We start from the raw sequence: 72,089 nt of genomic DNA, 5'->3' as shown, positions 1-72,089 counted from the left end.
CTTTTTGTGTGACAGGTAAAAATAAAGCTATTTTGTCCTGTGATCACACAGTTCCTGTATCGAAGAGTAAATTTTCCCAAGTCTCATTTATCCCTAAAGGGACAGTGGACATTATCAGTCCTCCATATGCTGTTGGTATAGCTGTATAAACCCAGCAATTTGAAATGGTCATAGTCTCTTCATATACTCGTTTCATGGCTAGGCATGTGTTAAAATTTGGATGCCAGTCTAAAGACGTTTCATCACACCTTCCCACTTTCACTTGTGTGGTTGTGTGTAAGATAAACCACAAGAAGAGGAAAATTGTCACAATTACAGTCAATAAATGTACACTCAACAAAATGATTATGCAACATCTCTGGGGTTGATCTAAATTTCTATTCGCTTTGTTTTTGGCCATCTCGGTCTGGTTGTGTATCAGTCACAAAGTTTTTATCAAGTTGAAAGTTCTTTACCGGTTTACAATGTGTCAAATGAACCCAGGATGTCCTCTCGGCCACTCTAACTGCAGTAGGCATTGCCAACAGAACCTGGTATGGTCCCTCCCACTTTGGACTTGCCCAATTCTTCCTTTTCATCACTTTCAGCCACACAAATGTCCCAGGGGCCAAGACTGCTTCCACCAGTCTGGTCTGTTCCTTATCTGAAAAAGAGTTAAACTGCAAAACAGATTTATTTGTTAACAGTTTCCTCATATAACTAGCTAATGAACTGTCAGCCTCTTGCTCTGCAGGCATGAGAGCTTTCCACTGAGGCACATAATATGCTCTCCCAAAAACTATTTCAAAGGGAGTCAAACCCTTTATATTTGGAACCATTCTCATACTCAGCAGTGCCAAAGGCAGACAGTATATCCAATTCTTTTGGGTCTCCTCTACTAGCTTCCTAAGCTTATTTTTGAGGGTACCATTGTACCTTTCCACCAGTCCTGCTGACTGTGGGTGGTAGGCACAATGGTTCTTTAAGGAGATACCAAAAAATCTCCCAAGTTGATGGATTGTTTGATTCATGAAATGAGTGCCGTTGTCACTATAAATCCTTTCTGGAATGCCAAATCTAGGGATTATCGCTTTTATCAGGGCTTTTGCCACTGTTGTTGCATCCGGGTTTTTGGTTGGAAAAGCTTCTACCCATTTGGAAAACATATCTACAATAACTAAACAAAACTTTTTCCCTTCACACTTATTCAATTTTATGAAATCCATACAAATAGTATGGAACTGGTATGGTGGTATAGGAAAACTTCCTTGCTTGGTTTTAAATGCCCCTTGTGCATAGTGCTTGTTACAAGTATGACAAGCTGCACAAAGTTTTTGTGTGTAATTTGTGAATCCGTATGTTTGGAATATTCGGTTTACTAACTGTACCATCCCCCCTTTTGAGACATGGCACTGCCCATGGCTCAACAAAACTGCATATCTAAATAAATTAGATGGCAATATCGGTTTTCTCTCTTTGGAAATGTACAGTCCATTCTCAAGAATTGCACCTCGTTTTATCCATTTTTGTTTTTCTGCTTTTGTAGTAAGGGTCTGCATTGTTTTTAACATGTCTAAATCTAGAATCTCAGAGGGTTGTAATTCCTCATTCAAAAGTAAAATTTCTGAGTCTGAGGCTGCTTGCTTTGCAGCTGCATCAGCTCATGCATTGCCTTTTGAAATCTTATCCTGCTGTTTCGTATGAGCTACACATTTACAAATAGCTACTTTGGTAGGTAACTGAATAGATTCTAATAACTCCAAAATAAATTGCGCATGATTAATAGGTTTTCCACTAGGTGTTATCATTCCTCTATTTTTCCATTATTGTGCAAATACATGTACTGTAGAAAAAGCATACTGACTATCAGTATATATGTTTACACACTTGTTTTTTGCTAAAGTACATGCCCTTGTCAAAGCTATCAATTCTGCTGCTTGTGCAGATAAGTTGTGCGGTAAGAATTGAGCTTCTAAAATTTCAGTGTCTGTAACTACTGCATACCCTACCAGATTCTTCCCTGTAGGACCCCTTCTGCATGAGCCGTCCATGTAATATGTCACCTCGGCATTATCCAAGGGCATATCTGTGAGATCTTGTCTAGGTAAAGCTAACTGTTCAATTTCCTGCAGGCAGCTGTGTGGTGTGCCCTCTGCAGGAGTTGGAAGTAATGTTGATGGATTTAATGTCGTGCATCATTCAATTGTCATATGAGGTTGGCTCAGCAGTATAGTCATACATGAAAGATGTCTAGCAGGAGAAAGGTATGCCACTTTTTCTTGCAGTAAAATTATTGCAACTGCATGAGGCACTCTCAATGTGAGAGGGTGGAATAACACCACTGAGGCCGAAGCCTGTACTGCCATTGCAGCTGCAACTACTGCTTGTACACAGTGAGGAAAGATCACGCCACTGGATCTAACTGTGATGAATAATAGGCTATGGGGTGTTGCTTATCCCCATGTTGTTGCGTCAATACTGATGTCATATATCCTTGCTTACAATCTATGGTCTGAAAGAACCGTTTGTGATAATTCGGAAGTCTTAAAACTAATGAAGAAGCTATCAACTGCTTCAACCTGCAGAAAGCCATTTCTGCTTCAGGTGTCCATTGTAAGATATCCTGTGCTGCCATTGGTGTCTTATATATCAAGTCAGTCAGTGGAGCAGATTCCAAAGCATAATTTGGTATCCAGCTCCGACAAAAATTAATTGTACCCAAGAAAGACATCATTTCCTTCTTGGTTGTTGGTTTGGGTGCTTGCAAAATTGCTGTTTTTCTTTCCTCATCCAATATTCTACCTTCATTGGATATTACATATCCTAGGTATCTAACTTGTTTTCTCCAAAGTTGTAACTTACTTTTGTTTACTTTATGTCCTTGTGTTGCTAAAAATTTCAATAATGCTACAGTATCCTCCCTGCATTGTTGCTGGGTGGGGGCTGCTAGCAAGATGTCATCTACATAAAGTAGAATTTGACTACCTCCCGGTGAGGTAAACCCTGCCAGATTGCTAACCATTTCTTGTGCAAATATTGTTGGGCTCTCACAATATCCCTGTGGTAGTCGAGTATACGTATACCTTTTACCCTGAAATGTAAATGCAAACCAATATTGACTATCAGGATGTATAGGTATTGAAAAGAAAGCATTGCTAATATCTACCACAGAGAAATACTTCTGTTGCGGTTCTAAATCGTTTAACAAAGTATGTGGGTCTGGCACTGTAGGTGCTCTAGGTATTACTGCATTATTTACAGCTTGTAAATCTTGTACCATCCGCCATTCCCTGTTTGCTTTTTTAACAGGAACTAGGGGTGTATTACATGGTAAATCAGGAGATTCTACCAGTACTCCTTCTTTGAGTAATGCTGCTATTATAGGCTTAATTCCTATTTTTGCATCCTTTCTCAAAGGGTATTATCTTTTCTGTGGTCTAAAAGCTGACTTTGGGGTTATTGTAACTGGTCCTGCTGTTTGAATAAGTCCTACATCTGACTTGCCTATTGACCAAAGAGTTGTTGGAATTTCACATAAGGCCTTTTCTTCTTCTCCTAATAAGAACGCTAATCAGCTGTCCTCACTAGACTGCAAGTGTACAGCTGGATGTGTCTGTGTTAACCAATTCAGTTTTTGTTTTTGTATCCCTTGTTCTGATAGTTCTAAATCAGTCTGTTTCTCCCATCTTGTTACTTTTTCTCCTAAGTCTGCCCATTTGACACTTTTGTTCTTTGTCAAGCTGACGTGGTAATCGATTTGATCTATATAATGCAAGGAATTCTTGAGGTAATGAACAGCTAACTACACTGTTCCCCTCAGTATCCCAGTACAAAGTATGCAAAACCAATCTAGTTGCACGATTTCTAAACAATTCTTGCTCATACTCTCTATCAGGTCCTGGTGTAGCACAGTAGTATAGAGTACAGTGTAACAAATGCTGTCGATCAGTGTCAAGGGAGGGGGCTTTACTGATGGCTACGTTCCTCAGTTCCTCGGTTACTGCCCCTGGACCAGTCGTGACTAGGTCCTGGCTGTACCAGTAAAAGGTTTCACCCTCCGATCACACTACAAAGGTATCCATTTGTCTCTGTGCCTCCATACCTTGTACAGTTGGAACTACTGCTATGCCAAATATCTGCATAAGGTCCCTACCCAATAGGTTCACTGGACACTTTGCAGAAACAACAATTTTACTTCTCTGGGTCATACCTGAAACAGGGTCAGTTATTGCTATATCATGGGAAAGTGGTTCCCTATATAGCTGTCTGTTTGCTGCTTTCACTAGTATATAATCAGGTGATTCAGAATGTTCTGGTAACTTGGAGGGGTGTATCAAAGTCCGTGACACTCCTGAGTCACACAGGAATTTGACTTCCCTTCCCTTCACCAGAAGTGTAACTTCCGGTTTCGTATCTGCTAAGTAGAGCTCTAAACTTAATAATGCTAAGTCCAAAATTTCACTTTCTTCATCCTCCATATCTACTTGCACTTCCTCTACTCCTTCTATCACATTTACATTTGTTTTCTGTTTATTAACTTTTCCTGATGATTTCTGACTTTCACATAATGTATCTTCACTATCATATAGTCAGTCCTCATCTCCCTTATCTTCTGTAATTACCTTTTTGTTTTGCTTACAATCCCTTGCTAGATGTCCCTTTTTTCCGCACTTGAAGCATTCACCTCTTTTTCTCTCTTCAAAATCTTCTGATCGTTTGTCAGACTGTTTGTTTCCCTGGGCATTCTTCTTGCCCTTTTTACCTGACTGTAATACAAATACTTCAGCTCCATCTTCAGCAGTGAAGACTTGCACCTTCTTTTCTTTTCTTTTACTATTAAAATGTCTTTCAGCATGTCTAGCATATTCGAGTAAGGCTTGTAGCCTCTCTGTTCGATGGTCTATCATATGCTTCGTAATGAAGCTACTAATAGGTGCAATGCAACCTTTCAAAAATGCATTTTTCAATTGTTGTTCATACGGGGAATCATTCGTTTGGTTCTCAGGAACCGACATACCGCTATGATTATTAAAACACTCTAATAATCTAGCATAGTACCCATCTATTGTTTCATTTTTCTGTTGTATGCATTGTTTAATGCAAGTCCAGTCTGCTCTAGGCTTCCATTTCTCAGAGATTCGGTCTGTTAGACCTTTCACTCTGTTGTCTAACTCTGCGTCACTATGTGGGAGTGGTCTAAGCTCTGCATTACGAGGATTCCAGGTGCCACAAATCATGTGCCAATCTGGACCTGTAATTTGTCATACTACTTTTTCTACTTCTTCCCCATTCAAGTGGTAACTCAACCTCATGCCTTGTAAATCTTCTAAAAATTTCGTAAAATTAACTTTCGGATGGGGGATTCCCTCAGTAGCCTTCCGGATATCTTCCGGTGTCCATGGTCTGTATAGTAAGAGTGTTGGGTTTTGCCCTTCCTGTCCTGCCTGAGGATTTGGAACTTCTATAAGTGGGCATATTTCTTCCTCACTCTCATCCTGTAGGTTTCTCTCTATTTGATATGATTCTGTGTCCCTATGTGTTTTACGTGTTCGGGACCTAGTTTCAATAGGATCTCTAACAAGTGGTTGTGGTCTTGCTGCAACTTCAGGATAACGCAGGGCGGACCAGCCTGTCCACTCGCTTCATATCCTGAAAAGGGTAAGGGAGGGGGCAAGGGAGGAGGAGGAGGAGCTGTCGCTATTACCAAGTTATTATCTTCTTTGTCTAAAAACAATGTTTTTGAATTTTTAAGCTTCTGTTCTCTACAATTTGCTTCCTCAATCCACCTGTGTGCCTGAGGAATGCCTAATTGGCGTTGCTTTTTTGCCTGACCTCCCGCATCAGATTTAAGCTGTTTAAGGAGTTTAACTAGTGAAGTTTTATCTAGTTTACCATCAAATTCATATTTGCTAACCCATTTCGTATAATACCTAACGTTATCGGAACGTTGTGATTGCATGTATTTTGCGTCTTCAGTTAGTGGCGGATCTCACGATGTTTTAGTGCACTGATTACCCTTTTTTATCACGTGATATCAAATTCTCAGTTCCTGTTCACAGTGTATCTAGAATAACTGCCTACCTTATTCTGTTACCCTGATCTATGACCAAATATACAGTACTTCCTTTTGTCCCTGATCTGCAAAACAAATCTTGACAACAATATACTGTAACCTAGTCCCTGATCTACAACAGAAAGAAGGTAAATTCTTCCTACCTTAGCCTCCGGTATTGAACTGTCCAATGTCCGCTCTTCGGCCACAGATCAGAAAGTGGCCAGCCTCTTTAAACGACAATTCAGTCAGAGGTCTTTTCACCCAAGAACAACCGTTTCGGTAACTTCTCCTGCGCAGTATTCGACCACTGGTAGACTCTGATCTGCAGCTGTCTGAGGGAATTTCCGGCTAAGAAGGACCGAACTGTTAAATAAAATCAAGAATTCAATACACAGGAGGTTCAGATTCAAAAGTTTACTAGTGTACACCAGGAGGCAAAAAACGTACAAGTACAGAATTTTGTCTGACATGAAACAGGAAGCACACAATCTTATATAGGTTTAACATTCAAGCTGAGCCCACCTTACTGATGTGGTATGTCACAGGGCATCTACATCACTTTAGCTTACAGTCCTCTATTCATTAAAACTGCTGATGCTGTATATTTTAAAAAAGTTTTCCTCTGGATACAATACAGCCTTGCTATCCACCTGGTCAGACATAATGTCTCTCTGTATGCACCACTGTGCCGCCCAAGGTTTCTTCAAGGTTTCATATCAGTTCGAATACAATAGCAGATTCAGTCTTTTAATACATATCTTTGTTCTCTGTTACACTTTCTCACACAGCTGCGTGCTATCTCAGTAATACATATACAAGGCCAAATCATCCCAGCAGGAAAGAGCAGAGGATTTCATTATTTCACACATTTAATTTCCTGACCCATCAGATAATCACTTGTGAAAAGCATAAACATTAAAACTTGCTAAGCTAGCATCTGCCAGGGTCGAAGGTCAGCCTTGCTTCAAGCCACACTGCAGTTTCAAAACTACTTTACATTTAAACATGAATTAATCCTCTCTACTATATGATTAATATAATAAAATGCATTATATACTACTTTGCTTTTAAACTAGCATTTCTCATATATTCAAATACACATTTTTCTAACACCCCACACATTACAACAAGACATCATCATCTTCTTTCAGCTGTTCACGTTAGGGGTCGCCACAGCAGATCACCTGTTTCCATTTCTTCCTGTCCTCTGCATCTTGCTCTGTCACACCAACCACCTGCATGTCCTCTCTCACCACATCCATAAACCTTATCTTAGGCCTTCCTCTTTTCCTGTTACCTGGTAGCTTCATCCTTAGCATCTTTTTCCCAATATACTCAGCATCCCTCCTCAGCAAATGTCCAAACCAATGTAATCGTGCCTCTCTGGCTTTGTCTCCAAACCTTCCAACCTGGGCTGACCCTCTAATATACTTATTCCTAATCCTGTCCACCCTCGTCACACCCAGTGCAAATCTTAACATCTTTAATTGTGCCACATCCAGCTCAAACTCCTGCCTTTTTGTCAATGCCGCTGTCTCCAACCCATATAACATAGCTGGTCTCACTATCCTCTTGTAGACCTTCCCTTTCACTCTTACAGGTACTCGTCTGTCACAAATCACTCCTGACACTCTTCTCCACCCACTCCATCCTGCCTGTACTCTCTTCTTCACCTCTCTTCCACACTCACTGTTACTCTGAACTATTGACCCCAAGTATTTAAACTCATCCACCTTTGCCACCTCTACTCCTTGCATCCTCACCATGCCTCTATCCTCCCTCTCATTCACACACATATATTCTGTCTTAGTCCTGCTGACCTTCATTCCTCTTCTCTCTAGAGCATATCTCCATCTCTCCAGGGTCTCCTCCACCTGTTCCCTACTCTCACTACAGATCACAATGTCATCTGCAAACATCATAGTCCATGGGGACTCCTGTCTGATCTCGTCTGTCAACCTGTCCATCACCATTGGAAATAAGAAAGGGCTCAGATCTGATCCTTGATGTCACCCCACCTCCACCTTAAACGCGTCCGTCACTCCCACCGCAGACCTCACTGCTGTCACACTACCCTTGTACATATCCTGTACCACTCTTACATACTTTTCTGACACTCCTGACCTCCTCATACAATACCACAACTCCTCTCTAGGCACCCTGTCATATGCTTTCTCTAAGTCTGCAAAAACACAATGCAACTCCTTCCGACATTCTCTGTACTTCTCCATCAACACTCTCAGAGCAAAGATCGCATCTGTAGTGCTCTTTCCTGGCATGAAACCATACTGCTGATCACTAATAATCACATCCCTTCTTAACCTTGCTTCCACTACTCTTTCCCATAACTTCATGCTGTGACTGATCAATTTTATCCCTCTGTAGTTACTACAGCTCTGCACATCACCCATATTCTTAAAAATCGGTACCAAAACACTTTTTCTCCTTTCCTCAGGCATCCTCTCACTTTCCAAGATTTCATTAAACAGTCTGGTTAAAAACTCCACTGCCATTTCACCTAAACACTTCCATGCTTCCACAGGTATGTCATCTGGGCCAACAGCCTTTCCATTCTTCATTCTCTTCATAGCTATCCTTACTTCCTCCTTGCTAATCCATTGTACTTCATGATTCACTATCCCTACATCATCCAGCCTTCTCTCCCTCTCATTCTCTTCATTCATCAACTCCTCAAAGTACTCTTTCCATCTCCTCAACACACTCTCCTCACTTGTGAGTATGTTTCCCTCATTATCCTTTATCACCTTTACCTGCTGCACATCTTTCCTAGCTCGGTCCCTCTGTCTAGCCAATCAGTACAGGTCCTTTTCTCTCTCCTTAGTGTCCAACCTTTCATACAACTCTTCATATGCCTTATCCTTAGCCTTCACCACCTCTCTCTTTGCCATGCACCTCATCTCCTTATACTCCTGTCTACTTTCTTCATCTCTCTGACAATCCCACTTCTTCTTTGCCAACCTCTTTCTCTGTATACTCTCCTGTACTTCCTCATTCCACCACCATGTCTCCTTGTCGTCCTTCCTCTGTCCAGATGTGATACCAAGCACCTTTCTAGCCATCTCCCTTACTAGCTCTGCTGTAGCTACCCAGCTATTTGGTAACTCTTCACTGCCACCCAGTGCCTGCCTTAACTCATCCCTGAACTCCACCTCACAATTACCCTTTTTCAATTGCCACCACTTGATCCTTGGTGCTGCCCTCACACTCCTCCTCCTCTTCTTGATAACCAACATCATCCTACAAATCACTGTCCTATGCTGCCTAACAACACTTTCTCCGGTCACCACTTTACAATCTCCAGTCTCCTTCAAACTGGCCCTCCTACATAAGACATAATCCACCTGTGTGTATCTTCCTCCACTCTTGTATGTCACCCTATGCTCCTCCCTCTTGTTAAAATATGTATTCATCACAGCCATGTCCATTCTTTTCACAAAATCCACTACCATCTGACCTTCTTCATTCCTTTGTTTAACACCATACCTACCCATCACTTCCTCATCCCCTCTGTTCCCTTCACCAACATGCCCATTGAAATCTGCTCCAATCACCACTCTCTCACCCTCAGGTACAGTCATCACCACTTCAACCAATTCACTTGTGGAGCATATGCACTAACAACATTCATCATTACACCATCAATTTCCAGCTTCATAAACATCACTCTATCCGACACTCTTTTCACCTCCAAAACACTCTCAGGATACTGTTCCTTCAAAATAACTCCTGCGTCATTTCTCCTCCCATCCACACCATGATAAAACAATTTGAACCCACCTCCGATACACCTAGCCTTACTCCCCTTCCATCTGGTCTCTTGCACACACAATATACCAACCTTCATTCTGTCCATCATATCAGTTAGCTCTCTTCCTATACCAGTCATACTGCCAGCATTCAAAGTTCCGACCCTCATACCACAGTCCTAGCCTTTCTCCTCTCCTCCTCCCTTCGGCCATGTCTTCCGCCTCCTCTCCTCCTTCGGCCAAAAGTAGCCCAATTTCTGCCAGCACCCTGTAGGCTAACAGTACTGGTGGTGGTCGTTGTTAACCCGGGCCTCGACTGATCCGGTATAAAAAATTTTCTTGGTGACTGCATGAAATGTTTTGGTGAAGTTTTACGCCGGATGCCCTTCCTGATGCAATCCTCCCCATTTATCCGGGCTTGGGACCGGCACAAAGAAATGCACTGGCTTGTGCATCCCCCAGTTACACAAGACATCAAATTTCCTATTAGACTGGATTCTAGCATCAGATCCTAGCAAATACTCCACCACAGGTACAATATCAGAGAGTCCAAAGACAGAGATGATAAGTCAGCAAGTAAAGGAGAGTATTATTGTGAAACTAAATTGATCCTCAAGCCTTGGTGAGTATCTTCATGAGGTGGACTGTGTTTTTCACAAAATCTCGCCAAGACAACACTGATATATAGACTATATTTATAAAGCATATATCATGGACAGAAGTAGGTTAAAAATTAAAAAAGATAGCTGGGTGCACAAGACCCAGGATAAAAAAGTGCCCAATACTGGTAGGCACATTGGTGCCAGGACTACAAAAGATGACAGTGTGGAATCCGCAAAATATGGAAACATTCCTACAATGGGGTCAAGCCAGGCCTAGGGGGTGGATGGCCCTCCCCTGTTGTAGAAGAAAGTAGTAGTCCACAAAAATCACAAAAACTGATAGGACAACAAAGAGCCATAACAAGGATAAAGTGGACTATTGAGGATAAAGAAGAAATAACATATTGTTACTATTATGCAAAACACCCAGAATTTCCAGACACAAGATATACAAAATGATTAAGAGAGAAATTAGAGGAAAGAAAAATACTTCTACAAGAAAAACTGTCAGAAGCTTTAAATAAAAATTTGCATTAATTAATACAACAGATTTGTGAAAAACAGAATATAGATCAAGAAACATTGATCTGTTTGGAAAAAGAAGCATCTGAAGAAGTGCAAAAATATAAACAACAAAACCTAGAGATTTTTGAAAAGAATAAAAAAGAAATGTGGACATGGGACAGAAAGAAGGTTTAATATGGTGCAATATTTATGCAAAGGAGAAAGCCAAATTAATCAATATAAAGATGGCAGCCCCAAAGATATTTGAAGAGAAATACAGGCAAAGACATCCAGATATGGACAATTCCACAATAAAAAAAATAATATCACAAAGAGGGAATGTAGTAAAGAAGAATAGTAAAGTAGAAGTTAAAAAATAGAAGAAGTTATAGAGTGCCTGCAAAGTGAAGGGTTTAAAAAGTCTAACGCAGGTTACATCACAGCATGATGGAGTGAGTCCCCAAAGTAAGGAGAAGCAGGAAGATCAGGAGACATGTGAGGTAAAAATATGGACATGGGAAAGAAAAAGAGATTTAATATGGTGTAATATTATGCAAAGGAGAAAGCAAAACTAACCAATACAAAAAGAGCAGCACCAAAATATTTGAAAAGAAATACAGGCAAAGGAATCCAGACATGGAAAACTTTACAATACAAAAATAAGAAGACAAAAAGGATAAGTAGAAAAGGAGATTAGTAATGGAGAAGTTAAAGAAATAGAAACTGAGGTCATGGAGCACCTGCAAAGTGAAGGATTCAGTGTAGAAAATCTAATTCAGTAAGCACCACAACAGGATGAAGCAATGGATATCCAAAGTAAGGGGAAACCAGTGGAACAGGAAGCAATTGGTCAGGTGCCATATGAAGATATTTTGGACCCTTCCACAGGAAATTAGTATAAACATTCATTTCAAGCTGGACAGCAAGAGAAGCAACAGAAAACTGTGGAAACTCTGATGCAGTCAATGTTGAGGAGTGATAGCCAGTGAGTTCCCATATGACAGAGCAATGGATGGTACAGGATAAAATTGAAGAAAATATGCCACAGGAAGATGCTATAGAACTCTCTATAGAATGCCCACAGGGAATGGAAAACAAAGGATGTGCCCTCAGTTTAGAAGAAAATGAGCTAAGAGAAGAGTTGCTTGATTTAATAGACATAGACAGACATATTAAGATCAATGAAAGAAATAGACAGCAGAAGATCAATAAAACCAAAAAGTCAGAAATTTGATAAAACAAATGAACACGGTAATTAGGAGTGTCCATAAGGATCCATGTGATACAACAAAAGTAAACAGGATATATTACTGCGCAGCTAAATTAATAACTGATAAAGGTCTACCACAAGAACACAGGGTAGAGAGGCAAAGGAAGGGGAGAAATCGAATACCATCATGGACGTATCGAATAGAGAAAACTATAAAGAAATTAAGACAAGAAGTTTCATTGTTAGAAGAATATAGAAGAAGGAACAGATCCACAAAAATTCTAAGAAAGATAGATGTGATAAAAGCAATGTGCGGTATTAGAACAGGCCAGGATCTCTCATGCACTATCGCAAATAACAAACTAAAACTCTCAGTAGAGGTGGAAGAACTTAGAAGCTACAAAGATAAATATAAAGGAAAATAGAAAATAAGCAATTTATTGATGACCCAAAAAAGCTTTATAGAGAATTGGGAAAAAAGGTAAAAGAAATTGGAAGACTGCCAAAAAAGAAGAAATAGATACTTTTTGGAGGTGTCCATGAAGATCCTGTGGCACATAACAAAGATGCTAAATGGATTGAAGAAGTAAAAGAGAGAATAAGACGTTTAAAGGTGCAGGATATGAAACAGGATGAAGGAGCAGCCAGAGAGACTGAAACAAAGTTAAGAAAAGCCTCTAATTGGAAAACCCCAGGCCCAGATGCAGTACCTAACCTTTGGTTAAAAGTATTAACATCTTTGCACGAAGATTTAGCAATGAGTAAGAACTATTTATATGTGCACCCCAAACAGACAGACACCAACCTGGCTATCAACAGGAAAAACAATGCTCCCTAAAAATTATAGACCAATAACTTGTCTTCCAACAATGTATAAGCTATACATGGGAATTGATGCTTAAAGAGTTTATATTCATTTGGAAAAAAGCTCAATTATGGCAGTAGAACAAAAGGGCAATAAAAGAAAGTCATATGGAACAAAGGATCATTTGTTGATAAATAAAGTCATAGCGGAGAACTGTAAAAAGGGAAAGAATCTAAGTATGGCATGGATTGACTACAACAAAGCATTTGATAGTATCCCACATTCATGGATAAAATAGTGCTTAAACATGTATAAGTGACACCCTGCACTGATTGACTACATTACAGTGACCATGAATCAGTGGCAGACCACTTAGTAATTAAGCCATGATAAAGGATAAATTATTATCCCTGGGATAAAAATTCAAAGGGGGGTTTCCAGGGTGACTCTCTGTCACTGCTTCTATTCTGCCTTCCCTTACCCCATTAAGCTGAATACTTAACAACTTAGGCCATGGCTATACTTTGGCTCCTAGAAAACAACAAAGTGTAAAGACTTCTCATATTCTCTCTGTTGATGATTTAAAATTGTATAGCTCATCAGATTAGGAACTGAAAGCACAACTGCAAGTTGTCAAGACTTTTTCAAATGATATAAGAATGTCATTTGGACTTGATAAATGTGCAAAAGCAACCTTTAAAGCAGGAAAGCTGCAGCACCAGGAAAACATCAGTTTGGGCAAGAATGTGATATAAAATGTGATATAAAATGTGATATAAAAGAACTTCAGCAATAGGGAGTGTATAAATATTTGGGAATTGATAAAGGATCAACAATAAAACAAGAACAAATATGAATAAAACTTAGTAAGGAATACTTTAGAAGACTTAAATTAATCCTGAAACCAGCATTGACATCTAGGAATAAAATCCAAGGTATAAACCAATTTACTCTTCCTGTCCTAACTTACAGTTAGGGAGGGAGGGTGGCCTAATGGTAAAGGTGTTTGCCTTACAAACACGAAGTGCAAGGTTTGAGTCTCACAAGGGATGATTGTCTAGGCTTAAAATGTCTCGCAAGAGCAACTATCTTAGTACTAATCGATGAACCTATGAACCTATGGAGTGATTGACTGGCCCCAAAATGTATTCCATAGGTTAGATAAGAAAACAAGAAGGATGTTTCATGCTCACCAAATGAATTATAAAACTCAGTGCATACTAAGATTATATATTCCCTGTTCCGAAGGAAGGATGGGCCTCCTTGAAATTGATTACAAATATAGATCTGCAATCGTGGGACTCCACACATATCTGCTGACCTCACAAGTCCCAAATGTAGTGAAAGTTTTGAAACATGAGGAGAAGAAATCTAAGATTACTTCTCTGTTTAATCTAGCAGAAGCATATCGGTGTCAACCTGGAATGGAAATCAAACCAGAAGTAGATAAAAATCAGGCAGGAACTGAATCTGCCAAAAAACAAAAGAAAGAATATAAGGTAAATGACCAGATGAGAAGGCAAGTAATGTGGAAAATGCATAAACATAGCTGCAAGTGTAGAAAACTTCTGGAAAAACTTCATGTTGTTCAGGAACAAATGCAGGAATGGTTAAGGAGGGGCGAATTCAAACCAAGAGATGAAAGGTTAGTATTGGCAGCCCAAGAAACAGACAAATGTAGGTTTTGTAAAACCAAATTGGAAACAGTTGCATACCTCATTGTTGGTTAAGACATACTAATGGCAGAAGGACTGTATACTGATAGGTATAATAATGTGGCAAGACTATTGCACTGGGGATTGTGCAAACATTATGGTATTGAAGTAACAGAGAAGCATTGGAAACAAGCCACAAAGCATTATAGAGAATGATAAAGTTTATATCACTTGGTATCACTAATTACCAACAGTTCAAAAAAATAGATCCAAGAAAACCAGATATAGTAGTCCATGAAAAGAAGACAAAAGTAGTATTGATTATTGAAATTGCTACACCCAGTGACTACAGTGTCTTACATACAGAGAGACACAAAGTCATAAAATACAAGGAATTGCAGGCAGAAATGAGGGCAATGTGGAAGAAGGATAGCCAGACAATTCCTGTAGTAATAGGAGCAATGGGTCTCATAAAAAAGAATTAGAAAACATATTTTGATATGCTACCAATGCACATAACCCCATATGAATTACGTAAGGAGTTAGTTTTGGGCACATTGCAGGTGCTGTGAAGAACAATTCTGGCTTACATCAAAGATTGATACAGTGCCGATTTCATGAACTTTAATCATACTTTGACTTAGAAATGGGGCCCGTTTTGGTCATGGTATTAGAAACCCCCAAAAAACTTGGGGAAATTAAACCAAGAAAATCATTTTCTTGTTGTCTTGCTTCTCAGACAGCAATATGTCAGATTTGAACCTTGACTCCTTGAGTGCCCTTTTCAGTTCATTATATGCCTTTCTTATCCTATTCTTACTTGTTGAGATGGTTAAAATTAATCACTCTTTCACATACTTCATTTTTATTTTGACGGAACCTTTAAACATCTATCCCACCAAGGCTTACACACATATGCATTATGATTACCCCTTTTAATTCTAGTGTACTTGTTTAAGGGGTCTTTACATGTAGCTTTTATGATATCCCAGTTTATGCTAATAGGAAGTTGCAGTACTTAAAACATCCATCTTAAGTTCTGAAAAAAATGCATTATTAAGTCTGTAAATACTTGTACACAAATCCAGGTCCATAACATGTGAAACTGTGAAAGCTATGACCACATGACTGGCATTAACTAAGGGTTCAGAGGCCTTAACATCCTTTACCAATATTTCAGCTTGCACAGAATTAGGACCACTGCATTAATTTTTCTTGGTGGGAAATACATTAACTGCTCAAATGTATTAAGAAGTAGCATGCCAATAAACTCAGAGACACAGTAGACATTACTAAACAGTATTTCCTAGTTTATCATGCAGTCTATATTTGGGTAATTAAAATCATCCAGTAAACTGCAGAAGTCATAGTTTACATCGATGCTGACTATATGTTAAACTCCTCATTTGTAGGCATATTCATTTGGGAGATCTATAACAAGCTACAATATCAAGGGCTTACAAAAACAAAAAGTAGTAGATGAGATGCTGGAGGGAGTAAAGTACAAACAGGCTAACCAAAAAGAAACCAAAATGGTGAGAGCAGCAAAAGCTAAAGATGAAAGGGAGATAACAAAAAACAACAAGAGAGGAAGCAAGAAGTCTTCAACTTACAGTACACAATAAGAAAAAAGGGAGTGACAGACCTGGTCAAGATCAGCAAAGATAATGTAAGATTGAGGAAAACTGGGAAAAAGTAAAAGCACCAAATAAGTAATCTGGCTCCCTATTGAAACATCAACACATGAAATGCTGAGTGCTGACAAGTCAAAAAATGATCAAAAATACAGGAGAAGAGTGAATCTCCAACATCCCTCTTCTCCTTTAAACTTCTTTTGTTGCAGGGGGGAACCGCTTCACCTCCAATGACAAGGGCAGGCCCTACATCCACTGAACTTTATATATAAATATATATATATATATATATATATATATATATATATATATATATATATATATATATATATATATTTTGTTTGTTTGTTTGTGTCTATATATATATATATATATATATATATATATATATATATATATCTATATATATATATATATATATATATATATATATATATATATATATATATATATCTCTATATATTTATATATATATATATATATATATATATATATATATATATAGTTTACTATGAAAATTGCGAATGACATAATGAATTCCTGTCATTCGCGCAAATCAGACACCGAAAACTGCAGAGGAAGAATGTCAGTATGTCGAATGTAATCTGAATATTCAGATTTGGCAATATTCGACATACTCCTTCCCCTGCACCTTTGAGAACAGCAATGGAAGTTATACTTTCAGCAGTACGTACATACTGCATAACAATAAAATGCAATTTTTTGCAGGGGGCAAGCCCCCCTGCACCCCCCCCTATGGGGGGCTGCTCTCTCCACACCTCCTGAAAATTATATATTCCAACTCTGAGATCACACTACAGTGGGGAAAAGGGTACATTTCCCGATCCACACTGTACCTCGATCTCTATATGGATCATATTCAGGAGATCATTTTAATGAAAAGTTGAACTTCATATGGTCAACACCCTATGATTGAATGTCCAAAAAGTTGAACAACAGAAAACAACAAAAATCTACATTTGCCCTGCATCCCCCATGAGGGGGCTGCCCCCACACCCCCTGAATATTATATATATCAACTCCAAGATTGCACTACATTGGGGGAAAGAGTAAATTTCCAGATTCCCACTGTGCTGTAATCTCTATTCAAAAGCTTCACCATTTCAGAAAGTCTATCATATAGTCTCGACCATATGAAGTCTGATTTTCTGTTGAGTCAATCTTCTGAACTGTACCCATACATGTATTTATATGCCAACTCCAAAATCACAATGCCTCAGAGAAAAGGTAATGTTCTGAGAAATGGCCATCTAGGACTTAGTATATATAAGTCTATTATTTTCAGCCATTCAGTCTCTGTGTTTCAGGACTTGCTTATTTACGTCCCAACATTTCAGATTATTACCGACTAATTTCCTTCATTCTTCACAAAGGAAAGGAAGGAGGAAGCTGCTGCACTGAGAGGGTAGCAAGACCGTATGGGGAAAATAGTAGACATAAAGATGGTTTGGAAGGTGGTTCAGAGGGAAATGGCTACCCCTGTCGAGGATAAATCACAAGGACCAGATGACCTACTCAAAACAGGCATCAGAAATCTGGCCAATATGTTGGCCGACCAGCTGATTTTTATATTCAGCAGATCACTGGGTAGTGGGCAAGTGCCTAAAGGCTGGAAGACAACAAATGTGATACTCTTTATAAAATATTGGACAGAAAAAAAAATCAGGGCACATCAGCTTTGTTAGCATAACAACAAATGCAAGGAAAGTCATAGCGAGATTCCTGAAGTGAAGGCTGTTAACATTTCTAGAGGATGGTAACCTCCAAACAGCAATCAATATTAGTTCAAGACCAGAAGGAGCTGTCACTCACACCTAATACAGTTTTATGACTAGGTTACAAGTGAACTTGACAGGGAAGCACCAGCAGCCATAGACTACCTGGATTTCAGCAATGTCTTTGTTTCATCCCTACATAGAAGGCTGATAGGAAAACTGGAGGGAGTTGGCAGTAGGACCAAGATGAAGAACTGGACAGCTGCATGTTTGAATAGCAGGACACAAAAGGTTGTAGTGAGGCAGACAATATCAGGAATGAAAAAAGTGATTTGTAGGATACCTCAGGGGGTCTGTGTATGGTACAGTACTCTTCAGTGGGATTGTCTTAGAGCCATCTAAGGGAACAGAAAAGAAAAACAGCCCCTTTTCTGATGATACAGTAATAGGTGCAATATTGGAGAGGACAGGAAGGGTCTACTGGAAAAATTGTAAAGACTGAACAAGTACGTGGAAAGGTGACAGCTAAGGTTCAGGGCAAATTAAAGTTCTGTACTTAAGTCAGAGTGACTCTGGTGTGATGTAGAAGTATCAGCATAAGGGAGCTGATCCAATGTGAACAAAATGAGAAAGAGATCATAGGATTAGATCACCATTAGCAAAGTGAGAGGGCAGTAGCAGCAGCAAACAGAATGATAGGGTGTAGCTCAAAGAATGGATTCCAGAAGCAAACAGATAATGCTTCCACTCTGCAGGGTCTTGGTCAGACCACACCTTGAGTACTACAAAAACTTTTGTAAGACATTTAGAGAGTTGGATATGAGGCTGTTGAAAGGAATCCAGAAGAAAGGTCCCAGAAAGACCCACTGGATGGAGGGGAAGGAATATGACTTTAGGCTAGGGAATCTAAAGCTCTTCTCACCTGACAGCAGGGAACATGATGCTGTCTTGAAAGTGTAAAAGGATGAGCCTCAACAAAATGGAGTGAGTGTGAAGAAGGGGGTTCAGGCAGCAGATTGTAGGACTAGCTACTCCCGGGATCTCTGAAAGTACTTTTTCACAGAGAAGATTGTAGACCTATGGAATGAGCTACTGGAACAAGTGGTAAAGTGGAACTCCACAGAGGCATACAAGAGAGCATGGGCTAGGGGCAAAAGGATTAAGGGAGACAGTAGGAAAGGAGGGCTGGCAGAGTACTGAACACTTAAAAGGCAGACTAGAAAGATTTGTTTCCTATTTCCATCAAATAGATGTAATATAATGTCATGCTGTCATTATTGTTTATTTCAAAATTATTGTTTTATCTGCATGTTGAAAATTTACCGGCTATGCTGGAATTATGAACAAAAACGGAGATGTTAATTCCATCATTTGAAACCCTAGGACAGGAAATCCACAGTAATTCTGTGAAATGAATTACTCTTCAGAAACCACCAAAAAATACTTGACAATGGAAAACCACAGGGAAAAAAAACTTGATGATGGAAAATGATGGGCCAGATTCACGAAGGCTTGCATGGAGTGTAAGAGTAGTGTAAGATGGCAGACAGGCAATATGTCTGCCGAGCGATTCAGCAATAGCCGGCAGGGGCGTGCATGAGAGCTTCTAAAGTTACTCTTGCACGGAAAGTGTTATGGTATGCAAATTACCTCATTTGCTGCTGAAAGCTATGCAAATGAGGTAAATTTACGATCAAGGAAATACTAACCTGTCCGTGTAAGAGTAGTGTTATTTGCAGAAATGTATTCCGTTGGTAACGGAGTACCATTCTGCAAACAGCTAAACAGAGCTATGACAGCCCCAAATAAAGGATGCATCTAGTTGAGGAAGCATGCCAATGGCCAAATATAAGGCCATTGGCATTTGCAAATGTTGTAAATCTTTAAAATCCAATTTTTTTTTCCCTCGATTGCCGATGTTTAAGTGTAGCGCAGCGGCGCACAAACGTGCTGAACTTTAAATAAAAAGAAAAAAGTGAAAAATAGCCACAAATGGGCAATTCCACTGAAAAACTTGTTCTGCCATGCAGGTGAATGGCAGACTGAAAACAACATGGTCACTGATTAGTGGTTGCTAAGGGGGGGAAGCTCAGTGCGAGAGATGTAACCAAGCATTAGTAGGCAATCCTATGCAAATGAGGATAAGGATAGTGAATCCCAATTTTCCCCCGCATGTGAGCCATGTCCCTAGAGTGTAAGTGTAGGAGTAGGAGAGTAGTAGAGTAGAAGATAGGTGACATCATGAGGGGGTATGTCTGAAAGACTGTAAACTGATTGGAGCACAGTGGCTTGTGTTTGCCCTGAGTTGCTCATGATTACAAGAGGCGTGTCTACAGTTGTCCTAGCTGAAAACGAGAAACCAAAGGTGTACGCCGTGGATATATCTGAAATTTCTTGCAAATGTGCACACAGCGTGTGTGCACGTGTGCACCCGTGTGTGTGTGTTTGCGCTTGTTTGCGTGGCGCTGCCCCTTATGGAAACAGAAAGAGAAAAAGGAAGGAAAAGAAGTAGTAGGAAGTTAACCAAGGAGAACTAGCAGAGCTGCCAGGTGAAATATATCAGAATCAGCCAATTACACAGGCAGTAGACTAGCCCAGCCCAGCCCAGCCCTTTAAACTCTGCAAACAGCAGTCTACCCTGTTTTTTTCCCAAGAACTCTGCAACACTGCAGTATACAAAGAGGGAAAACTTAAAAAGCTTAAGTCAGACAAAATGTTAGGGGCTGCTATTGCTATCATAAACCAACATGTGCAAGGTGCTGAGGGTGGTGATGTTGTGAATGCTGCAGAGCAACCCACAGTGAGGAGACAGAGAAGAGTGTATAGACCCAGGGTAACCTACCAGGGGCTACATGAGCTGGAGATAGTCGAGCGCTATAGAGTGGACAGAGACCTCCTGCAGCAAATTGTTGAACTGTGCCGGCCACACCTCACACACAGAACCAACAGAGAGGAACCCATCACAGCGGATACAAAGGTATGTGTTGGCTTATGAATACTAGCTACAGGTACCTTCCAGAGACCAACTGGTGATATGATGGGGTTTTCACAGGCATCAGCATCCAGGGTACTGCACCAGTTTCTGGATGCCATGTCAGCACATGTCGGTGAGCACTTATATTTCCCCAATTCCAGTGAGGCATTGGCCAGCAATATGCGTCTATTCCACCAAATAGCAGAATACCCTGAGGTAGTGGGTGCAATAGACTGCATACACATCAAAGCACCACCCAGTGAGTGGGGTAGGGTCTACATCAACCGCAAGGGCTTCCCCTCCATCAACTGCCAGGTTGTGTGCGATGCCCAGGGGATAATAATGAATGTGTGTGCTGGCTGCCCTCGAAGCTATCACGATTCCCACATCTGGCATCTGACGCAGCTGTACCAGAGATTTGCCAATGGGGACATCCCTGACGGTCACCTAGTGGGGGATGCTGGATATGCACTGGAGCCGTGGCTGATGACACCCATCAGAAATGCACACACACCTGAACAAGAACACCATAATGAGGCACATGCACAAACAAGAAACATTATTGAGCATGTGTTTGGGATGCTCAAGTCACGGTTCCGGTGCCTGGACACATCTGGTGGAGCCTTGCAGTATTCACCAACTACATGTATCCAAATTGTCATGGTATGTGCCATGCTACACAATATGATCCTGCAAAAACAGCTGCAGCAGGAACAGCATGGGGCAGGGCCAAACAGCCCCCCACCATTGTCAAGGCCTGCACAGGCACAGGGTGACTCGGAGGAGGAACAACCTGAGCCTGCCCAGTAGGCAGAAGGAGGCGTGCCCAGTATGCCCTGGCCTTGGCAAAGAGGCAACGCATAGCACATACACTGAATCAGTAGGAACCCTGGAAATGACACCTCTCTCTGACTCACACATACAATAAAAGGGATGCCTAACTTGACACTACCTGTTTTCAAACATGTATAGGGAGTGTCGTATGTGGATCCGACATAGGCAGCCCTGCAGCACCACCTGAAGCATGACAGACAGATAATAGGCTATGAAGTCACAAACTAATATCGAAATTGGAAGCTAAGATCTGTAGTACAGTAGTATGCCTCATGCCAGTATACAGACTGAAATGGAGTACCTGACATAACAGTCAGGTGAACACCCATAGTAACAATCAGGTGAGCCCCACCCGGGGAGAAATGTACAAATAATAGCTGTCCCCCCTGTATGTAGAAATGTTGATAAGTCTATGCAAAGTGACTCACGGAAGCCCTGCAGGCACAGGGTGCTTCGTGTCAATGTACAACACAAAGGTGAGCCCTGAAGTAGAAACCAACATGATTTTTCACACACATATAGTATATATGTCCATACTGGGCATGCTCACACACCTAAACAAATTTAGCAAATCTCAGTCAGCAACATACTGAAAGGTCATACTGGGCGTGCTCACAAACCTCAACAAATTTAGCAAATGTCAGTCAGCAACATACTGAGAGGTCATACTGGGCATGCTCACACACTTAAATAAATGAAGCAAATGTCAGGCAACAACATACTGAAAGGTCATACTGGGCATGCTCACACACTTAAGCCATGTCTGAGTACAGCAGTGTTCCATACATATTTGGCAGTTGCATATGTTATACCCCAGGAACCTGTCACTATTCACCAATCCTGCCTTGTGCACACAGTTATATGAAAACAGACACATATAATATATTGGAACCCTGTCATAATCAAACTATGTACCACAAGTACTTAAGTTGTTCACAGAAAGCGAAAAAGCAAAGATCGATAAACCTACAATCAGTATCATGAATAAACAATGTGCACTCCAAATATTATCCAATCCATGTTCTGGCAAAATAATCTGTGAAGAGGCCATAGAGAACCATGACGCTTCCTTCCGCTATGTCATAAATAGCAATGTACAGTCATATATGTCCTGAGTCAGTGCAAACTGTAAATGACTGATATTGCCAACATCCTGTCAGACAGGCTCATACATACATACCCCCCTCTCACTGACAAAAGGCCCTATCATCCTACCTGGAGATTGTGAAAGCATAGATATCACATATAGAATGGGTAAACAGCTCCTTCCAAACCTGAAAACACGGCATCTATGGGAATGCATTGTTTCCATAGCTGTGTCATAAGTGAACTCCAGAACAAACAGACCCTGCACCTGAACAGTCTGTTGAGCCTCACCCTCTGTACAGGTTATGAAACTGTTGAATGTGTTACACCAACGTTTGGCATACTCCACAAGTGTTGGTGCACAACAGACCATGGGAACTATTGTCTTATAAGCCTATTAAGCCTGATCTGCAAGGCCATGGAGTCCAACATGATGGAACTCATAAACAGAGCTCTTGGGGGCCTACAAATACCCAACCCTACCAATTTTGGTTTGGCCTGCTAGACTGTTTTCAAGGCAGTCACCCAGGACATACATCAATGAAATGAGCTACACACATCCCACATAGACCTTGTAAAGCCCTTTTCCAACATCCCAGACACATGTCGTATCCACAAAATCAACAACCTGTGCATAAATATGTATGCTATCTGATGGATTGAAAACTGGGGCACAGATAGATCACACAAGGTAAGAATTGTGGTCACCTGTTCAAGCTGGTAACAACTGCTGTCCCCCATGGCTCAGTCCTGGGACCCCTCCTGTCTGGTGTATAGTTTCAGAAATACAGTCAAACACATGAGGGCTATGTTTAGCAAAGTTTGTGGATGACTGCAAAAAAGACATCATAATCGATGTTTGGGACAACAGAGACATCCCTAAAAAGGGACTCAGTCAGACAGATGTGGTGTCAAAATTATGGCCTCGAGCTACAGTCATACAAATACCACATAGGCGCCAACACTCTAAATATGCAGCTGATAATAAGGGATCTATGGACACATGTGGATAGTCATCTCTACTTCCAGAAACACATTCACAAAGTGGTCAGACAATCATGCCATGTGTTCCCACAAACTGCCAAGGTCTTTGAATGTAGGTCAAAGGAGGTTCCGTCTACTCATCAGTCATCAGACCCGTCAGAGAGTACCACAACACACATGCGATTAATCTGACTAGGCACCTGCAGCAGCTGGAAAGACCACTCATGTACCTCAACAAGGGGATTACTGGCCTCAAACAGTTGCCCCATGCAACAAGACTGAATTTAACTCAATCTGTACTCTGTTGCATACTGTCTACTCAGGATATCTCTGCCCAACAGACAGATCCATGTCATGGCAATGCTCAGATCTGCTCTGAGCTACAGCTCAATGGCACTAAATATACAGACCCAACTGATATTGCCAACATCCTGGCAGATAGGATCAGTGCTAACTTTACCCCCCTCTCACCCATGAAAGAGCACATCTCTATAATGGAAGACTGCAAAGTTGCTGTCATCACGGCTGCACAGGTAAAAAACACTCTCCAAAGCCAGTATCACAGCATCCATGGGACCAGATAACTTCCCAGGCTGTGTTCTACACAAACTACAGAACAAACAGGCACCACACTGACGTACCATGTTCAGTCATAGCCTCACCTCAGGCTTTGTGCCTGCTGAATGGTGCACAAAAATGGTTATCCCACTGCACAAGGGTGGAGACACCACGGACCCCAGGAACTAGCGCCCCATTAGCCTGATGAGCCTGCTCTACAAGGCCATGGAATGTATCATCATACAACTTATAAAAAAGACATTGGTAAACTCCAAACTCTGGACCACAACAATGTTGGGTTTGTAAAATGCAGATCATGTCTCCTAAACCTGATAGATGACATTGAAGCAGTCACCAGAACCGCAGACAAGGGTAAGGTGATTTGCACAGCCTATGTAGATCTTGCCATGGCTTTCAACACCATCCCCCACTCTGGAATTATAGATAAACCCACTAAACTAGGTATAAATTGCTATGTCACAAGATGGGTTGCCAACTGGCTCACTGACAGAACACACACTGTGAAAGTAGCAGACTCCAAGTATGACTTTGGACCAGTGATGAGTGCAGTACCACAGTGTTCAGTCCTGGGTCCTGTCCTGTTTTGTATCTACATCCCTGAAGTAAACTTTAACATGGAAGGTCTGTGGCTAATGAAGATTCCAGATGACTGCAAACTAGGAGCCATAATTGTAAATACTAAAGATGTGGACATCCTACAAAAGGGCCTCACTGCAACAGATGCCTGGTATCAAAGCCATGGCCTCAAGCTCAATACCAATAAGTGCATTGTCATCCCCTTTGGTAAAAACTCCATAGCCATGAACTACAACATAGGCGGTAGTATACTTAACACTGAAAGTGTGATAAGAGACCTTGGGTCACAGGTGGACAGTGAACACACCTGTGATAATCACATCCCCACAGTAGTCAGGAAATCCTTCTACATGGCACACCGCATCACAAAAGGTGTCTCATGCAGAATAGAAGAGTACATTGTTCACTTCTACTCATCACTCACTAGATCCATAATAGAGTACAATGCCCCTTTTGCTATGTACCTCACAAGACATCTACAACAACTGGAAAGCCCACAGAAATACCTCACAAAGAGCATTAGTGGCCTGAAATACATGCCATACACAGACCATCTCAAAATGCTCCAGCTGTACTCTCTCGCATATCACCTACTCATAGGTGATCTCTGCCTAACATACAAAGCTATGTCAAACACAGAGCTGTTGGACATGCTCCATGTAAAACACTCACAATCCCTCTGATCTTCGGCCCCAAAACCCAGATTGAAATACAAAAGGAAAGGGTGTATCCATTTACCTTATGGATACCCACACCTTCAGGTTAATGGCACAGCATGATGCCTTGTAGACCATGCAAGTGCAACTAACATTGGGCAAAGCTGCTCATCAGATTGTAGCCTGCTACAGATCACCTACCTTGTTTCAGGAATCTCACTCAGTATTCCTGAGAACAGTTGAAAATATAAAGGTCCTACCAAATACCATTATATGAGGAGATTACAACTACCCAAACACTGAGTGGGAGAATTACTCGTGTACAACGTCCTTTACCCAAGGTTTCCTAGAGTTTAAAAACTGAAACGCCCTGAAACAGCTGGTCACCACACCCACTAGAGCACTAGAGGTGACAACATACTGGACCTGATCATCATCAACATGGGGTACCAGTGTTCCGCAACAGAGATAAACCCCTCGCTGGTAATATCAGATCATAAAGTAATCACGCTCGACATAAACATTCCCCCCCCCCAGTCAAGGAAACCACTGTGAAGACATCTTAAAAAGCAAACTGCACACTTCCCAAGACCAAAGTGGAAAGTTCCAAAGCCCCCTTGCTATAGGATAATGCTATACAATCTGCCAAATTATTTACAAGTGCATTCTACGAGCATCTACAGGGATGCATGGATTGAGACATCCCAAATAAAACCAAGATGCACTCCTCCAAAAATAGGAAACCAATCTGGTGGCCATCGCACATAAATAAGCTATACAACAGAAGGAGGAAAATGAACACATGACAGAGCAAACTTCACAAAAGGAAAGGCATCACTGATCATTATGAGGAAGAAACAATGGCCGCTCATAAAATAATCCAAGGCCAGTTTCTAAAGACAAATTGCCAAGGAATGTAAGAATAACAACCACAAAGCCTTCGTTAGCTATACCAAACATTTAGGTGGCAACTCTCAGATATGCTGTCAGCTACTGCAAAATGGCAAAAAGATACACTGAACCAACTTACATTGCTCACATCCTGGGGGAAAAGTTCAGTGCAAACCCCCCCCATCACCCCCAAAAGGGGCTGTATCCATCCCAGAAGAATGCAGAGCACCAGACTTCATGGACATGCAGGTAAAAACACCCTCTCCAAAGCTAAGAACACAGCATCAATAGGACTGGATGGTGTCCCAGGCTGCGACTTACACCAGCCCCAAAAGGAAGTACACCCTCACCTACATTCACTGTCCAGACTCAACCTTACCACAGGCTATGTACCCAAAGAATGGCATACAGCAACAGTCATCCAGCTCCACAAAGGAGGTGCCACAACAGAACGAGGAAACCATTGCCCTATAGGCCTACTCAGCCTGGTCTGCAAAGCTATGGAGAAAATTATCATGGAACCCATACACAGAGACATTGGGGACCTCCAGACACTGGACTCTACCCAACTTGGCTTTGTTAAAGGTAGATCCTGCCTCCTAAACCTAGTTGACTTATTTGAAACAGTTACCAAGGACATAGATGGAGGTGAAAGTAGTCCACACAACCCACCTGGACCTCATTAAGGCCTTTTGACACCATTCCCCACTCTGGCATCATGGGCAAGCTTATCAGCTTGAACATTAACATCTATGTCACAGGATGTGTGGCCAACCGGCTCACAGATCAAACACATATGTTCAGAGTTGCGGGTGCCATGTCCGACTCTAAACCATTCACAAATGGCATCCCACAGGTATTGGTCCTGGGACCCCACCTGTTCAGTAGATACTGTTCAGGGGTACAGGCAAGCATGGGAGGAGTATGGCTGAACAAGTTTGCAGACGACTGCTAACTGTGGTCAATAATCTACTCTACGGCTGACACAGACATCCTCCAGAAGGGTCTTACAGAGACAGATACCTGGTGTCAAAACAATGCCCTCAAGCAGAATGCCAAAGAATGCAAAGTCATCCTGTTTGGATAAAACAAAGTGCACACAAATTACCACGTAGGTGGTAATCCAGTATGTACGGAGAATGTAATTATGGCCCTGGGGACCCAGGTAGATAGTAAACTCTCCTTTGATGATCACATTGCCAAAGTGTCTAGAAATTCCTTCTATGTAGCCCACCTAATTTCACCTAATGTAACCCACTTTGTCTAGTCTGATGATGTCACCATCCTACAAATATACCTGTGGAAAGAAGAGCTCACAGTAATGTGTATAGCGTGTCGTGTAAATGCGTACTGCTCTAGTATCATAAAGTATTTAGGTAGGGGTTTAACTCCTGCACTTGACAACTGTATGAGTGTGTGTGTGTGTGTATCTCCTTGTAGAACAGCAACCTTTTTGGAGACAACTACAACACCTTAAAAGTGGTATATTTATCTTTGTCAAGTCTGATGATGTCACCATCCTATAAATACACCTGTGGAAAGGAGAACTCCCAGTAATGTGTATAACATGTTGTGAAAAGGTGTACTGCTCTAGTATCCTAAAGTAGTTAGATAGAGATTTGAATCTTGCACTTGACAACTGTGTGAGAGAGTGAGTGTATATCTCCTTGTAGAAGAGCAACCTTTTTGGGAACAACTACAGCACCTTAAAAGTAGTATACTTATCTTTGTCAAATCTGATGATGCCACCATCCTACAAATATACCTGTGGAAATGGGAACTCCCTGTAATGTGTATACCGTGTTGTGTAAATGCATACTGCTCTAGGATTATAAAGTAGTTAGGTAGGGGTTTGAATTCTGCACTTGACAACTGTATGAGAGTGTATGTATCTCCTTGTAGAGGAGCAACCTTTTTGGAGACAACGACAACACCTTAAAAGTGGAATACTTATCTTTGTCAAGTCTGATGATGTCACCATCCTACAAATATATCTGTGGAAAGGAGAGTTCCTAGTAATGTGTATAGTGCATCGTGTAAATGTGTACTGCTCTAGTATTATTAAGTAATTAGGTAGGGGTTTGAATCCCTGCACCCAAAAAAACCGTTGGTGTTTAAAAAATTTTTAAAAAACAACCCTTTGGGGAAAAAACAAAAAAACCTTAAAAGGGTATCCCCAAACCTTTTAAGTCATATTCCCCCCATCCTAAAAAAAATAATTTCCGGGAAAAAACTCCCCAAAAATTAAACAAAAAATTGTTAATGTATATTGTAAAAAATAAAAATAATTAAAGGGATTTGAAATCCTGCACCCTTTTAAAAATTGTTTGCATTTAAAAAAACAAAAAATTTTGGGCAAAAAAATTTTGGGGGTTTTGCTTTTAAATATGTATGGGAATTTTAAATTAACAAAAATGTAAAAAATTAAATGCAATTTCGTTTGGCAAATCTTTTAAAAACTGTGAAATCAATTATTTAGGGGGAACCCTTTTCTTTTCCCAAAAATTTTTCTTTTCCAGAAATTTCCCGACTTTTAACCAAAGGTTTCCCCCTGATCCTTTTGGGGCCCGCCCCCCAAAAAATGCCGTTTTCCCCCGGCCAGGCATCCGTGTTTAAAACTCCATTACAGTTTCCATTAAAAGGTTAAAATGAAATTTAAACCCCGGGGATACAATTTAAAAAAGGGAACAAATTTTTTGTCCCCCAAAAGGTACCCTTAAAAGGGTTAAACAACCCTTTTATACAACCCTTTTCCCCAAAGGATTTCCCGGATTTCAAAAAACCTTTGGGAAAATGTGTTACCCCAAAAAATATTTAAACCAAAATTGAAAAAACACATCTTTTCCTTTCCAAACCAATGTTGGGGCCCCACAAAACCCTTTTTTACTGTGGGGAAACCCATTTTTTTAAAATATTTTTTTTAAAAGCTTTAAAAAAATTGGTTTATAACCCCTTTAAAATTTTACCAAAAGGGATCCCCCTTTTTGGGTTTTTTACCCCCTTGTGGAGGGAATGTTGTGTCCCTTTGGGGAATTTTTTTTTATACCAAACCCGTAAAATTTCATTAAAAAACATTCCCAATGTTTTGGTAAATAAAAACATTGCCAAACAAATTCCCAAAATGGGTTTTCAATTAAAAACCCCTGGGTTAAAATTCCCTAGGGAAAAAATTTAAGGAACAAAAAGACCGGGGTAAAATTGTGGGAAAATTTCAAAAACCCCTCCCTTAAAAAATTTTTTGGAAAAAAAAAATTTGAAAATTAAAACCAAAATTTTCCAAACCAAAAAGCCGATAATAACATTTAAAAAACCCAAAAGTGGTTCAAACCAGTACCAAGGGAAACCCCCCAATTCCAAAAAGTTTAAAAAACCCCAAACAAACTGGCCACCCAAAAAACAAAAAAATGGTTTAACATTTTAAAAGGGATGTAAGCCCCCTTTCCACCATTTAATCAGACATGAACCTCCAACCCTTTTTTCAAAATGTACACCTAAATCTTTGCCCCACAATAATGTACCTGCCAAACCCCCCCCCCACATGCTGGCCAAAAAATTTCCAAATCAAAAATGGCACTTGGGGGAAATACACAAAATTTTAAAATTTCCCCTTTTTAAAAAAACCAAAAATTTCAATTTTAAGGTTTAAAAAAACATGCCCTGTATTAAAACCTTCCGGGATATTTTAAAAACCCCAAAAATTTTACAACAAAAATTTTTAAAATTTGCTTTCTTTTATAAACCCAAAACCCCTTTTAAAAAAACCAAAAATGTTTCCCGCCCTCAATTTCAGAAAATAAAGGTTTTAAAACTAAGCCATGTTTTTGGTTTCCAACCTCCCCCCAGGCCCAAAAATTTTGAATTTTTGTTTGTGTTGGTGGGTTTGTGTTTTTTTTGACCCCCAAGGGAAAAACCCGGTTTTTGGGCCAATGTTATGTTTTAATGGTTTTTGGTTAGCCCAAATGTTTGGTTTTGTGTTTTTTTGTCCCCCAATTTACCTTCCAAACCTATGGCTTTCCATAAAAAATTTTGGGGTTTTAACCCCCCAAAAAAACTGTTTCCCTTTTTTCCCCTTTTCCCGAATTTTTCCCTCTCCCAAGGTAGTTTTTTTTGCCTGGCAAAACCCAAATGCAAATTTTAGGTTTTAAGCCCAATTTTTGGGTTTTCTATCCTTTCAGGGAAAACAAAAACATTTTTGGGGTTTTGTGGGACTTTTTTGGAAAAAGAGGGAATTGGTTTTGGAAAGTTTTATGGAAGGGAACCCCCAAAATTGCCCGGGGTGGGACTCCTTGGGGAGGGGGAACCCTTTTTTTGGGCCTCATAAAATGGTATTTTCTTGCAAGCCAAAGTTCAAACCCCCCAAAAAAACCTGTGGAAAAGACTCCCTAATGTTTAACCCCCCAAAGTTAAAACATACCAGTTAATTTAAAAAGGAGGTAGGGGTTTTAACCCGCATTTGAGGTGTTTGTGTTGTGCCCTTGGGCCCTGTTTGTGGGGTTTTTTTTTCCTGTTTCCTATACAATGGAAAAAATGCTTTAGGGGTAAAACCCGTGGTGGCCAAACATATAACATGTGAACCCCCCAAATTTCCTAGGGGGGAACCCCGTTTTTCCCGAAAAATCTGGGGGTCTTTGCCGGTGTGTGCCATTTAGACCCACACTGTTCCTTTTGGCCCGCCCGACTGCATGTCCCTGGCCCAAAGGGGGTTGGGGTAAAATTATTCAGTTTTTTGAATGTGTGGTGGGGTTTACCTGGGTATATTTGGCCCAATGACAGACCCTGGCAAACATGCCTATTCCTCAACACACCTATCCTCATTATCACTATTTGTGTCAGTGACATCAGGTTACCTGCTGCAGTGAACCAGCCCAACCTCAGCACCTGTGAGAGGAAGACAAGAAACACACTTTACGTCCTGTACATGATGTCAGAACACATGCACACATGCACACATGCACACATAAACACTTGCACACATGCACACATGCACACATGAACAAATGCACATGAACACATGCACACATGAACATGCACACATGAACACTTGCACACATGCACACATGAACAAATGCACACATGCATGAACAAATGCACACATGCACACATGCACACATACACAAATGCACACATGCACAAATGCACACGTGAACACATGCACACATGCACACATGAACACATGCACACATGCACACAAATACACTCTTCACTAAAGCAGACACACACACACACACACACACACACACACACACACACACACACACACACACACACACACACACACACACACACACACACACACACACACACACACACACACACTACCAGCAATCCAGAACATACTCAATATCATATGATGGTGGGGTACAGTATCACAAGCCAAACAGTCATATCACACATGTCAGCATGCAGGACGTGTGTTGCTCAACAGCATGCAGTGTGAGTGTAGACAGTCCTTGTTAATAACAGTATACATGGCTTTGATGCATGAGTGTTGTTGTTCAGTGATTGGCCTCACCCTGGAATGCAATGAGTATATAGACACAACATTGCTGTGCAAGTATTACAAGCTGTTCAATGTGCTGTGCACCATCACTCACAGGTATACATACCATGGCTGGATGTTTATCTGTGTGTCACATAGATATCCAGTACTGATTAGAGCGTCTGTGTCTTTAACAGTTAATTGTGGACACAGGTTTAGCTCATGTATGCTATGTATACACACAGGATGAGTGGTGCGTGTATACCTGATGGAATACCATTGCTCAACATAGCCATTGTACAGTAGTTATGGTGAGTGTAGAACATATTGCGGACATGCCAGTGCCAGGCATGACATGGCATGCTACAACACAACTGTAACAATAAACATCACACATACCCAATGTGTGTCATGTGACCTATACACTCAATAGCATTACAAGAAATATATGTGTCACTTTGTGCAAATGGTGATTGCTATGCATATTGTGTATAGGTGTATCTGTTTGCACACATACAACATTGAGGTGTATAGCAATGAATGCTATGTGTAGTACTGTGGTTAATGTAACTGGATGGGGTGTAGTACCATGAGCCATCATCATGCAGCAGCATGTGGTCACTCAAGGCTACTAATGTGTGCCAGACCAGCACCTATCATACTGTACCTGAACTGCAGTACCATGGCTACATTCACCATTTCACAGCCAGTTGTTACATGGGTTTGTAAGGTTCCCAATAGGGAACATTGCCTAACATGAATGTGTTATGTGTTAAAGAGCGTGGCACCGCCCCATGATAGGCCTCTATCCCTCAGGTATATTATGTGTGCTGTGTGGATGACATTTGGGATACTGGAGTGTGACCTTACAGCGGGTGTCTGAATACACCATGTGTAGTATATTAACATGTACTGTGTATGATGAAGTTGTGTATGTTGTGTGCATGTGTATCAACTCTGCCTATCCAATGTCCACTACATTGGAGCCACAATTGTTTGGGATGCTGTGTGTATTGCATGTGTTTGAGGCAGCTACTCACGTTGCTGAGATGTGCATAGTCTCACAGCAAACATGCACAGCATGCATTATGCGTAAGTGTGTTACATGTGTACATGGCCTACACCTCACCTATGACATGCACATATTATTTGCAATATTAAATGTAGAACACACTCACCAGCATGTGTCTGATGCCTTGCTGTCACACCAGAGGGACCTACAAGTATATGAGACAGTTTGTCAGTGGCAACAACTGTGGCATTGCTACTGTGGGTTTGCAATCTTACAGCAGTACAACGGTTGACAGTCACAGGCCTACAGATCATGTTCCAAATTATCAGTATTGCACAACACCAGGCTCCACATCTTCTAACTATACAGTACACATCTCACATATGCATGATCTACCAATATAGATAACAGTAGTCTACAGATATGCCATGTTACCTGTACGCTCCATGTGAACTTGCTGGGGGGCTCCAGCCTCCATGATGATACATGTCTGCTGTTGTTGTTGTTGGCCGGGAGCCAAAAGGCTCAGGAGCAGCTCCTCCACTCTGCTGAGCGGGGATGGGTGGTAACCTCACCACCTGTGGCAAGCTGTTGCCTACGGACATCAGACGCATGCTGCCAGACATGTCTAAGTAAATCACTGCAGTGATGGCGTACCTGCTCATATGTCCAGTTATGCATGCCCATGTAGTTTACCATACGGACAGCATCTTGCCACAGTGCAGTCCGTTCATGCTGGTCCTGGCTGGTTCTTGAGAATAGCAGGGTGTAGTTTTGCACCAGACTGGACGTTAGGATTTCATCCTCTGCTGGACTATAGGATGGGTTGTAATGGTGGGACATGACCCTGGAAGACAATGAAACAATATGTGTGAGTAAGTCATGTGGCACACAACATTCTGCAATACAGATATCACTGAACTGCCATAAATAGCAACCTATTGTCTGTCAGAGGATACACACTTTAAATACCACATATCAGTGCTTAACCCAAAACTGCCTGACAGTGCCTGGCATGGTCTATATAGTAAACCATTTTCTGCACAGCAACAAAGAGAAACCACTATGTAAGACTATACAACAGTGCATGGCACACTGTACGCAACACAATGCACCACCTAATCACAGGAGGTATATATCAAGCTAATGCATAAAGAAATATGTCATCCATTGCAATGATTGTAAAGTCCAGTTACAGTATTACCAGTATACCTCACTAGTTGTTGATGGCAAACCCCTGCCTAAAATATGTGCACATTCTTGAATATAGGTGGTATACTGCTGTACTATACATGTTGCTAGTTTCGCACTTATATCCTGTAACACACATATGATCGAGGGCATGTTACAGGCATACCCACACACACATCAGACATACATACGAGACACAGAGGTATGGCAACCCAGATGAGCTTTACGTGCGTACCATACAGTACTGTGTCTCAGTACTTACAAACCCTTATGCCTGAGGTATGTAATCTGTGAGGACTACAGGGAACACACAAAAGAGTGTTTCCAAGCAATGTGGACATACACCACACTGTGCTGTTTGGGCCTACAGCTTCAGGTAGTACTACAATTCATACAGGATTTGGATTCATCAGCAGTACCAATCAATGAGCATACATGTACTGCTTTAGCCTCCAATGGCACACCCCAGTTAACACCAAGGGACTATGTCAGACCATATGCCATATTGTTTTTTCTGGCTAGCAATAGCATACACTTATTTTGCTGGGATCAGAGCTAGGACACATAATACCATGACAGAAACAGTTTCCCACTAAGCTATCCCACATATACACAACTGGGACACATTCACCAACACATTCACCATCACACTCAGTCAACCTCACATAGCAATTATTGCAACAAGTAAATGTGGGTGTGTATTGGTTCATAGGTAGGTAATAGGCTATTGGCCCTAGGGCCTATAGGAGCCTAGCCAGACGGTACCCTGGACTTTGACACCCAAGTAATTTAATTTCATGTGCCCCTGTCAAGCAGAGCCACAGAGGTGATTCCCGGGGTGTATTTCCTATCTCCCATCCAATCATCAAGACTATTCATGACGAGTGCTACTGAAGAGCTTTGTTTGCTATTGATAGGTAGTTTGTTCCAGAGTATGGGATGTCTCTGAGATAGGAATCTATCCCTCCAACATGTTCTGTTTATTGAGGTGACAAGGTTTAGGTCCCTAGAGCATGTAGCTCGTAGGGATTGTGATCTGTTTACATGGTGCATGTCCAACAGCTCTGGGTTTGACATAGCTTTGTATGTTAGGCAGAGGTCACCTCTGGATTGGTGGTATGCGACACAGTCTAGCTGTGGTTTTGTGAGACGGTCTGCATAGGGCATCTGTTTGAGGCCAGTAATACACTTTGTGAGGTATGTCTGTGGCCTTTCCAGTTGCTGTAGATGCCTTGTGATGTTCATATCAGAAGGGGCATTGTACTCTATAATGGGTTTTGTGAGTGATGAGTAGAGGGGAACACTGACCTCTTTTTCCCTGGATGACACATCTTTTGTGATGAGGTGTGCCATGTAGACAGATTACATGACTAGTGTGGCACTGTGATTATCAAAGGGGAGACTACTGTCCACCTGTGTTCCATAGTCTCTTATCACACTTTCGGTGTTAAGTCAACTACCACCTATGTGGTAGTTCATGGGTACAGAGTTTTTAGCAAAAGGGATGCCAATGCATTTTTGACATTGAGCGTGAGGCCGTGGCTTTGTCACCAGGCATTTGTCGCAGTAAATATGACTCTGTCTCTCTCTCTCTCTCATATATATATATATATATATATATATATATATATATATATATATATATATATATATATATATATATATATACACACACACACACATACATATAAACATCCATTGGTGTACATATTGATATACATATAGGCACATATACAGTCCACCTTTCATGGTGGGAATATCAATTATGCGAAGGATGTGAGGTATACAGTTATGTAATGATATTCTTGTGTGAAAGGCATTGAAGGTGTTCTCAGCCCATGTGGCTTTAGCAGGCCTCACTGGCTGCAACACTGCAAACCTAACAAATCACACCTACATCATTTAACCACCACATGTCATATACCAGCACTGTATGCTGCCTTGTTTGCCACACACTACTACCTACATACAAATATGCACATAACCTTCACCAACATATATATGACCTCCCTTCACAAACAGTTGCAGTATGTCCCTTGCTCTATGCACATGTACAGATGCTAATATATCTGACACAGATATATCTCTCCGTATGTGTGTGCCATACACACACAAGGTCCACACTGTTGTAAGTCCCTGGACCTCACGGCTGACCTGTTGGGCCTAGCTGCAACATGAACAGGTATCACATGTGAGCACACAGTGATATTAGAGGGTGCATGTATAGCTGCAAATGCTAGATTAGCATACTAGCCTGGTACAATAGTTGCCAATGCTAAGCTACACGATAATATGACTATCATGCATGTGTTACTCTGTCACATCTATGTTTATATAGCTGTATGCGCTACTCCCCCAAACAGCCATTGTCCACACTACTGTACAGAACACAGATAACATGGATCAGATGTTTTACATTTAATGCTGAGCTTCATATGTCACAGTTATGTCCCACTGCACACAGCTACACACTGATTTGTCCATGGCAGTAGTTATACAGGGCATCTGTGCATAGATATGCACTGCTGCCACATATGGATGTCCCAAAGCATGTAGAGTACTATTCAAATACATCTACTACATGCCAGTAAATACATATCTGTTACATACCTTTCCTTTGTATGTGTTGGTAGTATTACATTCTGTGTTTTTTTTTTTCGGTTGATGTGGGTTGGTGAGTGTCTCTGTCTCTGTCTCTGTGTCTCTGTCTCTCTCTCTCTCAATCTCTGCAATGGAATGATTGCATGTGTGGTCAGCAAGTACAGCCTGCTTTTATAGGCATCTGCACATGTGCATGTGATGGCCTCTGCACCAATTGGTGGCCACCATTTGGTAATTGCATGCAGCCTGCTGTGTGGTAATTGCAGTACTCACTGTCATAGCAACTCAATGGTATAAATTGCTATGTCAGGTAGGCGTAGCCCTTTCAGCTTTACAAAGTGGGGCCCATGCTTGTTTGCTGTGGACACCGTTGTGTAAGTCAGAAGGTTGGTATAGTTCTTATATCTGAAGCTAGGGGTATAGCCAGTGATTTAAATGTTGTACTCAGACCTGAATGTTGCCACTTCCAGTACACAGTTGGCAGTGTAGAATTGTACTCACCCCTACAAATGCTAACACAAGATACATGGGAGTATGTATTTTCTTTTCTACTTATACAATTAACTGCCATACAAAAGTAGTTATTGAGATGTATTCATTTGGCACATGAACTGTTTGTGAACTGCTATACTGTGACTATTAATGTACTCACTTCTGCACAGTTTGTGCTTTTTTATTGTTGACATTAGCACAGGATGCTCAAGAAAACTGGACAATTCCAGTACTGAGTATGCCTACCTACATCCTTGGTAGACCCTGAACACACAGGTATATTGTACATTTGGGTAGGGATGCAGACATACAGGGAGCATTATGTATTATTGTGTGAATGATATCTTGCTGGATTTAAATGGTTGCTGTGTACCTGTTAGTTTAGCAAGGCAAGTAGTCTGTCTGCATAGCTGCCAACTGTGAACCTATCCAGATGGTAGCCAGACGTTAGGCTGTTATTCTCTGTCTGTGCAACACGCAGGTCTTTTCAGCACTGGTGCAATGGCATTGTTACAGTTGTTTGCTACCAGTACATGGCTACATCCTTTGGTATTTCAGTGTTGTACTCCTACATAAGGGTATGCTTGTGGAACTCCTTCCAAAGCTATTTGCACAGTGTGTAACAGCAGAAAAGCTGATATGCCTGTGTGTTTCTGCCTCGGCCAGGCCTCTGAAACACTCAGGTATATACTTAAACAGAGTGAGGTAAAGGTAGGTAAAAGTGAGGTTCACCTTCAAAATATTAGAGACAGTAAGTGGAGACTTCGGGAGAACCAGTGCATATGGATTACTACACCTTTTCTGAAGTACAAGCGGTGTCTAACTCCTACATATTGTCATTATTCATTGGGTGTAATACCCCACCTTTCTGCCTAACGTCAGTACTTTCAGGGGATTCAGAGGGACACAGCTAACATATGTTCCAAAATCAGGGACATCCTTGATATGTAGTCACAGTTGGGATATATGTCCTCTGCCCTAGTCAGATATGCCAGTGTTTGTCCTGCTATGATACTGTGTGGGGGTTCTAAAGTGCTGCTGTAACATCATTTACTGCTAGAACGGCTGGTTCTCTTATCACAGTCATGTAATGCAATTCCTCAACAACTGCTGGTAAAGTTCCACAGAACAGGTTTTGTGTTATGGCATTCCTATTTTTCCTTTATATTCACTCATTCTGATGCATGATATATTTATTTCAGCAACAACCTGCTGTATATCTACTGTGGCTTAGAAGTACTTCATGCAGTCTAGTGTGTCCAAGGTCCGGGGTTCGAGACTGACAGAGGTGTTTTATTTTGCTGCTGAGCAGAACAAGGGCCCTCACATGCAGGGTGACTAAGGTACATTTAAGCAGTTGTAAGTGGGTTTGCGTGGGTTTGCGTGAAGCTTAGCAATGCTTAGCTAAGCGCACAGAAGTGCACACTCGCGCAAACCCGCTAGCTACTGCTTAAAAGTGCTTACTCTCGCTAACCCTCGTGCTCATTTCTTTGAAAGAAAAGAAAATGGGGAGATAGGACAGTGGTGAAAAGGGGACACAAAGAGGGAAAGACCATAGGGAAAACAGCTTGGGATGTGCAGGACAGGTGCAGGGAAGGACCATAGCTGCCCATTTCTTTTACAGCAACAGCTGTGCATATGCAATAATTTTGGAGGGAAATATTAAACCTTCCACCACTGAGAGAGGGGTGAGGACAACAAAGTACGTTGTACTGTCAATTAAATTACATTTTATATGTCCAGCAGACATGTGTGCAAAATGGGCAGCTATGTATGGGGCGTAATTTTTTTTTTGGAGCAGATTGTCCTTTTTCTTTCTTTTTCCAGGTGAGAGTGGAATGTGGGGTAGGGAATGTAGGTATATTTGGGGAGGTAGGTTGGGGAGGTAAACAGACAGGACAAACAAGATGCATACAGGGGTGGAATATGGCACATGTGGGGGGTGAACAACATTGACGGGGAAGTATGTTTGGAAACCGCAATCCCCTGAGACCACAGATGGCGACAGTGGAACTGTAATCCCCACCCATGGGCAGTCACCACTGCACCTTCACATACCAGAGGGTGGCTGTGCTGGGGGATGCGTAGGAGGGGCAGGCTCACCCGTGAGTTGCGCCACTCATGCCTCAAGCTGGCGTAGAGGATCAGTGACATAAAGCTGGATCTCTCTATGCACCACAGCCCAGACCGTTCAGAGAGTGAGAGGAGGCCCTCCTCCACCCACACTTGCACAGGGGGATGTGCCCCATCCCCTGCAATGCTTTCACCCAAAGGTGGCACAGGCCCAACAGAGGAGGAGGTCCTGGGCTGGGCACCAGACCTGCTGCTGCCAGGTGCCATCACCAGCTGAGGTGGGACAGGTGGGTCCGCTGGTACCAGCCTTCCCATACGTTCTATGTTTAGGGGGATTTAATGACAATATGAGTTGGTAACAGCCAACAGCATTCCAAATTAGTTGTAACAGCATACAGTAGTATTCCCATTAACCCAACACACCAGAGTTCCAACAGTAGAACAGCAAGCATTACACATGCATATATAGAACAACAGTGGACATTCCAACAGCATGCAGGATTAATTGGTGGCAACAGGCCACCAAGACTGTGGTATTTGAACAGGGCACATGCATCAAAGTAAATGCAGATATTTATAAACCAATAGGACATATGTCCCAACAAATGTTTTGAGATTAGACATACCCATTGAGGTGTGGAATTGCATTGTTTATGCATATACAGTAGGGTGTAAAAAGATACCTCCATTAACAAGTTATATATACTTATAGTTTACACTACATTCCTATTGATTGAAGGTATATATCCCTTACATGTATTATTACACTAGGCAATGTCCGTTAAATTGTGAAATGGGTTTTGCTAGTTCTTTATATACCTGACCTGTATCTGACATACAAACTATCCAGGATGCAGATGTTACTGCTATGTATTTATATATTACATTTATATTTATATATCTACATATCTACGTGTGTTCAATGACATTATCAGTTATATTTTAACAGCCCCCTACATGTCTAGCAGCAGACTGACATTTCTGGGGAACACAATAACAAGTTAATCATGTGCCAGATTAACCTGTACATGCCGGCCATGAACCAACAGTTGAGGACTGTATGTATGCTTAACAGCTACTGGCACTCCCTTCACCCACTTTATATGGACCTACCCAAGTGTGGGTTGACAGCGCTTAATGCAACAGTAGTATTTCTATAATGCAAGAGTACAACAACATATCAAAGAAAGTGACACAGACACACTCCATTTATTATACCTTTATTAATTACATAACACACTTTTCTAGAGGCTCTCTCATTTATTTGATATAACAGTGCATGCAGAAGACTTATTCAAGATGTATTATATCTTTATTAATGGGTTACAACACTCTTTTTCAGGCTCTCTCACTTATTTTATATAATAGCACATGCAGTGAAATTATTCAGGACTTATTATACCTTTATTAATGGGTTACAACACTTTTTTTCAGGCTCTCTCACTTATTTTCTATAACAGTACATGCAGTGAAGTTATTCAAGACTTATTATACCTTTATTATTGGGCTACAACACTTTTTCTCAGGCTCTCTCACTTATTTTATATAACAATACATGCAGAATAATTACTAACCTGCCTGGTGGTGCAGCCTTAGCAGCCTATCTGCATAGGCTTACTGATTCGCAGCATGGACACCTGCAGCTGTGAAGGAAATTAAGTGATATTGAGACATACCTATCCATAATACAGACTACCATAGCAATTCTTACATACTTCATTCCATGGCTACCTACTCAGTACTGGGGCATTTTCCATCCCATGGGCCTCCTGTACCCACTGGTTCAGTCAGTCCTCCTTGCGTCTCTTCAGGTCTGAGTAGTGGTGTCTGACCTGCTCACCAGTGCGAGGGACGCCTGTGGCACTGGTGAGATCATGAGCTATAAGGTTCCAGGCTTCCGCTTTGTATTGGGTACCTTGGAACTGGCCCTGCAGGAGTCTCTCCTCATGATTATGGACAAGGAGACAAACATTACTTTTGACTCCTCAATGCCCCAACATTGCGCTTGAAATTGAGAGCCCTCTCCAACACTGGCCATGCTGAATGCAGATGGGAGCTACAACCAGTTATGGCAAGTAATCCCACCTATGGAGCTTAAATATGCCTCATTTCCCGCAATTATCTGTGATTGGCCAGTTTTGAAGAAACTCAGCTGAAAGCACACCTGCTTAGCAATGGGTAAACTTCTATTGATATGTATGTGTGTGTTGAAAGTGCATGCATATGAAAAGCTGTCATGGCTTAGTAGTTCAGTACTGTGATTATGGTGCACAGTATCTCGGGTTTGAGGCCTGTTATTGCCTTTTATTTTACTGCTGGCCAGACCGGTTTGGAGGTGTGGCTGTGTTTAGCTGACTTTGCTCAACTTTGCCCAGTGTTGCTCTACGTTGCTCGACATTGCCCGATGTTGCTCGGCGTTGCTCTAGTTAGCACGGTGCGCAGCTACACGCAAACATGTTCTGTTTGTGCTAGTTGGCGTGATGCGCAGCTCCGCGCAAAGCTATTGCTGTAGTTAAAGCAGTGCTAAGCTATGAGCAATTATACTGAAATGTGCTTAATACTGGTAAACTATGCTTAGCAGTGCTTCACATTGCTTAAGATATGTTACTTATGCATTCATCAGTATGCATAACCATTTCACTTTCTTATATATATATATATAAAATTTGTTCACTACTACATAGGCCATTTCAATGCTTTTTACTAAAATTTCAATGATAAATGTCAGGAATTCTTTTCATATACAGATTTCCAACAAAAAATGAAAAGGGGAGTGGTGGGACTCGAACCGGGAATGCCTCCTTTTTGTGCGAAGGTTCTACCACTATGCTATTTTGCCTAATTTGCATATAAGTTTCTTATTATCCTCTTTGATGTCTTGACTGCTAACTGTAGCTAAGCAATGGGCAAACCCACACAAATACGGGCAGTTATATCGGGAATAATAAAAAAAAAAAAAGTTTTAAATTTTATAATTGTACTGGGGTTTAGAATGTGGGGGAGTGTAGTGTTGGGTATGTACACATTTGAGCAGACTCACTCATGTCAGTTGACATTTCCCAATTGAGAAACTTGCAGGGGCATGGATTTTCGGACTGCTCGGCAGTCCGACACGCCCTGCACTCATCCACGCTCCATGTTAGCCTTTGAGTTGAGGCAGCGTGCCCTCATTAATATGCATGGCACACTGCCGTCTTACTCTTAGCCTGCATTTACGTGTAAGACTACTTTAGTCTTACACGGAGGATTCCTGAATCCTGGGGGATGACTTTCACAGAACAAAACAAAAGGCAAGCATTTTTCAAGGAGGAGGTTTTGGTCGTCATAACCCTGCATCTCTATATATATATTAATTCTGAGAACATGCAGTATTGGGAGTTAAAGAATAATTTGTTACCACACAGTTCCATGATATCCCTCAAAACATGCAACATTGAGAATTAAATGTACTTTGTTAACACACAGTTCCATAATTTCACTAAAAACATTGCATGCTCTTTGATGGAATTTGAACTTGACTAAACCTGATCAAGAAATGCTGTTCCAAATAAATTCATGTTGATGAAACACATATATCAGACATGCATGTTCTTCAACATGAATTTAGCTGGACCACTGTTTATTTAACACAGAATGCTATTGTTTATCATGTCGCATGTTATCAGATCTCACTTATATAAACTCACTTTTACATGTTGTCAGTGTCTCGGTATATCAGAGTTTGCTTTCTCAGAACTTTCGTAGTGTTTAAGTCTGCATGACTCTGAGAAGATGGAAAAGTTGATTTATATAAAAAAAAATCTCCTCCTCAGCAGTATTATATATGGAGGTTAGGGGCAGGGACAGAGCTCCCTATTCAGGAAGTGTAGGAGACACAGCCCCATTCAAAAACAATTGTTTTATGTGGTTTTATAGGTTTAACTTTAGAAAGGCGATTCACACTCGGGTGAACAGCAATTGTTTGAAATGCTGTTTTCAAAGTTTGCAAATGCCGAATGAAAAAAGGTTTGAAGGTGCAATGAGCGAATGTATAGTGACATTGCTCATTCGACATTGTGGGGCGAATTGCACTATAGTGAGGTTTGGAAAATGGTCCCTTACCCCACTGTAGTGCAATCTCGGAGTTAGAATATTAAAGTAGGGGGGGTATGGGGGCACAAGGGGGCTTGACCCCCCACTTTTACATTTCTTATTTGTTTTCGTTCGGCATTAATATTCGAAAAACAGTGAATCTGCTATTCGATTTGCTGTTTTTCGAACATTAAAGACTATCGCCATTTTCAGTTTCATGTTTACAAGTCACTCATATGAGCATTCGTACCACTGTGAATCGCCTTTATAAAGGTAAACCGGTTTTATATCATGGTTTGCTAGGGAAATTGTCTTCTTTCATTTAGGCATGTCAGTGTTTTGTGCCTTGCGTAAGGGAAATGAAGTATTTAAAAGCTTGGCCATTGCTGAATGAGCTGTATTCCATACTTTTGGAATAGCTAATAATTTAAAGTTAAATAGCATTGTCAGAAAGTAAAGCTTGTATTAACCAAGCTGTGGACGTTAGTGTAATATGGTTTCATCAGAAAAGTAAAACTGTCACATGCAGGCTTTGCAGGATGTTGAACATTACTTCCCTAAATTCTTTAGGTGGTATTCAAGTTTGTGCACCATATTTTTGCCTTCTTTGTAACTCTGGTATAGCCTGTCCTTACTAAACCTTAATGCATCACAGACTAAACCTCCCATGACATGCCAGCAGAATTGCTATCAATTCAGTAGCAAAGGAAATATTGCATAGATCAAAGATCTTCTGATCTCAGCTATCCTCATACTGTTATTAGTGAACAATTTTTCTTACACTTCGCACTCTTTCTCTTGTCATACATTATATAAATCCAATATTGTACAGATATATTCTTTGTTAAATGTTCTTCCTACTTAAAAGTAATTTGCTCATTTCATATTTTATATATATATATATATATATATATATATATATATATATACATACATATATATATATATATATATATATATATATATATATATATATATATATATATATATATATATATATATACATATGTATATGTATATAATTACATGACAAGACATTTTGCAATTGAGACACATGATTATACACCTGGCTTGTTTTGAAAAAAAATTACCTCAGATTGAGTTTGCCTAAATTAGTGGCAGATAGTAAATAACAATAAAGAATAAGAGACTAGATCTGTGTCCCTATTATGAAACCGGTTTCAGAAAAATTCAATACACTAGAGTCTCAGGCCGGGGGAAGGAGGGGAGGAGTGTCAAGGATTAGTGAAGACTGACAACACAGATGCAACATTACGATAACTGCTTTATGTGATGTCAATCTTCACATAATCCCTTGACTGTGGGACAGAGTCTCTAGCTACCAGAATCTTGGGAGGTCTCACGGAGGAATATTCCTGAGCACCATCAAACCGTATGATGCACGTCCCCCAGAGACCTGGTCCACTTTGTAATGAGTTAGTTTTTAGTAAAGAAAAGATTCTCTCCACCATAAAACTAGCAATCAGAGAGGCTAGGTTCTATGTAGAACACAATTTTTGCGCAGAGAACAGAAGAAAAAGGTAAAGATTCCTGCCCACAATGAAGGTGATCAAGTTCCACATGCTGTACTCGGCCTACTTTAAAATAATTTAAAATCCTTTCTGGATGAGTTACGACTTTTTTTGTTCCTGTTGAAAGCTCTTGCAGCTGTGAAAGATTACTTTAGACAACTCTCTAACATCATGGAGAATGTGAATTATGGAGAAACTTCTACTTTGCATCCGAACTTAAGCAAAACAAAGAAGCAATTATCAAAGAGATCAGAGCTTAAAGGACCTTGACTGCTGGATCAGGGTTGCCCATACAAGAAGTTAAGCAGGAATGTTTGTTGCCTTCATGTGGATATAATGTGACTGTTCTAGACTGAAGAATGTATCTACCGTTGTAGCACATATTAATAACAGAGCAGATTTGCACCATTGGTATTGTCACTTGGTAAATATTTTAACCAGGTGGATGAATGTGCTAAGGCCTAATTCTCAGCATGATCCTTTCAAGCTCTCGCAGGTATGTATCCACGTAGTTTTTATCTGCTAGGCAGGCACATGGAGCCACTTACATTGCCTTGGAATGTGGTCAGACTAAAAATCTTTACAATGTCAATAGTTGGGGGAGTATTCTAACCTTAAAGTGTATTGCTTGATATGGATATACACTGAAGCCAACACTGGGTGTCATGCAAATTTTAAATGAGGAGACCAAGATTGATTATATTCAATGCTAAGACTTTAGCCCCCCTTCATAAGGTAAGATTCTATTTTGTACTGTTTCGATATATGGAACATTTTAACATCAAAATGATTTTAAATATCCTTTCCTTGAATGTTAATGGCCTTTGTAACCTTGTGAGAAGAGGCAAAGCTCTGACATGGGTGAAGAAACAGTCTCCTGATAAAGCCTTCTTGCATGAGACATAATTAGCAAAGCAAGTTAAAGAAATCTGGGTATGCATATGAGGTTTCTGCTACTTTCCCGAATGTCAGAAAGAGAGGTGTAATTATATTAATTGGCAAATCTGTCAGACTCCACCCTATAAGGGACCTTGATGTTGCTTTAATTGCAGGTTAAAATAAAAACATTTCACCCTGTTGAGCTTTTACAGACACCCAGAATCTACTTTAGCAGATTTAATAAAAATGTGCATTGATGTCATGACATTTTAAGAAATGATTTTTAATCTGGACAGGTATTTTTTAACACAGTCACAAGCCTACAGCATGTACAAGCAGGCCTAGGGCATCTAGGATAAATAAGCTGGGAGGCTGTCTTCTTGGATGTACCTCAAAAGGAAGACTGAAGGATATTTGTGAATGCAAGAATACCTGAGGATGGAATTATACCAATTACTCCTTGATACACCATGATTATTCAAAGACTGATAAGAGTCTTTGTTTCTAAAGAGGATGTTCATATGGTAAAGTATAAGGAAATCTCTCCCTTTGTTCTCTCAGACCAAGCTCACCTAATGCTGTAGTTGCAGGTTTTGCATAGGCTAAAGGTGAAGCATTGGAAAGTCCCAAATTATTGACCTTAAACAAAAGAGTTTGATCAATGGTGAGTTTCTACACTGATATGAGAAATGGACATGGGGGGGAGGCTTAACATACTCAAATGGAGTTGTCCTGGAATCATATAAAGGGAAACTGAATGAATATACTTACAAATTAAGAGGCTGAAGCCAGGCTATGGAGCATATTAGGATTATAAATTGCTAAAATTGAGTTTTATAACTTCAGTAGTCACCAATAGAGGGAAAACTTGGACTGGAAGAAGACATATTAGTTGCTCAGCAAGAAAAATAGCAATTGTTTTGGAAACATGAGAGTTTAAAGTAAAGCATTTTTAGGTGCTTCCACTGGAATTCTCACAAATCACAGAAATCTTTAGCTTTAAGACTGATACAGAATAAGACAGAGAGATGGATGCATATATGCTGCCTCCTTCCCCCAGCGAAATGACTTTATAACTAAAAATAGACAGCTACCCGGAAAAAATTTCTTTACCTGGGATTGCCCCAAGCACGAAGAGAGTATGTGTTGTGCAGTGTCAGTGGATGAGTACTCCCTATAACTGGAAAGACTGTCCAAAGGGGAATCATTTAGTCCAGATGGATTAACTATGGCTCCCTCTCTCTCTCTTTATATATATATATATATATATATATATATATATATATATGGATTCACTTCAGAAGATCGAATTCCAAACCCTGAACTGCAATAACTCAACCTAAAAAGCTTCGAGTTCGAACAACTCTGAAGGAAGGAAACCATAAAAAAAAAACACAAGCCCCTGTGCCCCCACACCCCTACTTAAATATACCAACTCCAAGATCGGCGCTAGAGGAGAGAGATGGGATTCCTCCGTCTTGTATGCGCAAAGAAGCAAAGGAGATTTCTCCTGCCAACACCACAATACTTGCCTCTGTGCACACACACACACATATATATATATATATATATATATATATATATATATATATGGGTCTACTTGATATGGCCAACATTTCATAATGTCGAAATTCATATCTCCGAGACCATATGATTGACATATGAAATGTCGACCGTACAAGTAGAACATAAAAAAAAAAAAACTTACCTTAATGCTGCTAGCAGAAGGGCATCACCCCCCTGCACCCCCCATAGGGTGCTCCATCCCCCTCACACCCCCGGAACTTAAATATAGTAACTCCGAGATCGCACTACAGTGTGGATGTGTAAATCTTTCCATTCCACACTGTAGGGAGATGCCGGTTCCCCATGGTCGACATTTCAAATGTCAATCGACATTGTGAAATGTCGACCATTCGAAGGGGACCCACATATATATATATATATATATATATATATATATATATATATATATATATATATATTGCCAGCAGTGAGGTGTTGAAACTCAACTCAGTGATCTCCATCCTTATGAAACCAGGAAAGGATTCTTATTCAATGAGCTCCTACCATCAAATTTCAGGCCTTAACCAGGACAATAACATTTTTATCACCATTGTAGCTGAAAGACTGCACTACGTTGACTAGGAACAATACAGTCTTGGCAGCTGGCTTAGAAGATTAAGTAGCTGTTAACGAGACATTTCCTGTGGTCCAGTGGTGCAAGGTTTGATTCTCTCAGCCTTCATTGGTTAACTGTGTGACTCTGAACAAGTCAGTTAACCAGAGCTCCTGAGCTGAGGATGAAAGAGGTCCATGGAGATCAGTGATCTACTCCAGAAAACAATACAAAAACAAAATGCGGTTTCCTAAAAGGCTGACTTAATTCAGACAATATAGTTAAGACTAGCTTAATAAAATGCCAAGTAACCCTGACGCATAACCAATTTTTGATAGCCAGTTGCAATGCTGAAAAAGCAATCAATAAATTTGACTGGTATTATCTTTTTCAACTATTACAGAAAATTGGCTTTCTGCAAATCTTGGTGAGTTATCTACAAAAAATATAGCAGAGGGAAATGCATAAATCAGGGTATACTACAAATTATTGCCACAAATTCTGATACAAACAGGGGCCAGACAGGGTTGTCCCCTCTCCCTCATGCTATTTGATTTTTATTTGGAGCCTTTAGTGTTGCATCTAAATAAGGTGACTTTAAGATTGACAATAAAAAACATAAAACTACTCTACTTGCTGACAATATACTGTCTATTTGAACTACCCAGTTATTCATCTAGACCTATTATTTAAAATTTTACAGGATGTTGTGGATGTTTCAGGATATAAAGTCAATGTCTTTAAAACTCAGGCATTATCCTTAAATTATACCCTGTCAAATAATATCCTTTTTCATTTATAGACACTAGAATAAAATATTTGGGGGCACATGCTATCAGCTCTCTTTCTACATCAGTAAAACTCTTATATGAATCAGTAATATTGTGCACAACTTAATAAAGAGTTGGAAAATCTTTATTCTTGACCTAGATCAAAAAGGACAATCAATTCAAATGTTTGTTCACCCCACTATATTTTATACTGTTCAGGCACTCCCCTGGGGACCAGAGAAAAATTACTGTAAAGACTTAAAGCACCTTGTGAATGGATTCATCTGAGACACAGGCAAACCCTAGATGGCACTGGAGAGATTGACAAAGACTAAATATCTGGGTGGATTGGGGGTCCCAGACTTCTGGATATATTCATTATACACTGGCAGTACCAAAACAGTACTCCAGTTTGGATTGATCGGGGAAGATCATTACTTGCTTTGGGAGGGGAGTGTTCTGGCAGGGTAATTTCAATCAGGATCTCTTGCCATGTTGAGTTATTGACAGGTGCCTGGGCATGGATGCAGAAATATTTTCAGATTAGGCAACTAAAGAATACGCTAGTCCCTATCAACTTCACATAAAGGGTGATGTCAGAACCCAGGCAGCTGCTGTCTTGGCTACAATCAAGGCCCTAAATAAAACACTTCTCTCATTTAGAGGAGTCTTCATCCTTTATTACCTGGGAGCAATTCCAAGCACCATTCCACTTCTGGGTATATCCATGACTCAGGCAGATATACCTGTCAATCAATAAAATCAGGCCACATAAAATAATTGTTAACTCACAGCAGTAATACCTCACAGTATTATAAAGGAGCAATTCCTCTACAAAGGGGACTTTAAAAACCTATAAATGAAAGGAAAAGTATAGATTACCTTCTGATATAAAATATGAACAAACATGGCAAAATAATTTACATGTTCACCTTAATATTAAGCAATGACCAATGATATATGAGCAATAATTAGTAACACCCCTTTTAGAAAATTCAAGATTTTTGCTTGGAAGTGCCTAAATAAATAAATACTTTTGCATTCCATCTAGATTATGTAGGATGTTTCTTGGACAGGAAAATATTTGCTGGGGATGCACAGACATCACCCAGGGTGCAAGGGCACATATTCTTTGGAGGGCTATCCAGAGTTAGGGCAGTTTCGGGACTCCCTTACCTTCATGGAAGATAAACTGTCCCAGGGGACTGTAACACACTAGAGCTACATATCTGCTGATTACAGAGGTAAAAAGGAAGAGCAGCATGCCTGGGAAAGCCCTTGAGCCACCCAGAAATGGAAACATTCAGTCCCTGAATCAGACAGAGGTGGTAGAGTTAATGGGAAAAATACATAGTTAAGAAAGGTCCCTATCAGATTATTTCTTGCAGAGTCACACCCAAGCCAAGTGGGGAGATGGTTCCAAACAATTCAAGATATACACCTAAGCCCAGGTCACATCCTCAGGTGTGAGCTTCCTGCTGCCTACAGTATGACAGGTCAGAAGTAATCATTATTTTGTTTCAGGAAGTTAATCATCTTCAATAATAACAGGTCCTCACTCCATGATAGCATGTTTCTTAATACTTTATATCCCATTGAAGTGTGAGCAATGTGTAAAACTTGTCAGATTAAGGCATGGTTGCTTTATGTTTAACTATGGGTTTCTATACTGTAATAAATTTTTATAAAAATGCAGACCAGCTATACACTCTGTAAATGACCAAAGACTGCTTATTGCCTGTGAAATGTACATTAGTGGATAATATTACAATGTACTGATGGAGGGGAATGTTATTCCTAAACTGGCTAATCATTCTCATAAAATAATGGCTAACTCCAATGATGTTTTAAGCAGTAGTGTTGTAAACTGCAAAACAGAATTACATTTGTATATGTTTATTTGTTGGTTTAATGTTTTACAAATCAATATTTGTTATCTATTAAGTATTTACTTGAGCAAATAAAGTTACTTTGAGGAAAAAGAGCATTTTCTGTAAGGGGCATGCCCCTCTGCATCCTCAGATGAGGGGCTTTAGCCCCACACCTCCTTTACTTAAATATACTAATTCCAGAGTTGTGCAATTACTGAAGAAATGAAAAGCTAAAAAGACTTTGAATCACTGCTGGTACACAAATAGAAACAGAGCCAGTAGTGATTCCCTATGAACATTAGCAATTGATAAAGGTGCACTCAATAAGTGTGGCGTTACTGATTTATCTGAGCTGGAATTTTGGGGAATTTGGCAATCAGTTGCATGAGGAATTGTGTCTGATTCTATACTCTGCCCAAGTAACTTAAGTGACTATACGTCTGCCTTAACAGGAAAAAGTAGCTACAATCTTGTCAGACTTTATTATCTCAGAATACTTAGATGATGTGTGGCTAATTGGCTTACAGCATTCATCTGTTTTCATTCTTTTTCCACTTGCATGCTTAATCCAGTTTGGGACCATGGGAGAGTTGGATCCTATACTGTTGCTCCATGGGCACAAAGTAGCGAAACTAATTCTGGGTTGGGTGCCAGGCCGCTGCATGACACTCACCACTCACTCACTCATTAACCTACTCATTCATTTACTCACTCGCTTACTTATTCACTCATTCATTCACACATCAGACACCCACCCACCCACAGCCACACACACACACACACACACACACACACACACACACACACACACACACACACACACACATGGGCCTATGGTAAATTTAGAGGATTTCTAATTCACCTCTGGCACAATTTTGGGATGTGATAGGAAACCAGGACACTCAGCAAAAACCCACAGAGACATAAAGAGCAAATGGACATGAGACCTAAACTGGAGAACCAAATTATTTGAAGCAGTAATGTTAATTGCTGTGTCATTGGGCCTCCCTAGCTTAGAAGATAAAGTATTTAAATTAGAAGCATTATTTTACAAGTGTTTTAACCCCATTGAATTGGAATGGGTAATGTTCCAACTATTTGAAAAAGAAATAATGTTACTGTGATCTGAGTTCACATCAACAGAATCCTGGGATAAAACAAACTATTTATCACTTCTTAAAAGTTTGCTATACAGAACAATCTCTTCTATGCTCTTTTTATTTAATAACAATTGAGTTTCAAAGTCAGTGACACAATAGCACTTGTTGCAGAGTGTGAGTGTCAGATCGATATTGCAAAAAAAGTCTTCAGAAAAAGAGACCAAATTGCATAGAAAATACTTTAAGACAGCACCTTCATCTAATGATTCAAACAATAAAGCAAAATGGTCCCTTATAATTATAATAAGCATCAGGCAATCAATGGCATTAGACCAAAGTAATTATTTTTAAATTATCTGCTGAGTTATTGCAATGCAAGTGTAATGACCCTCTTAGTTGTTCTTTCTCATTTATAACTTTACTAATGCTGCCGTCTCTGCTCTACCTCCTTCTATCTCTTTTCACTAGCCCAGCCTCTTCTTGAGGCCTAATGTACTTTTAACTTGTTGAACTGTTCTACGCCTGCTTTGTTTAGCAGTCTCACACACCACTCTCCATCTCCCTGTTCCTGCTTTCATTTTCCTGGGTCTGTCCGTTTTTAATTGCAGTCCTGTTACTCCCACATTCAGTCAAACCACAGTATATAAGAAGTTAATAAACAATAATAAGATTACATTTTAAGGACAGCATTTAGCACAAGCAAAACAAATGCTAGCTGGACCTAAATGGTTTTGTGTGTGTATTTGTATTCCTCTCATTTTTATGACTGCTATATTCACGTGAAACTCTTCCAAGTTATGGTACATAAAACTGATTTTGCACAATGACAAAAATTATAACTATACCAACTCTAATATCCTGCTTTTTATGCTACATTTGACAAATATATTTATATATGCCCAGAGCTCTATATTTCCTTATGTCTACATCATTATTTTCTTAGAGGACAAATAGTTCCAAAAAAGTGCTAATTCTGTTTTGTAGAGTCTCCAGTAAGAGCAGAGGTATGGAACAGTAAAACCCATATCCCAGAATTGCTGCTACAGAAAAGAAACAATCAATATAAATAAATATTACTACACATCTGCAAATGCCCAGTGCATGTGTGTGGAGTGGGTGAGGGTGGTACCATTTGAATTTTAAGAGTAAAAAGGGGTGAATCCATGCTATTTCCAGGACTGTGGTTGCCCATAGGGGTAACATTACATGAACTGGGCCCTGAACATGCTATGTACTGTGAAAAAAAGGGCTCAGCACCTCTGAAATGGCTGAAAACCTCAGTTTGAAATGCTTACAGATGGAATCATTTTTAAACTGAGAAGATTACACTTGCTATTACACTTAATCTTAGCCAAAATGCAGGACAGCAATGCAAGCCAGAAGCATTCTGTCCTTGTATGTCTGATGTATATATATATATATATATATATATATGGATCTACTTCTAATACTCAAACAGCCATATCATTCGAATTTCATTTTGCTAGACAAAAATCGTGAAAACTTGCCCAAACTTCAAGAAAATACACACCAGAGTAAATAAAACCCACCTACATGGGGGACTATGACCCCACCCCCCACACACCCTATAACTATATAGACGAACTCCAGGATCACACTACAATGTAGAAAAGAGCATTTTGGGTAAGTGTTTACCCGCCCTGTGAAAAATTCGCCATTTGGGTATTTTGTTTTTGTGACTTTCATCTCTTGAAAATGAAATTCGATGATATGGCCATTCGAGTTTTAGAAGGGGATCCATATATGTATATATATATATATATATATATATATATATATATATATATATATATATATATATATATATAAATAATTTAATTCTGCATGCACTGAGGTTATTGCTTGGTGAATGAGTACTAACATGGGAATGTTTGCATTGTCGAGTTCTGCGTTCAACATTAGGAATGTCATCATTTGGGTATGTTGATTATTTTAAGTAGACCTGCATAATATATATATATATATATATATATATATATATATATATATATATATTTATAAATTTAACTTCAGTTGGTTGAATAACATGAATGTCGACATCCTGAAGGTAAACCACTCTACATCAAAAACAGAAATATCGACTTCGTAGTAAGCATGCACCAAGGTTGCTTCTCGGTACAAGCAAACATTATCTCAAAAAACATATGCAACATCCTCCCATGTTGGGGGCTGGATCCCCCACATGCCCTGATAATTAATTATACTAACTCCAAGAAAGCACAGTCCACTGGGAAAGGGAATATTTCCCTACTTAGGGATTGTCAGTCTTGCACACCTGTCCACTATCTGTATATTCAACCAAATGCAGTCAATTAAACAGTTGTCAGCCAAACTCCCTGTTGACCAAACCAATGGAGCCCATATATATGTACAGATACAGATATAAATATAGCTATATGGATTAGATTTAGATATAGATATAGATATATATATATATAGATATACATTTAGTAATGTAATTAAAGTGATTGATAGTAAGGAAAACAGTTGTTGCACATCAGAATAAGTTTGTTAATTGAAGGGTTTCAAACTGCAATATAATTATTGCTAAGAGTATTTCCTTTTCTAATACTATTTTTATTATTTCAGCTACGCACATCTTTTGTTCCATGTAGTGCTGCACCCCCACCACCAAATAAGGCTTTCTTTAGGGACTTCTCTAGGGCAAACCTACTTCAGCTTGGAGAAAATCTACACAAAATTTGTAATAATCCACCACAAATGGCCTCAACTGACAGCAAGGCCAAATTAATTAGGGGGGGGGGGTGATGGAACTGCAGTTCCAAGCCCACATGTGTGGAATAGGCCTTGGTGTTTCAACTCTCAGTTTGCTCTGAAAGACTTATTAAATAAATAGAACTGTATAATGTTCAGGTCCAGGCCTATAAAGCCCATAATCCTGCAATGGCTTCAAATACGTTACTGCATTCTATTTGTTTGCTTGTTTGTTCATGACATGAGACATAATTATCATTGGTAGAATTTTCTAGGATGAATAAACATGGATAGAAAAGCTAGTATGGTTTACTTGACTTGCAAAATTCTCCAGAGAAACTAATAGACTGTATGTTAAAAGGCAGGCTGTCTATATAATTATGAGCCAATGTTTTTACAGTAATTATAACATAATGATTGCACCATAACATGTATAAGATGCAATATAGCTGCAACTGGGCATTCTTCTGAGGAAGTGTGACAAATATAGTAGACTTTTACTAGTCCTCATGTTGGGAGGCTGCAAGATGGGAGTTTGGACATTTGTGCTGTGGAGTTGGTGGGATATCTTTCCCAAGATACTTTTCATATTCTATTAGTGGGGACAACCTCTAGTCCAGGTTCCAAGAGTTGCCGTCAGTTTAAGTCTGTTCCATTTCTAAAATACTTTCTCTTCTAGTGTAAGTGGCTTAGTTCAGTGTAAGGCCTATCTATAGACAGGCTTCCACCAGGCGTTCAAGCATTACACTTACAATGAGAGTAAATTTTTTGAAATAGGGGCCTTAGCCTGTCTGGTGGAGCTCAAATCTGCATACTCAGGAAATGCTTACATACTCAGGAAATAATCTGTCATCAATTTAGGAAAAGTTGTTTGCAATATATGTGATGGCTGCCAGATCTTCTTTTGCATCATAACATGTTCAAGTGTCACGGTTTAAACATTTTTGAAAGGATTTAGGATCATTGTATTACTTTTAAACGACATCAGCCTTAAAGAAGAAAAATATATTGTTTTGTTTGAGAAAGTGTAACTGAAAGCTGCAGAAAGAAAAAAAAGACTCGATCAGCTCAGGAGATGTAACATATTGTAGTTTGGGCTGGAAAAGGGCTTTACTCAAAACATAAATCTGACTATGACCGTTCATGTTTAATTAACCACAGGCCCATGTTTAATAGAGCTAATTCTCTGTTCCCACCCTTGTGTAACATTCGATTATTTGTTAAACTCGAACGTGAGGTCATGTTTTTTCCATGGATTCATATTATTTGTCCAGGGGCCTGGAATATGATTGCAAACAACCACTTAGGAGGAAGACTCCAATCCAGGGTTGTCCCAGTTGCAGCCAAGAATGTTCTAGATAATTTGATGGCTTGGTTGATACTACCTGATCCTCTCATGGTGCTGCTGCTGCCTTTTCAGACCAAAGAAAGGAAATTAAAGTGCACAGCTCACAAGTATTTGTCAAATCATTTCTTCCCCTGATGTATGACCTGGCTATACTAGAAAGTAAAGAAGCAAAAGCCATTTGAGAAGCAATTATCAGGTTACTCACACATTAACTTATTTAAAAATGATAGCTCTGTCTGCACAACCAAAAAGGTGTAGTACTTAGGCAAAGTTTACACAATTAGAACTTAAAGGTGTCATTCTTTATTTCAAATTAATAATTTTGGTAGCCCAGAAAATGAATAGGTGAGTATAAAACATTGTATGCTGGCATAGTTTGAAAATATGGTGCACAGTTAAAAGAAATGGCTAAAACTCCAAATGACTATTTAAGGAGAATATGACCAGCGTCATTAATAGATAGTGAAAGCATGCCAACATATAATATTTCTGGAATAAGACTGGAATGAATATTAACAAAATCAAGGCAGAAGATGGGATGAATGAGAATATTTGGATCTATATTATAACATCGAAGTCTGAAAACTTTGAATGTTATAATATCGAACCCAGTAGAGTGAACGCTTGAAATAGCGAAGCTGCAGAACACTGAATACTTTCCTAGGGAAAGTATTCAGTGGGCTGTTTCTGCAGCTTCGCTATTTCCTCAACTGTTAAACGAAGGTTACGGACCGAGTTAAGCTAAGTGTGCGAATGAAGGTGAGTGTGCGAATGGGCATGGGTTAGGTGAGTTAGGGTTAGAGCACGGGTCAGGTAAATGTGCGAATGTGTGGACGTGAGGGTTAGGGTGGGGTAGGTCAGTTAGGGTTAGGGAGCGGGTAAGGTGAATGTGCGGTAGTTAGGGACCTTAGCGTTAGGGTTGGGTTAAGGTAAGTGGATAGCTAGTGGTGTATGTCTGGTTTAGTGTAGGGTTTTGTGAAGTGTATGTGTGTGGATTATTTATTTTGGTGTGTTTGAATTGTGTGTATGTTTGTCGGAACAGCAAATTTTTTTCCCCTGGGAAAAAATTTGCTATTCTGACTGTTCAGTTTTCTGGTGTTTCGATTGAATGGGTTCGATATTATAACATTCAAAGTTTTTAGACTTCGATGTTATAATATAGACCCGAATATTTCTCTTTATCTGTCAGCATTTAAGATCGGGGGCTTTTAATTCACTCCCTTCCCTTACTAATAGATTCAAAATGATGAAAGATAAAGAGGAAATAACAAACAACACTGTAGAAAGCATGTCTTTATATAGTCTAACAGATAAAATATCCTGGAAAAATATAAGAGAATGTGCATTATATATCCCCTTCTGATGTTAATTAGCCACGTATAATCCCTAGGGGAGCCTATTAAAATATGGGAAATGAATAGTCTTGATGTTACTAAAGTGGATACTAAAGTGCTCAAGTCCCAAATACTCAAAAGCCACTGTCTCAAAACCAGGGACTCAAGCATCTTGTAGCTCAGGTAGGCTGATACTCACCTCATTCACAAAAAACAGGTGCTGCAACTTATCCAAACGTAGTATTTGGTAAGTACTGCAGCTGTGGTGAGGAAGAGGGAAGGGTGGGAGTATAGCTTAGGGCAACACTCAGGAAAGGAGTTTTAGGGATTGGGGGGGATTTCAGGTTATGTTGCAGGACAGGGGAATCTAGGTTTGGGAAGCAGGAAAGGGGTATTAGGGTTAGGGCGCAAGAATGTGATTTTAGGTTTAGGGAGTGGGAAGGCAGTCTTAGGGCTATGGAGCAAGTAGGGAATCTTAGGCTTAAGATTAGGGAGAGAGGGAAGGGAATTTCAGTGTTAGGGAGCTAGAAGTATGTTTTAGGGTTAGAGTTAGGGTTCTGTAGGGATATATAGTTTTGTAGGATAGGATGTTGGGAGGCAAAATAGTTACAGGATATCAAGTTATTGGAATTTAAATCACATGCCTTTTCCAGCAAGTATGAGTAAGCAAGTGTGGTGCAAGCAAATAGCCTGTAAGCACTTGTAAGATCCATTACTAGATGATGAAAAAAAATTTGTATCTTCTGCATCAAAATTTGCTTTGTAGAGTCCTGTAGAGAATAGACTTTCAACTTCCTTTTGTAAAAGAGTACAAAAAAATTTAACTCCATGCTTTCTTAGTAGTCTTAAATGGCCATATATCATTGGCACATTTTTTCACAATTAATGGCAAGCAATTTAAATGTACACTATCCCCTGATACTATTTAAGGTCAGTGTAGAATTGTCAATAAGTTGGTTTAATTGGGATACTGCAATAAAAGAATAATAGTACAAGTACTGAACCTTAACATATTGCCATTTGCAGATGACATTTTGTAACATGATTCATACTTCATATTACACATTTTTGACTATTAGAGAGGATTTGCTGAGCTCCAACCACAGATTCACTTTAGGGAAATTGTTTACATTGTATTTGACTCCCCCTGTTTATAATGTGGGGTTTAGATAATTTAATATTAAGCAGGATAATAATTCTTCATAATAACTGAGCATTGCTTAACTAGCAATGTTGTTGTACATGGAGTAACTCCATTATTACACCATTGTCAGAAGAACATTTGATTCAACTGCATCAACTTTTATTAATCTGAATTTGAATAAAGATGCTGCATTACCACATTCCAATATTCATTTAAAATCAGAAAGTTATTTGCTTTTTTATGAAATGACAACCCAAGTAGAAAAAGTCTTAGATTTTTGAGATCACCATCTCAATTAAGTAAATTCAGATTGCCATCCCTTGGGCTTTGTTTTGTGGTTGATGACTGTAACACATAAAACAAGCAAGGAATGCATAAATAAGCAACAGGTAAATATGACTCTGAGTCAGGTTAGATCTTGTACTGCTTCAAACTCTTTGTATTCATTCTAAATAATTTGATCTATGCTAATCTTTCCCTCTGTCTATCTTCCCAAAATTAACATAAGCCACATTAGAATAGGCAATTAGATTTCTATAAACACAGTTTACCACACACCTCATCACTACGGGCTTTTCATCCAGAAGAAAGGAGGTCATTGTCCCACTGTACTCATCCCTCATTAGACCCATTATAGAATACAACGCCCCATTTGGTATGTACCTCTCAAGACATCTGCAACAACTGGAAAGGTCGCAGAAATACCTCACTAAAAGAATCACAGGCCTAAAGCAGATGCCCTATGCTGACAGCCTTAAAAAACTCCAGCTATACTCTGTCGCATATCGCCTACTCCGAGACGATCTCTGCTTAACATACAAGGCCATGTCAAACCCAGAGCTGTTGGACATACTACACTTAAAGAAATCCCAATCCCTCAGAGCCACACGCTCCAGGGATTTAAACCTTGTCATCACAATAAATAAAACATGCTGGAGGGATAGGTTCCTGACCCAGAGACTCCCCAGACTCTGGAATAGACTGCCCATACATGTCAAGCAGAGCACCTCTTTGGCCCTCTTCAAAATTAACCTTGATGACTGGATGGGAGAAAGGAAATTCACCCCAGGGATCATGTCAGTCACTCTGCTAGACAGGGGTCCAGGGAAGTAAATAGTGTGGGAAGAAATAGCTAGGGAATTGTTATGGCTGGGCTTATATAGGCCCTAGGACCGATAGGCTAGTACCAACCTATGAACCTATGAACCAAGGTCCTTTAGTTTGTCTTCATATATTGGAAAACATAAGCAGTTTCATCAAGCTGCAGTTAGAAGAAACTGAATCCGTGTGGTTCTCAATAAAAGAACAGTGAGCAGGCCTTTATATAGGTAACCTTTGAACTTTAGGACATATGGATGAAATTGGTCTCAGGTAGCAGTTTAGTACGTTTGCTTTTATTAAATGTCTCAATATATTTACTTAACTATAAACCTAATAAGATGCCATTTAGATGCTAGAAAGACATGTTCCAAAGACTCTATTCCCATACTAACCATCCATGTTTTTTTAACATGTGTATATGATCTGCTAATTTGACTTCCATTATTAATTTATTCCATCTTCCTCCTGTTCTATTTGTAGACTGTTCCCTGCTTGTTGTCTTTATAGAGTTATCAGTTTGAACAGGTTATTATTTCTGGTTCCCTTCACAAGGTGGTTAATATAATATCTAGAGTAATCTCTTTCACTTTATCATGTAGGCATTTATAAACCTAGATCAGATCACCTCAGAACAAATGGTAATGTGGAGAAAATACAATTAATTTCTTCAGTCTGTCCTGTAAATTCATAACTAAGCAGATGTTTTATAATATTGTTCTGCTTTTTGTGATTTGTAATATCCTCAGTGTTATATGAACAAAAGTCTGTCCCATATTCCATTATGGACTTTGTAATACTCATATATAGAGGCTATAAGACTGTCAAACTATTGAAAGTGGACACAGGAAAATGACAGTGTGGCCAGAACTGATGGCTCCCCAAGTGTTAGATGAGATTAACACATGGTAATGTTTGAACTATATTGTACACATGGTGGCAAAATGGTTAAAACCTCACACAACCAGGGATCAGGGTTCAATCCTGACCTCTTGTCATTGTCTGTGTGGAGTTCAGATGTCTTCCTGGTATCTGTGTGCGGCTCTTTCAACTTTCCAAAAATATGATGGGTATTTGCTATAGACAAAAATACATCACCTCAACAATGGAAGGTGCTGGATTTAAACACAGCCATCCCAGCTGAACTTCATAGGACTGCCAACAGAGTGCACTGCCCCCTCCCCAAAAAAAAAAAAACAGAGTTGTGGACAGTAGCACAGACTTAAGGTGGTACCTATCAGGGAAGAGTCACGCAGGACCAAACACTTTAGGTATCAAGTCTGGTGCACAATATCTTCTAGATAGCAAATCACAGACTTCAGGATGTGCACCATGCCAGGGTTAGCCACTTGGCAGTATAAAACTTGGCTCTAGACAATATGGTCATTTTGACTTATGTTACCAAAAAAGGGACATAATGGCTATTTGGATGAGGACCTGGCCTGCCCCAGCCTAATGTCAAGGACCATGCTAATGGCAGAATGAGAGTTTATGTACCCCTATTGGCTAGTGTGTGGCTGCCATAAAGTCCATTAGCCCTGGGTCAGTAGAATACCGGCTAAGCAGTGTCCATTTGCCCAGATTGGGTTACCTGGGATAGCTCAGTTGAACAAAATCTAGACATAAAACCAAGCAACTTGCCAAAACCAACTGAATATAAATTTGCTGACAAATGTGAAATAGAAGTGGATGACATAATGATAAGGAGGGAACTGGATATCATGTAGCAGGGAGATGATGTGAAAGAGTAATGTAGCAATGTCTCTCAACCTTAGATCCAGAGTTGACTATGGAGGATGAGAACAGGCTAGCAATGGTGCAGAAATTTTGGTGAAAGAGAGTCTTTTGGAATCACTTAGGGATGTCATCTGAATCAGAGACAGACTCATGGGAATCAGATTCCATTATAAAGATGGTGCAATCTTCAGCCTATGCTCTGCAGTGGGACTGTACTTATGAGGAAACGAGGGCTTTTAGGCAGCAAGAAAAATGAGTCAATCATGCTAATGGATGATCTGAATGCTCATATTGGGATAAATAAAACTAGATTTGAAGCCATTCAGGACTTTTGACTCACAAAAGGCTTAATGGTGGCCAATGTATTGTTTGCCAAGACAGACAGTTATAAGCTCACATACAAGACTAGCCAGCATGTAAATTTCCTTCTAGTAAGAAACAAGCATTGGATGAAAACCAGAGAGAGACTGCAAAGTCATCAACATAGATTATTCTGAAGATTTGGAAGTTAACTAAAGCAAAAGCACTACTGTTCACAGAAATATTCATGGCTCTATCACCTTAGGAAGAAAATGAAATTGGTAAAGCAGAAGAAGAATGCAACACCTCAAAACAACATATATGAAGATGGTAAAACAGATCTGTTATCCAGCCAGGTAAGAATATAAGGTATTTAAGGATGTATGGTGATGAATTGCTGAAGTCCAGAAGGTTATCAAAAGAAATGCATACAGGAGGAAGAAGGAGATAGAATACATGGGTGAGGTTAATGAGGAATACCAGCTGGGTAGCAAAGAGAATAAGAGAGCAATCATAGTTGTAAAGAACAAACCATCTGAGAAACTCTACCAGCTTCTGGAAGGTGACTCAGCAGATGGCAGTCAGGTTGAAAGTCAACAGAAAAATAAAGATGATTGCTGACAGCTGACATTCATTAGAGGACACCAGCAACCCATGCACAGAGGACATCAAGGGTAGAAGGAATGAATACTTTAAGAAGTATCTGAATAGAGAAAACCCCATGAAAGCTTTACTTCTGAATGAATGGCCTCTGATGAAAGATGAAGGAAATTTCACTCTAGTAGTACAATGCACACTAAGGAAAATGAAGACAGTGAAAAGCTACATGTTCAGATGAAGTCACAGGACAGATGATCAAGATGTTGGGGAGAAATGCTCCTGTGGGTACTCATTGTGTTCTGGAGAGAGACAGTCATATCCCAAGTGGCAAGAGAATAAGCATTCTAGTGTCAGCATTCAAGAACCAATGGGACATTCAGAATTGTGGGCAGTACAGAGGTACTTTTGGTGTACTACATAAAAGTGCTGGAGAGAGTGTTTGATAAATGGATATGCAGAATAGTAGAAAGTAAGATAGAAGATGAACAATTTAAATTCTGATCAGGATGCTGGACAACTTACATGATACTTGCAATAAGAAAGATAGGGGAAAGGAAGTAGAACAAAGGAATCCATCTGAACATTTTAGCTGTGGAAAAAGCATATGGCAGGGTATCAAGAAAGCTGATTTGAGCAGTCTTGGGATAGTTCAAAAGCCTAGAAACATTGGCAGAATTAGAAAAGATTATGTACAAGGACCCAGTGATAGTAACCATCTGAAATGTCAGGACCTGCAACAGCAAGTCCCAAAACACGGAACCTGCAAGGCTGAAAAAAAAACGACTTACATATATTATTCATATGAGCAGGGTATTCTATTTCTCAAATTCATGTTCATCTATATCATGCTGTGACAAAGGGGGATACTGCCAGCACAGCTGTTTAGAATTCTGTAGATAATTATATATCATTTGTGAATATCAGCATGATTTATGTAAGATGTTTGTGTTACAAATGTATTAGAATTGTATGTCATGTGTATATCAAACTGCTGGTACAGAAGTGTGTATTGAAAAGGTTTTTTCAAAGTGCTGTTTGAAATGTAACCACAGTGTGCCCTACTGGAATAGAACAGAAATGTGCATCATTATTGTAACTGTTTAAATGTATATATTTTAACAGTGTAAACTGGAATACAGGATGTTAACTTCAGAAAAATGGCTGAAATTAAATTACTTTATGGCTATGGAATGAAAGATGATATCTTTCAGTTTCAATGCAGCAAGGAGACACAATGTCTAAAACTAGGGAGCTATCCTTATTGTCTCTGGGGTAAAATAATTACTAGTCTTGAAATGTGAAAGAATCAAACTGTTTTATGACTTCCAGCATCTGCCGAAGATCTGAGGTCTATTTATTTTCATAGGTAGATGCTAAAAACTGTCAGCTTGCAGCAGTGGGGTTTCACCTGGAATAGAGTCAGATGACAAGAAATTATGTAATTCTGCAAGCTATCCCAGCAGTTATATTTGAGATATTAATTTGAGAACTCTCTTCGAGAGACAGAGCATTCCGTATTCTGTCTTGGACCTGACAACAACAAGAAACATCCACCACATCTGCCTTCTCTGATGAAGTAAGTTACTAGGGAATAGTATAATTATCTTAGATATAGTCAGGAATATAGCAAAGTTTAGTTTAGATATGTTTCTTTATTTATTTGAGACTGTCCTGCAATGTTGTTTTAAATATTTCCTGTAATTTTGAACTCTGATGTCACTGTGATTATATACAGTTTTCTTGTTATTTTTTTATTTATTATTAAATATATTTAAACTGTTCATTGTGGCTGATCTGTCTAGAGATATTTATGTTTTGAGAGTACTTCTATAGTTATTTGGTGACACTATATGAACCACTCCTAATAGCCTTACTCTTGGTCAAACTACCATTTGCATTAATATTAATATTACACAGTAAGACTGGACACCCTTTGTTAAGGGCCTTAAAGTACCTAATAAGGACTTGGCTGATGGCAGTGATAACTACCTTATAGTCTGGGTGAAAGGGGGCATAGCTAGTAAACCTGTACCAACTTTTCCTAAGTGTGTGTGTGTGTGTGTGTGTGTGTGTGTGTGTGTGTGTGTGTGTGTAGTTTGTGTGTCAGCTATTTGGGCAGGGAAACAAGGCACTCCTTGGACAGAGAGGGTGCTGGAGGTCTTGGCTTAGCCACTCAGCTGAGATCTCAACTCTATAGCTGTGCCAGTGGGGATTCTTATTGGGAATCTGCAGAAAGAGGGAGAAACAAGCCCCAGACTGATTTTGGTCTGTGTGTGCTCTTATGGGAGATTGCACTTGATGCACAGAGCTACATCTGGAAATACTGTGTGTGTACTTGTCGTCCTCCCAGTGTACGTCCCCCACTGGTGTCAGTAGTGAGGTTTGAGGTTCCTTGATTACTGGTCCAGTGGTGAGTCATCACAGATGCTGATGATATCCTGACCAGCATGATATTCTAAACAGAATGAGTCACACATACTTGGCAGCGATTCAGTCCTTCGTATTATTTTTAACTTTTCAACAGGCTGTAAATCTATCTGGTTTCCTTAATAATTTTCTATATCTACAAAATGTATTAGGATTGGATATCTTGTTTTCCTTTGAGGATAGTTCTTGCTGCACTACAACTTCATTTGTATTCACAATTAAAGCAACCTCACTCTGTGACCCATTAATCATACACTGTATGATGCACAGGAGACACTCTAGGTGCAGTTAACCATTGACAAGACCCCTAGCTACTAGCCCCCAAATCTGACACAAGATTCCCAAACTGCCTATCTAGACCTCTTCAAATCTATCAAGAGTCAACCCTTTACCCTGATCCTGGGTGACTTTAACTACCCAAACCTAGACTGGAAGAACCACTCATCCCAGAACACAAATGCCCAGATTTTGTCAATGTAGATGCTTTGGAACAGCTAGTTGATACCGCAGAAAGAGGTGATAATATCTTGAACTTGGTATTAACCAACATGAATAACCACTGCAGCATCCCTGCAGTATCATCCTCCCTTGTAAGATCCAACCATAAAGCAGTCATGTTCAAAGTCACCATCTCCCCCATCCCCTCTCTAGCTAGGGTCAAACAAAAAACTTCTCCAAAGCTGATTATGGCCTTATGAGGGATGGAATAAACAGCTTCACAGCCCCTTCCCCCTCTCTAGGAACTGGCACCAGTACCAAAACTATACCAAATTACTATACAAACATTTATACAGGAATCAGGAATACCTGACAGGACTAAATCATCCTCAGCAAGGAAGAGTAAACCTGTCTGGTGGACATCTGCAATAAATAAATTCTATAACAAAAGAAAAAAATTGCTGTCCAGGACCAAGAAGGAGCAGGTGCCCAATTGGAAGCAATCTCTTCTTAGCCTAAACAAGCAAATAAGAGCACTAGCAAAATCCTCCAAAGCAAACTTCAAGTGTAAATTGGCCACATCTACTAGAGACAATCATAAGACCTTCTTCACATATGTCTGTAATCTCAAAGGTAGCACCTAGATCTGTTCAGAGCTGGTGGTCAAGGACACCACATATACAAATGTCATAGCTATAGCAAACTTGCTGGCTGACAGATTCAGGGAAAACTTCACCCCTCTGTCCCCCCATCAGTAATTCCCAGTATCTGACCCTTCCCTTTATATCTAGGGATCAGGTCATCACTGCTCTCTCAAAGGCAAAATATACAGCCTCCATGGGACCCAATAACATCCCAGGCTGCATCCTGCATGAACTCAGGCAGGAACTTGCAGCACCATTAGGTGCCCTATTCAACCAAACCCTGAGTACTGGCTTTTTCCCTGCTGGAGTGTCCACCGATTCAGGAAATTATAGATCCATCAGCCTAACTAACCTGATATACAAGGCCATGGAACAGATTATCAGGAACCTCATTAACAAGGACATTGACAACCTCCAAACACTCAATCCCACACAGTTTGGCTTTGTCAAGGGGAGGTCATGTCTGTTAAATCTGGTTGACTTTGTTGAGAGAGTCACCAATGCCATGGACGAGGGGCAGGCAGTACACACCACCTACGACACTATTCCCCACTTAGATATAATAGATAAACTCTCTCAACCAGGCATCAGTCCATATGTTACCAGATGGGTAGCTAACTGTCTCACTGATAGAACCCATCTAGTCAAAATAGGGGAAGTCACCTCAAGCAGTAGACCTGTATTGAATGGCGTACCCCAGGGTTCAGTCTTGGAGCCTCTGTTACTTGGGATATACTTTTATGAGGTACAGGCCAAAACTAGTGGACTATGGCTGACCAAGATTGCAGATTACTGCAATTTGGGTGCTGTCATCAATTCCCCTAGTGACATGGACATCCTTCAAGAGGGTCTAACCCAAACAAATGACTGGTGCCAGAAACATGGGCTCAAGCTGAATATAAAAAATGCATCATCATCCCCTTTGGGGCGAGTGATGTCCCCACAAATTATTACATTAATAACACTGTCTAAAGCATGCAGTCAGTCATGAGGGATTTGGGCACCCAGATTGATAGCAACCTGACTTTTGACCACCATGTTGCTTCCATTGTATGGAAAGCTTTCTACATGGCCTACCTCATAAGTAAGGGTATCTCATCCAGGGACAAGGAGGTGATAACATCCCTGTATTCTTCCCTTATAAGGCCCATTATTGAGTACAGTGCCCCATTCGGCATGTACCTCACAAAGCACATGCAGCAGCAGCCGGAGAGACAACAGAGGTTCCTCACCAGGAGAATCCAGGGCCTCAAAAATCTACCATACACAGATAGGTTAAAAGCCCTATCCATCTACTCTTTTCATACAGACTCCTCAGAGATGACCTCTGTCTGGCATACAAGGCGATCTCCGGCCCTTCCTTGATGGGACTGCTACATATCCTCAAGTCAAGCTCCACTCCAGTAACCCGCACATGCAGCCTTGGTGGGACAGATTTGCATCCCAGAGACTCCCCCATCTGTGGAATAGACTCCCTCTCCACATCAAGCAGAGTACCTCTTTACCCCTTTTTAAGCACAACCTGGATAACTGGATGGGAAATAGAAAATACATCCCTGGGATTCCACCTGTGTCCCTGCTAGACAGGGGCATCAGGTGCTGATTTGTCTATACATGGGCTAAAGTCTTGGCTAAGCTTATAAGGGTCTTAGGGCCAATAGCCTAGTAGCTTCCTATGATCCTATGATCCTATGAATTCATGGGGTCCCTAATGAAATGTCTGCACTCAAAATACCAAGTGCCAAAAAGTGACCAAAATACAGAAAATATGGAGAAGAGTGAATCTTGAAACTCAGTCTTGTGCTTAAAACATTTTTTATGGGGGAGAGGGAAAGCCCCCACTTCACCCCCAACTTCTATATACCAACTCCAAGATTGCCATACCTGGAAGAAAAGGGAATATTCAGAGATATGTCATCTTTGACTTGGCACATACAAGTCCGATCTTTCGACCATTCAGTCTCCGCATTTTGGGACTCACTCTAGCATGTCCCAACATTTCAAATAGTTACTGAATTCAGGTTATCACTCCTAAATGCTCAGAAGCCAAATGACTCAACATATTAAGACAGTTTACTTCTTTAACTGATATTGAAACAGAGCATGCAAGTTACATTTTTAAATTTTCATATTATTTGTTTTTACCCCACCTTCTAGTGCTCAAAATATATCAACATTTTGAACACTGCTCTCTTGAACCACTCAACTTCACTACTATAAAATATCTTCAATCATTACCTTCTGCACCCGTGTCTAGTTTAAATGTAATATTCTGTTTATTATTTCTCAAATGTGGCATTTGCTCCTGTCTCAGGGGCATTTTGAGACTCGGTTTTTTTGGTGCTGCTTACTTTTATATTTTTTCTGAAAATCATGCAAATTCTCTTGAACACACTTGTTTTCATTTTTTTAAATATCTTGGAAAGATGCCCTTTTCATGCAAAGATTCTACAGAATTTATTTAACACAGGGCAATAATTATTTTCATGTTTTAGGCACACCTAGTACATGAAACTTAAATTTAATAACACAAGTAAACATGTGGCTGTTTTTTTTAATCTTCATTTCTGTCACAATACATCATGTGTCTGTTTTTTTATCTTAATTTCTGTCACAATACATCATCATCACATGGCTCTTCATTTTTCATATCCATTTGTGTTGCAGCACTGTCTCACTTTATTTCTTATTTTTGATCTTTTATTTGACTATCCTTTGTTCCTTTAAATAGTTTACACCTTGTTCTATCACTCTTCTATTATAGATTATTCTGTCTATGTATGGATCATTCAACTCACCAAAATTCATAGTGATGCTCTATTTTTTCCTCATCAATAAGCTAAATGCTATTTCCTTGCTGCCTAGTTTCAAATGCACAATATCCCACCCTTCACTTACTGTCATGGATTTAAAAGCAGCATTATAAAAATATGAGGTGGGGAGTGAGATGGGGTTATTGCCCCACTCATCTGTGACAAGGCTCTTTTCCTATGCCCACAATCGCTAAAGGTACTCACCTCTGACTTCTACTTTTCTTTGAGCTGGTGTGACCTCAGAGATAATATATTTAGAAACTGGGTTATGTGGGGATATGGCTACTGTATCAATATGCATTCAAGTGCTACCTTCTACAAGAACTGAACAGAATTGAAAACATTTTTTTTCTGTGGAGAAATTATGTCTATTTTACTCTTGGGGGCTGGAAAAGTGTTTTGATGTAATTCTAATCTGTTTTTTGTGAAAAAGGTCATTTTTAAAGACTTTAAATTTTACTGGCTTTTGCTGCTTGTTTTCACTGGGAAAGGGGCACCGATTTTGGCTTGACCATGGAACAAACTACCGGTCCCACAGTCAGTCCTTCTTCCAACTATAAAAACTAAAATTTAAACAAGCAGTCTTTACCACCAGAGCAGGATAGCAATTTGCCTCAGCCACAGATGGGTGACTCTGCTGTGGCCAAAGCTTGTACCTCAAACCACTCATCTTTTAACCCAGATATCTCTGCTGTAGCACCTATAGCCACTATGGATCAGGAGTTAGCTACATCTCTGCAGTTGTTAGGGTCGCCTCAGGGGAAAGGGAGAGCCACTCTTGTCAGTCCTAGAAGAAGAAACAGGGAAGATTTCCCTGCCTAAACTAAAACCAACTAAACAAAATATAAGATGTAACAGAAAAACTGAAAAAAATAAGAAACCGGAGGCAAAATAATCACACAGAGGCACAAAGGTAGATTAAGCGTTTTCATTCTATTAACATTTAGAACTTCATCAGATTGAGATTTTTCTGCCTGGTCAGAATGTTGTGCCCATTCCTTGGGAAAGCTGCTTCTGCCATTAATTATGCCACTAGTCCCTATTTTTCTGTCAAAGAGAACAAAAGAAACAAAAAAACTAAGCATGTATCTACTCCTACTGACATTTCCTTAGACAGGAGTAGCTTAATCAGTCTAGATCAGGATTTAATTTTGGCAAAAAATCTAAAATAAACAGTTTCTTCAAAATGTAGATAAACAGATGTTTAAGTAGAAATGGCAAGGGGCTCCAAAACAATTCAGCAACCCCTCCCCCCAAAACCAAGATCTTTCTTAAAAGGTTGTTTCTAGTAAAAGAAAGAAGATTCCTCTTTTCCTGAAGATATTCAACATTCTGAATCAGAAGAGGAAGATTAAGGGAGACATACAGGGCTTTCTCCTCAGTTTTCTGATTTAGACTCAGTGGAGATCTCAGTTTGTGGTTCTCCCTATGGGGTTTTTTCTTTCTCTGAGATGATTTCCAGAATGTGCCAGTGTTTTCAGTAGAATACCAAGATTTCTTGGTTCCTCAAAAAACAGTATTAGCTGTTACACAAGGAATTTCCAGAACTGTTGCCCATTCCCCCGGTTCTGTCAGTTCTGAAGGATGTGTGTGCCACTGCCTGCAAGTTTCCTGATAGTCAGCCTGCTGATCCTAAAAAGGCAGATAGGATGTATAAAGTTCCTTAGTCTTTTAAGTATTTATACACTCTTCCCAAACCTGAAACAACAGCTATAGCTTTAGCTAATCCTACTGCTGCTAAACATTTGGTTAATTCAAAACCTACATTTTCTAACAAGATGGGGAGATTATTGATAAGTACAGGAAAAATATATGCTTCTTGCAACTTTGATTTTCAGAATTTTCAGTTGTCAGGCTCATATGTTAAAGTTTATTCTGAGTAATTGTCAAAGTATGAGAAACATTTTATCTGCAGTTTCTTCATGTGAGAAAGAATTCTGCTTTAAATAATTTAGTTTTATCCATTGTACAAGTCTCAGCTCATTGTTTAAAGTGTGTGTATGACTCAACTGAGACTTCTTTCAGGACTGTGGCCACTGGTACTATTTTGAGAAGGTTTGCCTGGCTGCATTCTCAGAACTTCAATGTTGTTTGTCTTTTGGCTTTTCTCGGTTAGGGCTCGCCACAGCAGAACTCCGGTCTGCTAATGATTGGCAGTAGATCTTCATGAGCGCCGAGGTGCCAGCTCGACGTTCAACCTTCAAGGAAGGCACGCCCATTTACGCATGTCTTTCAAACGCCCACCCAACCACAGGGAGGACATGCAGACTCCGCACAGAAGGCACTCCCCACACTCCAGCGGAGAATCGAATGGGAGAACCTCTTGCTGTGAGGCAACAATGCTACTGCTGCACCACCGCAGATCCTATTCTCAGAACTTCAATGATGATGTGAAAATGAGATTTTAAGTTCTTCTTTGGAAAGAGATTTTGTGTTTGGTCCCTTTGCAACAAAGGTTATGAAAAGGTATGATGAAAGGGTTAAAATTATACAGGGATTCTCTAAGATTTTTTAACCCTCCTTTTCCAAATTTTCTAAGGGATTCTCAAATCCCTCATCAAATTTTGGGAAAAAAATCTAAAATAAACAGTTTCTTCAAAATGTAGATAAACAGATGTTTAAGAAGAAATGGCAAGGGGCTCCAAAACAATTCAGCAACCCCTCTCCCCCAAAACCAAGAACAGCCCAACAAGTCAGAATGGCTATTTAAGGGACTTTGCCCACACAACCTGACAGTCCCCTTTTCCCTTACAGAAAGTCTGAATCTCCACTTTTGTCTCTGACGATAGTTTCAGACAAATGGGTTCTGAACATCATTCATCAAGGTTGCAAAAGGCAGTGGGAGGAAATCCCTCTTTTTCAGGTGATAATTCCATGTCTACCAGACCAGACCAGAGTCTTTAATTTCTCCCGTCCTTTAACACATGCTATCCCAGGAAGTGAAATAACCTGTTCCTCCATACCAGGTTGGGAAAGTTTTTATTGAAGTATGTTTAAGTGCCAAGGAAAGAAAGAAAATGCTTGGAAACCAGTTCTGGATCTTTCTTTACTAAACTTGTCCACAATAGTGCTCAAGATCCTTCCCTTTCCACCTCCAAGATGTAGTAAGCTAGGGTAATCTACCCACACAGCTAAGGCTACTGCAGCAGTTATCAATATGATGAATGTAGCAGAGTTATAGGTTCATAGGTTCATAGGTTTATACTAGGCTATCTGCCCAAGGGCATTTATAAGCCTAGCCCATAGTTATGTGGCTTTCGCCACCCCTTTAGTTTGAATAAAACTATGCCTATTATTTTGCTGTGCCTCTGTCAAGCAGTGACACTGAAGTAATCCCTGGGGTATATCTGCGATCTCCCATCCATTGGTCAGGATTCCTCTTGAACAAGGCCAGCGAGGTGCTCTGCCTCACATGTACCGGGATTTTGTTCCACAGCATAGGGAGTCTCTGGGTGATGAATTTGTCCCTCCAGCATGTTCTATTAATAACCGTGTCAAGGTTTAAGTCTCCCGCCCTTGTGGTTCTGAGGGATCTAGATTTTTTGAGGTGAAGCATATTCATCAAATCTGGGTTTGACATGGCCTTATATGTCAGGCACAGGTCACCTCTGAGCAAGTGGTATGAGACTGAATAGAGCTGGAGTTCTTTCAGTCGGGCAGCATAAGACATATTTTTGAGACCCTTTATCCTCTTGGTGAGGAACTTTTGGGGCCTTTCCAGCTGCTGCAGGTGTCGGGTCAGATACATTCGAA

Source organism: Protopterus annectens, chromosome 12.part0, assembly GCF_019279795.1.
Source record: "Protopterus annectens isolate FY-2018-M chromosome 12.part0, PAN1.0, whole genome shotgun sequence".
Classification (NCBI taxonomy): Eukaryota; Metazoa; Chordata; order Ceratodontiformes; family Protopteridae; genus Protopterus; species Protopterus annectens.
This window is presented reverse-complemented; position numbering follows the sequence as displayed.